Source organism: Cupressus sempervirens, chromosome 6 (genome assembly GCF_028749045.1).
Source record: "Cupressus sempervirens isolate cs-2001-9-10 chromosome 6, ASM2874904v1, whole genome shotgun sequence".
Taxonomy (NCBI): Eukaryota; Viridiplantae; Streptophyta; class Pinopsida; order Cupressales; family Cupressaceae; genus Cupressus; species Cupressus sempervirens.
In genome coordinates, this window is record NC_143123.1 from 485,265,753 (window position 1) to 485,337,841 (window position 72,089).

Here is a 72,089-nt window from a genome sequence, read left to right on the forward strand (position 1 = left end):
AGACAAGATTCTCAGTTTACCCAGTTCACGGGAAAGGGTCAAGCCCAATCAGAACCCCCTCAAGGGGGTAAGAAAGATCGATATCGACATAGGGCTAAAGGGGAGCAATATTCTGGCACCTCAGGGAAGAAAGGAGATAATAAGAACAAAGGACATAAATCTCACCAAGATCGTCCTCCTCAGTTCAGTCAGCAGACTTCCAGCAGAGGTAGTGCACCATATCCTAGTGCTACTCAGAGTGGTCGTAGGACAAGACCCAAATTTTCTGGGAATTGTTATTCTTGTGGCCAACTTGGCCATAAATCTTATGATTGTCCCATCAAACCATCTACAGGACCTGGTAAGGGCACAGCGAGATCTAAGCCTACTGTAGGAGATGTGGGTCAGAATCATAGAGTCTTTGTGCGCGGTTGACAACCGTCAAGCTGAGCATCAAGGTACGGTAGTCGAGGCTACAGGTATGTTGCATGGTATTTCAACTTCAATTTTGTTTGACTTTGGTGCCACTGATTCTTTCATTTCACCATCTCTTGTTCAGCGATGTGGGCTAGTGGCAATCCGTCAGGGTGATAGATGGTAGGTTGAGTTAGCCACAGGTTCTAAGGTGGCTATTGACTCGTTGGTTAGGAGTTGTTTGGATTTGGGAACCTTCACCACCACAGTGGATCTACGCATTCTACCGCTGGGATCGTATGACATTATGTTGGGCATGGATTGGTTAGCCACCCATCAGGCCAATATCGATTGCCATCGTAAGGTGGTACAATGTGTGGATGACACAGGTAGGCAGGTGGAACTTTTGGGAGTTCAGCGACCAGTCTCGCTTCGTATGATCTCAGCTAATCAGTTGAAGCAGAGTGTGCGAAAGGGTTGTCAGTTTTTTCTTGTATCTCTCAGTGATCTTGAGGAAACCGAGAGCCATATGGTAACACTCGATGAGCACCCACTCTTTCATGAGTATGCTGATGTGTTTCCTGATGAGATTCTAGGTATGCCACCGTAGCGTGACATTGACTTCTGGATCGATCTTGTACCAGGAGTAGAACCGATTTCACGAGCTCCTTATCGCATGACTACTCAGGAGTTGAGTGAGCTCAAATTGCAATTGGAGGAATTGTTGGCCAAAGGCCATATTCATCCTAGTGTATCCCCGTGGGGTGCACCGGTCATCTTCATGAAGAAGAAGGATGGTTCTTTGCGTTTGTGCATTGACTACCGGGAATTGAATAAGGTGACAGTGAAGAACCGTTATCCTTTACCAAGGATAGATGACTTGTTTGATCAGATGAAGGGAGCACGAGTGTTCTCAAAGATTGATTTGAAGTCGGGATACCATCAGCTTTGTATCCAAGAGGCTGATATTCATCGAACAACATTTTGTACACGATATGGGCATTATGAGTTCATAGTTGTACCTTTTGGGTTGACCAATGCACCATCAGTGTTCATGAGTTTGATGAATGGGGTATTTCACATGTACCTCGATCAGTGTGTCATTGTGTTTCTGGATGACATATTGATCTACTTGAAGATAGTGGAGGAGCACGAAGTCCATTTACGTCAGGTATTGCAGTGCTTGAGAGACCATTAGCTGTATGGCAACCTGAGTAAATGTGGGTTCTTCCAGTCAGAGGTGAAGTATTTGGGACATATCATCACTGGTGATGGAATTGCAGTGGATTCGGAGAAGATTCGTGCTATCATGGATTGGCCGGCACCCACTAATGTCTCTAAGGTTCGTAGTTTCATGGGATTAGAGGGTTACTACCGTCGCTTTGTGAAGGATTTTTCACGAGTAGCCCATCCCATCACTTCTCTTTAGAGGAAAGGGAAGAAGTTCATTTGGTTAGACCAGTGCGAGGCAGCTTTTGTTACTCTTAAGGAGTGTGTGACTAGTGCACCAATCCTTGCAGTGCCTAATCTTGTAGGTGATTTCATGGTTTGTACAGATGCTTCGTTGGAAGGTGTGGGTGCGGTGTTAATGTAGGATGGTCGAGTGATTGCTTTTGAGTCTAGAAAACTCAAGGACCATGAGCTAAACTACCCCACTCATGATTTGGAACTTGCGGTCGTAGTGCATGCCCTTGTCCGTTGGAGGCATTTTCTTTTGGGACACAGGTTTGAGTTGCATAGCGATCATAGGAGCTTGCAGTATATCTTTACTCAACCAAACTTGAATGCACGACAGCGTCATTGGATGGAGTTCTTATGCGAGTATGACTTTGATGTTCATTACATCAAAGGGAAGGAGAATGTTGTCGCAAATGCCTTGAGCAGGAGGCGACATGAGGTATCAGTGATGTCATTGGGAGTGGATTTGTGAAGCTGTATTTTGGAGGCTTTGCCTAGTGACTCTTGGTATCAGGAGGTGAGGGCGGAGATCGAGTCTAGACGTACCCTTGAGGGGAGATTTTTAGGTTATATGGTTGAGTCCGATGGACTATTGTGACACTCAGGGTATATTTATGTACCCTTGTCAGGTGATCTTCGTACCTTAGTTTTGTCAGAAGTGCATCGTACACCATATTCTGCACATCCTGGAGTCAAGAAGATGCAAGCTGATCTCAAACAGCTATACTTCTGGGCAGGGATGAGACGCGATGTTGCTGATTTTGTTGCTAGATGTCTTGAGTGCCAGAGAGTGAAGGCAGAGCATCAGCATCCGACGGGTCTTTTGCAGCCACATACCATTCCATAGTGGAAGTGGGATACGATATATATTGATTTTATCACAGGGTTGCCTATGTCATCGCAGAGACATGATTGTATCATGGTGACAGTGGACAAGTTGTCCAAGGTAGCACATTTTTCACCCATGAGAGCATCCTACACTGCTTCTTCCGTAGCACATGTTTTCATGGTGGATATTGTTCGTTTGCATGGGATCCCTCGTCGTATCATTTCAGATAGAGATCCAGTGTTTACTTCTGCACTATGGACGTCTCTACAGCATGCATTCGGTGCTCAGCTCAATTTTAGTTCAGCCTATCACCCAGAGACCGATGGTCAGACTGAGAGAGTAAATCAGGTTCTGGAGGATATGCTTCGCATGTATGTTATGGATAGGCAGGTGAAGTGGGAGGACTATTTATACCTTGTTGAGTTTGCATACAACAACGGTTATCATAGTTCTCTTGGCATGTCACCTTTTCAAGCCTTGTATGGTAGACCATATCGTACCCCTTTGAGTTGGGATCGTTTGGAGGACTGTGTTCTTTTGGGTCCAGAGATGCTTCAGGATATGGAGCAGTAGGTTGTTCGCATTAGGGAGCATTTGGTTACTGCTCAGGATAGGCATAAGAAGTATGCAGATGTCCATAGGTTGGATCGTCACTTTTCTGTTGGTGACAGGGTGTTTTTGAGAGTGCGGCCGAGGAAGAGCCCCATCCATTATGGGAAAGGCTCTAAGTTGGCACCACGTTTTTTCGGACCTTTTGAGATCCTCGAGAGGATTGGTCCTGTTGCTTATCATCTAGCGTTGCCACCTAGCCTTTTGCGCATCCATGATGTTTTTCATGTTTCTGTGTTGAGACAGTATATTCCAGATGTGACCCATGTGCTTGATTAGGATGCTTTGCAGGTAGTGGACGGGCAGCTTACTTTGGAGCCCATTCATATCCTACAGCACCAGAGGCTGACCTTGCGAGGTTGGGACATAGAGCAGGTAAGGGTCCAATGGGACCCGAGCAATGAAGCCTCTACGACTTGGGAAGATACTACACGACTGAGGGGATTGTACCCCTACCTTTTTGTTGGCTTCCAGGAGTAAGCCTATGCTAGTCGGGGAGGATGTAGTGCCTCTCGTGTTTGCAGTCTGTACCTTGTCTTTTTTTTTTTGATTCGAGAGATACTTGATACTCTTTTGATATTTGTACCTTGAGACGACCTTAGGGTCGAATGTTATATTTTGATTTCCGTACCATAGATGCTTTGTTGCTATACTGTTTAGTTTATCATATTTGCATGTTGATGTTATTTTGAGATGATAGTAGATCTATGATAACTGATTATCTGGTTATATGATGTATTGGACCTATTTGTTGACTATGTTATGAGATGGATTCTATACTATGGTTATTTACTTCATTCTCATTTTTATGATTAATGCGAACGTGAGTGGTGTAAATGGATTAATGAGTTATTTAATGCTTTAATTGCTTCGACTATTATATTATATGCAATTGCACTTGATCGTGTGTTCTAGTGTGCAGGAATTACATCCCTGGCAGTGGCATATGGAGTTAGTGATCCAGCTGTTCATATTTTGCCAATGTCGCTCCTATATGGTCGATGTATCCTTATTTAGTTATTTTATATTAAAACCTTTCGGTGATTAGCAAATCCGAACTCAGTTGCATTATGTGATTAGACCAGTGAACATGTCTGTGCATTTAGAAGTTCACATTCATCGCGAAAGTGTTAAGTGTTTTTCTGTAATTTTGGGTTTTCGGGTTTTTAATCTTTTGGATTTAATTTTTGGTAGCTTTGCCTTAGGTGAATTTCCATTATGGATAATAACCTATTTTCGTTTAGGTTGTTTTAGAGTTTAACTACTCCAGCTAGTTATTTTCCATTATCAGCTATTCACTCAAAATGAATAAATATTGGAAAAGTGAATTCATTATTCACTTCTCACATTTTGGAAAATTGAGTTTGGAGAGCAAATTTGGAAATTCTCTTCTGAAGGATTATTGTTTTGCTTGTTGCTGGAGCTGTGAGCGTGGGATCTTTGAGAGGTTGGTCTCGTTGGATTCGGCTCGAGGAGTTCTCGCTTTGCCGATAGTTTCAGCAGTTTCGGCGGAGTATTTATTTTATTCTACGGGTTTCAGTTTTGGCCCTTTTTTCTGTCAAGTAGGGCCTTCCCGTTTTAATGTTTTTTCTCTGTTTCTGCTTTCGTTTCTTGTAGCAATATGTTAGGAGGCTGTGAACTAGTGTTCCCCTCCATTTTTGTTTGCTAGTTCTGCCCGGTTGGTCGGGTATGAATGTTTTACCTGTTTTTGAAATGGGGGTTTGGGTTTTTGGGCCGTTATGCTGGCCGTTTTTGCATACGGTGTCCGTTTTCAATTATTTTTGGATTTTTGGGGTTTTTGAACCCAAAGGCTAAATGGGTTTTAATTTTTGAATTTTTCCAAAATTTGAGGTTTTTACCTCGTTTTGCATGTCGCCCTGTTTTCTCGAGTTTTCTTGGCACATTGTGGTTCGTGGACCTAGATGATCTATTTGGATACTAGTCAGAACACTTTTGCATCTTTTGTTGCATTGGAATGCGTGTAGCATCCGTCATCCCGATTATGTTTTCGGTCGATTGACTTTTGTTTGCATTCTCATCTTGTCCTTGTGTATGATCTCTGGGATGGTGGTGCGCCACACACATGTATATTGTCGGGTGACCTGCGGGGCTCGATCTTCCGTGGTACTTCTGGAAGTTGTGATCATTAGGGTTGGGTTGGGAATTTGCATGCCTTCGGGCACTCATCATTGGATGAGCATGGGTAGGGTAGGGTAGCATATGAGGGGGCTTCTATCCTGTAACCTGGTGACTACTTCCTGGTTGGAAGAGGAAGTTTTATATAAGTGATAATTAAATTAAAACTTTGGGTGGTAATAAATACAAGATAATTAAAATGTGTGGGTTGTGCGCCTTCTGTCGTGAAGAGTAGCTGCCCTAGGTTGTGCACCTTCTGTTGAGAAGAGTAGCTGCCTATACTAGCTTGGGCTTGTCGATGCCAAGCGACTCTCCATGATGTCCGTCCCTACGTAGTAGCCCATTGAGGTGTCTGACTAGGACCTGTAGTTTATGCATTGTCTATGTCTTGGATTTAGTCATCATACTGCTTGGCATTGTGTTAGCCATGGTTGTTGTTTTGTGTGTGTGTGGTTGGATCATTATCTCCATCAGCACGATGGGTGTGGACCTACGGGTGCCACGTGGTTGGGAGGCGTAGCTACCTTCACCATTGCTAGGGACCCGTGTACAGAGACGGTCTATTGTTCTAGCGTGATCGTTGTTGGATGTGTCACTTGGTACTTCGATTTGCGGAGTATGCTTTCTAGTGATTTATGCTTTCATTGGGATGTTGTGTTCCATGTTTACATGATGTTGGTTTTACGCATTCCATGTTATGATGTTTAGCATATAGTAGATGATGTTATTTGATTACAGGGTTATCTTATGTTACTACTAGCATGTTAGATTTCATTTACTTATATTGTAGCATGTTTAGTAGTGATGTCCCTATCACGACAGCACCGATGATCTAATCGGTGGCTTGGGATGTTATGCGTGGGGGATGGCTAGGGCCCACGATGGTCCTATGACGCCATTGACGGTTGGGAGGAACTGCGTACTTAGTTGGTTATTTTTCTCATTGCAATGTTATCTATGTTATTGCGATGTTATTTCAATTGTCGTGATGTTTCCTTTCTGTACTTTCCCTTCTTTGTTTGATAGATGGTTAGATTTCGTTCTTTGTATTTTTGTTACTCAATTTTGGTTCGAGTGTTTTGGCCTTGAAATGTGAATCCGGTACTCCCCGGTGTGGAGGTTCTTTTGTCGGTTTTTCCCCATTTTTGAGTTCTAGAAGCGTTTTTACTTTCTATGTGCGACATTTGTTCAGCATTGTGCGACACTGATAAAGTATCGCACGCCCATAGAAAGAATGTCGTACGATACTAGAAGAGTGTCGCACAACACTATAAGAGTGTCGCACAGCTTTATAAGAAATGTCGTGCGATACTTTTCCAGTATCGCACGCCTTCTTGAGAAGTGTCGCACGCAGTAAGGGAGAAGTGTTGCCCTCCCTTAGTGAAAAGTGTCGCACGCCTTTTGGTTAAAACCTGCGTGTGCCAACAACGGGCACTTTTTGTAGTGTTCTAATCTTTTTGAGAGTTGATCTGGATACCCTTTTGGGCATTCTTCAAGCCTATGTTGTTGCATTTTGAATTCAGGAGGTTTCTTTTTAAATTCAGTTTTTGGGTTTTTGTTGTAGTCCTTCGGGGTTTAAAATATATCGTTTAAGTATAAGTTAAGATATATTTTAATATATGCGACGATTCATTTGAGATGGGTTTCAGACCTCTACGAGCTAAGGTGTGGATTCTAGGAAAAATCAGGGCTTCAGAAATTCAGACTTAGCCAAATTTCAGGGCTTCAGGATTTCAGACTTAGCCAGTTTCCAAGAGTCAGCTTATGTCCTTCAACTTGGTAGGTCTTTGTGGTTTTCGTGGTTATGTTCTGGTTGGTAGTGGCGTTTGGAGATCCGTTGGTGCTTGGTTGTCTTTCTGTCTTCCATTGCGATCTTTTGGTTTGTGTAGGTTGTATAATGTGCACTTACACTTGTATAAAATTTTTTATTCTAGCTTGTTTCCAAGGATCTCCGGGCAGGGCATTACACCCTATTACAGGATTTAATCACCATGTTAGGAGTGGCCTTGTTAGAAGTATTTAGACAATTCAATCTAGTTAGAGGATTTACAAATAGTTGTTAAGCCAACTCGGTTAAGAGATTTAGATCACTACTACAGTGGTTCAAAAGTAACAATGAGATGACCTAATTTTTGATGCAACTAAATTGTTGACTACAGATCTCAATTCTAACTTGTATACTTGATCCTTCCTGATAGAATGTATCTTTGTAGCTCACCAAGGATATTTTGCTTATCCTTCCATTTCACTTCCTCTAAGCATTGTCAAATCTTCTATTATGTTCCACACATTCAATCCTCAATTTGACCTTATATTTATATCTTACACATTATCAAGTCAGCTTGAATACAACTTAGAATAATTAATATTCATCTCCTCAGTCAGGAAAAACCAACAAATAATTCAATTGAACTCAATATGTCAAAACAAAAAAATTCTTCGTTAGTCGACCCTACTCAGTAAACACTAACTCAGAAACAATTTTCCTGTGTTAACCAAGTGAACTTGGTTAACACTGCATAATCAAAAAGTTCCTTTGGTAACCAAGCGAGCTTAGTTAACACCGGTCCCATCAAACATTTCTTTCATTAATCGAGTGAGCTTGGTTAACACTCAACTTCTACAAACTTTCTTTTGACGATTGAGTGAACCCAGTAGACATTGTCTTCTGAACTAAGCAAACTCTAGAATGCTCGACAGACACAAGAAACTGTCTTCATTGCCTGAGTGAGCTCAACATACATTGACTGGCAATGATATGACATTTTGTGTAACATCAAAGACAATACACAATTAATCAATTATTTTCAACAATCTCCCTCTTTGGCATTGATGGCAACACAACATGTCATAATACAATGAAATTTTAGAGCAAGAATAAAGTAAGGAACATATCCTTAGTTTCATTTTGATTCTCATCCATGAGAACTCCCTCTATCAGTGTGAACTCCCTTTGCCTTCAGTTGCTCCCTCTGTCAGCAAAACTTTGCCTTCAACATCTTCTTCTGATAGCAAACTTTCCTTCTTTGATATTAGACCAAGTTCTCCTTCTTTGATATCTTCCTCTTTGTCATCTCTTGAAGTGATAAAAAATGTGTGAGATATGACAACAAACTTCTCCCTCTTTGACATCTCATGCCAAAGATAATGTTCAGTAAATATCAATGTACCTCATGTACTAATTCATTTGCAATGTGCCTTGACAATATTGTATCAACTGGTTGATCTTCAACATGCTCTGGTTGATGCATCACTAAACTGCATTTAGTGAGCTTCAAATAGGGGAATGACCCCTAACTTACCTCTTAGATACAAAAATGCATCCTTAGGTAATGGCTTAGTGAATATATTTGCAATTTGCTCTTTAGTATTCACATATTCCAATCTTACCTCTTTATCTTATACCAATTCTCTCAAAAAATGATATTTTATAGCAATGTGCTCGGTTTTGGTTTGCATCACAGGATTCTTTGATATATTCATTGCATTGGTGTTATCACAGAATATAACCACTAGATCCTTGATCTCTATCTTCATACCTACCAATAGTTGCTTGAACCAAATAATATTTGAACAATTAACTGTTGCTACCACATATTTCGCCTCTACTATGGACATAGAAATATAGTTATGCTTCTTGCTTGTCCAAGACACTAGTCTTTTACCAAGAAAGAATGCTCCACCACTTGTGCTCTTTCTGTCATCAATGCTTCCTACCCAATCAACATCTGTAAATGCTTTCAAATCCAAATTGCCTCCTTTTTTGTACCATAAACCATATTCTTTAGTACCTTTCAGATACCTCATGATTCTCTTGATTGCCATCATATGATTTTCATTGGGTTTTGTTAAGAATCTTTTCACCATACCAATTGCTAATGCAATATCAGGCCTTGTGTGCACTAAATATTGCAATTTTCCAATCATCGATATATATGTGGTTTGATCTACTTCTTTGGAATCATCATTTTTGGAAAGCTTATGTCCAGTAGACATAAGTGTTCCAATAGTTTTTGAATCTTCCATTCCAAACTTCTTTAGTATCTCCTTGATATTTTTGGATTGAGTCATGTAGATACCATCTTTCTTCAGTTAGATCTACAATCCAAAAAAGTATTTTATTTCTCCAAACATAGACATCTCAAATTATTTACTCATCTCTTTTGAAAATGCCTTACATAAGTCATCATTTCTTGTAAATAAAGTGCCATCTACAAATATTGATGCCAACACAATCTTCTTGTCTGGTCCTTCTTTGATATACAGATTGTTGTTATCATTTGTTCTTTGAAAACTAATCTTTATCAAGTAGTTATGAAGTCTTTCATACATAGCTCTGGGAGCTTGCTTGAGACCATGCAACGCTTTATGTAATTTGTAGACCATATCTCTTTTGCTAGGATCTACAAAACCTTCAGGTTGTTCAATGTAGACTTCCTCATCAAGAATTCTTATTAAAGTATTCCATTCAAGAATGCAAATTTTACATCCATTTGATATACTTCAAATCCTCTGTGTGCTGCATATGCTAATAAAGTTCTAACACTTTCTAATCTTGCAATAGGAGCAAAATTTTCACCATAATCAATACCTTCTTCTTGAGAATAACCTTTACATACTAACTTTGCTTTTTTTCTTGAGACTTGTCCATCTTCATTTAGCTTATTTATGAATACCCACTTTGTGCGAATTACATTTTTATCCTTGAGTCTTAGAACAAGAGTCCAAGTTTTATTCTTCTCTATTTGTTCTATTTCTCCATTCATAGCTTCAATCCAACTTTCATTATCCAAAGCATCTTTAACATTTCTAGGTTCAAATTTAGCAAACAAACATGTACCTTTCAATTTGTTTCTTGTCATTGTTCCATTTGACTTGTCTCTAGTGATCTGTCAGGTGCATGGTGCTTTCTAACATATCTTGCTAACACAGGTACTTTGGATTTAGAATTTGTTCCACTAACCTCTTCATGATCTTCTATATCAAGCTTGGGTCCCATTGTCTATGACTTGGGTCCATCAGACTCGGTTTGCTTTGGCACTAGCTCGATAGCTTCTTACTGTGACTCGGGTTGCACTAGTTGCAACTGGATAGCTTCTGGAGATTTTAAGGACTCAGGAGGTGAGGCCTCCTGACTTCCAAGTAGATTTGGCACTATATTAGGTTCATAGTAAACAAATCTTATGTAATCCTCAAGTTCTCTTCTTCTTTCTTCTTCACTCTTTTATGCAAATTCATCAATTCTCACATGTGTACTTTCTATGATCTTTTGAGTAGTTAGATTCAAACACTTGTATGCTTTACTTCTATAGGAGTATCCTAGGAATATGCCTTCATCACCTTTGACATCAAATTTACCTTTCCTAGATTCCTTCAAGATATAACATTTGCTACCAAATACTTTTAAGTAGCTTACATTGGGTTTGTAGCCATACCATATTTCATAAGGAGTTTGATTTGAGTCTTTTTTCAATTGTACTATGTTCAAGGTATGCACTACAATACTAATTTTTTCCTTCCAGTATTTGATTGCAACACTCTTTTCTTTCATTAAGGTTCTTGCACAATCTATGATGGATCTATTTCTTCTTTCAACTATACCATTTTGCGGAGGTGTACCAAGGGCTGATACTTCTCTCTTAATTCCTTTTTCAATGTAGAATTCATTGAACTCATTGGAAATGAATTCACCACCTGTTTGATCTCAAACATGTCAGTTTCTTTCTAGTTTCTTTCTCTACTCTTGCTAAATACTACTTAAACTTTTGAAAAGCTTCAGATTTTTCTTTTAGATACATTACAGTCATCATTCTAGAATAATCATCAACAAATAGAATAAAATACTTATCTCCACTATAACTTTCTATTCCAATAGGTCCACATAGGTCTGTATGAATCAATTCCAAGACTTCTTCAGAATGATAGTTCTTGCTTTTGAAACTAGTCTTTCCCATCTTTCCAATTTGACAATTTTTGCGTAGACCCATATTAGGTTTCCTTAGACTTGAAATACCTCTTACTCTCATATTTTTTCTTATCTTCACCAGATTATCAAAGTTTACATGACATAGTCTTTTATGCCATATTCGGCTTTCTTCTACTTGAGCAATAAAACATGAACTTTCATTGAGATCTAGGTAGAATATATTACATTTTATTTGTTTGCCAGACCCAATCATATTTCTTTTTCCATCCAATAGTTTGGCCTCCCTCTTCATGAATTCCACCTTGAATCCAATGTTATTCAACTATGCCACACTCAGTAGATTATGCTTTAGTCCTTCAACCCAATAAGCATTGTCACATCTAAGTTCATTGGTTAGTGAGATACAACCTTTTCCCTTTATGCAACAAGGTTCATTGTTTCCAAATCTCACACTACCACCATCATAATGTTCTATGTGTTCAAATTTTGATTTATCACCAATCATATGATGTGAGCAGCAACTATTAATAATCCATGTATATTTTTTGCTAACATGAGAGATAAGTGTCATTTTATCTCCTTCATCATCATATTTATCTTTTACAACAATATACACCATTTCATCATCTTCAATACTATCTAAATCTTTAGCTATGAAACAAGATTTCTTACCTTTGACCTTATAGTCTTTTTAGTTTTTGAAATCCTTCTTGCCTTTGAACTTGTTGTGTTTCTTTTCATCTTTGTCTTCTCTATTTGGGCACCTAGTAGCAATGTGTCCAACTTCTTCATAAGAGAAACAAATTAAAGGAATTTTACCTTTATACTTTCCTTTGCCTTTGGGATACCTTCTTGCAAGTAATGCTTCAATGGCTTCAAGATTATTGTCAGAATTGTCTTCCTCTTCACTTTCAAATTGTTTTCTTTTAGACTTTTTGGTTTTCTTCTTGAGTGATACCTTGGCTTCAAATGCAAACTCAGGATTGCTAGAACTAGGAGTATAATTATCATAGTTATCTAGTTCAAATGATGTCAACCTTCCAACTAGTGCATCCAAAGTTATCTTATTATTTGGATCACATCTCATTTCTTGAATAACAAACACTCTAATTGCATAGATAAGAAGAAGGGTTCTGACTACCTCGCTTACCACTATTACATCATCAATTATTCCTCCAGAGTTGATTCTATTAACATATTTTGCAATGTTTTCATCTTCTCTCATTTTCATCTGATCAAATTGGCCTCTCAAGCTTTCTACCTTGCTCTTTTTACATTATCATCACCTCCACAGATATCCTTTAGTTTGGTCCACATTTCATGAGTAGTAGCACATCCCTTGACTTCATCAAATTCAACATAGTTAAGAGTTGATGTTGTGTCAAACATCATGATATTATGATTTTTCTTTTCAACAATTTCTTCTATAAACTTTGTACCAATAGGCACTTTATAAGCAGTGTTTAAGTATTTCAAACTTGAATTATTGATGGTTGCCAAATGCAACTTCATAAGTTCCTGCTATGCTACAAAGTTGTCTCTATTCAACTTTGGGATCTCCCTTCTGTAAGACATCGTGATCTTTAGCTTACGTCCTTCAAACCTTTTCTGCAAGCACCAAGAAGCTTTGATACCAATTATCAAAAATATAAGAGGAGTAATTGAGAGGGGAGGGGTGAATCAGTTACCACTAAAATAAATCCCATATCCCTTAGATGTCAATACAAATCAAAACTTTGATTAAACTATGGTTTTTTGTAACTCAACAAACATACATGCACTCAGTTTACACTAGCAAATGTTGTAACTCGGTAAACACTGAAATAACTTGGTAACTGTTTAACATGAAAATCTTTAAGATATTATCTATGATTAACCTTACTTAACTTAGTTTCATACATGTAAATGAAATAACATGAACACAATTGACACCAAGATTTAACATGGAAACCCAATTTGAGAAAAACCACCAATTACAGCTAGTTACTAATTTTCACTCTTCTAAAGTGAGCCCTAATAGGAGCCAATCCTGTTAAAGGTTACAAAACACATTGTTAGGTGTGACCCTATTAGAGGATTTAATCACCCTGTTAGGAGTGGCCTTGTTGGAGGTCTTTAGACAATTCGATCTAGAAATGCCACCTTGTTAGAGGATTTATAAATAGTTGTTAAGCCAACTTGGTTAAGATATTTAGATCACTACTACAATGGTTAGAAAGTAATAATGAGATGACTTGATTTTTGATGCAATTAAATTGCTATTATTGATTTCAATTCTAACTTGTATACTTGATCCTTCCTAATCAAATGTATCTTTATAGCTCACTAAGGATATTCAACTTATCCTTCCAATTCACTTCCTCTAAGCGTCATCAAATCTTCTATTATATTCCACACATTCAATCCTCAACTTGACCTTATATGTATATCTTACGCATTGTCTAGTCAACTTGAATACAACTTAGAATAATTAATATTTATCTCCTTAGTCGGCTAGAACCAACAAATAATTCAATTGAACTCAATATGCCAAAACAAGAAAATCCTTCGTTAGCCGACCTTGCTCGATAGACAATAACTCAAAAATGATTTTCCTGTGTTAACCAAGTAAACTCAGTAAACACTACATAATCATAAAGTTCCTTTGGTAACCAAGTGAGCTTGGTTAATACTAGTTCCATCCAAAATTTCCTTTATTAACTGAGTGATCTTGATTAACATTCAACTTCTACAAACTTTCCTTTGACGATCGAGTGAACTCGATAGACACTGTGTTCTAAACTAGGTAGACTCTGGAATGCTTGATAGACACAATAAACTATCTTCATTGCCCGAGTGAGCTTGGCATACAGTGATTGGCAATGATATGACATTTTGTGTAACATCAAAGATAATACATAATTAATCGATTGTTTTCAACAACTTTAAAATGATTCAATTTTACTTATTTTATTCTACTATAAAATAATTTTCAATATGTCATTGATGGTTTCATTTTGTTGTTAAGTGATTATGTCTATGGCATTAAGGGTTACCTTAAAAAAATAGTTTTTTTACCTACTCATTTGATTGTGAAATAATTATGTGTATGTCATCGAGGGTTTCATTTTGTTGTTTGATGATTATCTTTGTAGCATTAACCATTGCATTAAAATGATTATATTTTTCTTATTTAATTTCACTGTAAACCAATCACATGTATGTTGTTAAGGATTTCATTGTGTTATAAAATGAGTATGTCTATTGCATTAAGGGTAACATAACAATGAGTATATTTTAATTATTTCATTTTATTTTAAAATAATTATCTCTCTAGCATTGAGGCTTGCATTTTTTGTTAAATGGTTATCTCTATAGCACTAAGGGTTACATTAAAAAAAAATTATATTTTATGTATTGCATTTCACAATAAAATAATTACTCGTATGTCATCGAGGGTTACATTAAATTATTTCTGTTTTACTTATTTCATTGTGTCGTGGAATTATAATATGTATAGTTTTAAGGGTTTTATTTTTCTATTAAATGATCATGGCATTAAGGGTTACATTAAAATGAATATATTTTATTTATTTCAGTTCATTGTGAAATAAGTATCACTCTAGCATCGAGGTCTTCATTTTTTTCATTAAATCATTATCTATATTCCATTGTGGGTTACATTTAAATGATTCTATTTTTCTTTTTTTTATGGGTGAACGGCCAAAGCCTGGATTAATTATTATTATTTGTTTGAATTAATTATTATTATATGTTAGGCGAGGGTAGATTCGAACCCAAGACCTCCCACATGATAGGCTCACAAGTTACCGTTGTGTTGTAGGCTTTTGCCTATGATTCTATTTTACTTGAAATAATTATTTGTATGGCATCAACTATTTCATTGTGCTATATAATAATTATATGTATAGAGTAGATGGATTCAATATATTGTTAAATCCTTCTACCATATGTATGCATTTATTTACTTATCTATACACATGTAAATATATATGTATATGTACATGTACATGTATGTAATGCCCCACCTAGAGATCATTGGAAAAAAGGATAAACATATACAAACATAACAAAATTTAAAAAAATTATAAGAATAACATGCATACAATCCAACAAGAGATCACTACGGAAGACAAAACACCAAACCACTAAAGATTCTTATGTGTCACTACTTACTAACATGTTCATTTCCATCTACATGAATTAATAATACAAGTTAATTCCCAACTAAAACATAAGAAACATGAGAAATGATAAAGAACATTTATGTGGGGATGTAGATATCCTATCTATTATGGATTTAGAAGGTGTACCACAAAAAAGGGTATCTAAAATACTATTTTTCACCTTCTAAAAGTGTGAAAAAATGCTCATTATTTCCCATACGATAAAATGCAATGTCAAGGTCTTGTATGAGGATTCTCACATAACTAGATGACAAAACACTAGTCCCATATGAAAAATGTAAAATAGGGTGTTTTGTCCTACAAGATTTTAGGAACCAAAAAATTTCCTTCATTCTAGAGGTCGTAACTTTTCCGTCTAGCCTTTGATTGACTCCATTTAAAATGCATCGAAAAGAACTCAACAAGCTCTATGAAATCGAGAAGATAAAAATACCCTAGGCTATATCCATTTTTGACACCCTACAAAGAAATTCAATATGGGCTATATAGGTGATCCTAGTTGCTAAAACGTGCAACAGGATGATGCCTTCAACAATAAATGAAAGAAGTATGTTGACACTAGTGTACGATATAAGATGAAAGCTACCTCCACACCAAGGAGTACCAGATCTACAAATATCAAAGCATCAATATGAAACACTAACTCTAACATTCTAAATCATGAAGTACATTGCTACCTTGAGCTATAATATACAACATCGTGATAAAGAAATTTGTAAATAAACATAAGATTGATAAAGAAATTTGTAAATAAACATAAGATACATCATCGCATAATCATGATACAAATGCACCAAAGGATAATACAAACCACAAGGAAACATACTCTAGATACACAAAGAATCCAAGTGAATCATCAAACTTTGACCATGAACTAGAAGAAAAATGTCTTTATACACGGTCCCCAATAGTGCTATAGGTATGACCCTAGGTAGGACAGGGAAATGAACCAAAGAACATTCACCAACCACCTTGCTAGAGTATACACACTAAAGCCAACACAAATATGGAAGAAAACACAAGATATGTATATTGATTTCAAATGCAGATATGATGAGACAATCTCCTTACAACGTGCCAAGCATGAGGCCTACTTGGTTGGAGTCATATACAACTAAAATGCAATCTATGAGCTTACAAGCTTGGGCTTATAGAGCCAAAATTATGTTGTCTTTCTTCTACTATCAAGATCACTACCTACTATGATCCTAAATCTCAAATATATATCCATCAAGATCACAAGTTGACTTGATAGGTGCATTTATTACAAAATATAGATCCTGCCCCAAAGGAGAAATCAGAAACCAAACAATTAAGCAAAATAACATATGCAGGGACATCAATAGGTCCACATGTGATCCAAGAAGAGATCCCCAAGGTCATGGAAAACCTTGAAATCAAAAAAATCTCACATAAGCAAATAACCACATGTTACTTGATATGCTAGGCAATGAAATCGCTCTAAGCAAAGAGAAGTATAACGTTTTAGTGAGATCAAATGAAGTTTTGTGAACATAGGAGAGTGATCCATGAAGGTCCTCACAAGGTAAACAACTGCACAGAAAGTTTCATTTTGTTATAAAATGAGTATGTCTATTGCATTAAGGGTAACATAAAAATAAGTATATTTTACTTATTTCATTTTATTTTAAAATAATTATCTCTCTTGCATCAAGACTTGAACTTTTTTCTAAATGATTATCTCTATAGCATTAAGGGTTACATTAAAATTATAATAATTTATGTATTACATTTCACTATGAAATAATTACTCGTATGTCATTGAGGGTTACATTAAATTGATTATGTTTTACCTATTTCATTGTGTTGTGGAATTATAATATGCACAGTGTTAAGGGTTTTAGTTTGCTATTAAATGATTATGGCATTAAGGGTTACATTAAAATGAATATATTTTATTTAGTTCAATTCATTGTGAAATAATTATCACTATGGCATCAAGTTTTTCATTTTTTGTTAAATGATTATCTATATACCATTATTGGTTATATTTAAATGCTTCTATTTTACTTATTTCATTTCTCTGTGAAATAATTTTTTGTATGGCATCGACTATTTCATTGTGCTATATAATAATTATATGTATGGAGTAGATGGTTTCAGTATATTGTTAAATACTTCTACCATATGTATACATATATTTACATATGTCTAGACATGTAAATGTAAATGTATGTGTATGTGTAAGTAATGCCCTGCCCAAAGATCCTTGGAAATAAGGATAAACATATACCATCATATTTTTTTTGTAACAATAATATGCATACAATCCAACAAGAGATCATAATGGAAGACAAAACACCAAACCATTGAAGATTCCTATGTGTCACTACTTATTAACGTGTTCATTTCCATCTACATGAATTAAGCATACAAGTTAATTCCAAACTAAAACATAAAAAACAAGATAAATGATAAAGAACATTTATGTGGGGGTGTAGATATCCTATTTGTCATGGATTCAGAAGGTGTAACACCAAAAAGGGTATTTAAAAGACTAATTTTCACCTTCTAAAAGTGAGAAAAAATGCTCATTGTTTCCCATACAAAAAAATACATTACCAAGGTCTTTTATGAGAATTCTCACATAACTAGATGACAAAACACTAGTCCCATACAACAAAATGAAAAACAAGGTGTTTTGTCATACAAGATTTCAAGAACAAAAAAATTGCCCTCATTCTAGAGGCCATAACTTTCCCGTTTAGGCTTTGATTGAATCCATTCAAAATGCATCAAAAATATCTCAATGAGCTCTATGAAATGGAGAAGATAAAACTACCCTTGGCCATATCCATTTTTATCACCATGCAAAGATATCCAACATAGGTTAAATAGGTGATCTTAGTTGCCAAGACATGTAATAGGATGATGCCCTAAACAATAAATGAAAGGAGTGTGTCTACACCAATGTACAACATAAAATGAAAGCTAACTACACACCAAGGAGTACCTAATCTACAAATATCAAAGCATCAATATGAAACATTAACTCTAACATACTAAATCATGAAGTACATTGCTACTCTAATCCATAATACACGACATCACGATAAAGGAATGTGTAAATACACATAAGATATATCATTGCGTAATCATGATAAACATGCACCAAAGAATAGTTTAAACCAAAGGGAAACATACTTCAGAGACCCAAAGAATCCAAGTGAATCATTAAGCTCTAACCTAGAACTAGAAGTAGACTATCTCTATACACAATCCCCAACAATGGTATAAGTATGTTGCTAGGTAGGATGGGGAAATGAACCAAAGAACATTCACCAACCACCCTATTAGTGTATACAGATGGAAGCCAACACAAAAATGAAAGAAAACACAAGATAAATATTGATTTCAAATGCACACATGATGAGACAATCTTCTTACAACATGCTAGGCATAAGGCCTGCCTGGTTGCAACCATATACAACTAAAATACAATCTGTGAGCTCAGAACCTCAAGCTTACAATTCCAAACTTATGTTTTCTTTGTTCTAGTATCGGGATCACTTCCTACTATAATCCTAAATCTCAAGTATATAGCCACCAAGATTGCAAGTTGTCTTGATAGGTGCATTTATTACACAATATAGATCTTGCCCTAAACAAGAAATCAGAGACCAAACAATTAAGAAAAATAACATTCGTGAGCACAAAGATGGGTCCACATGTGATCCAAGAAGAGATCCCCAAGGTCATGGAAAGCGTTGAAATTACAAAATCCTCAGAGAAGAAAATAACCACACGTTACTCAATATGCTAGGAAATGAACTCGCTCTGAGAAAAGAGAAGGATAACATTTTGGCAAGATCAAATGAAGTTTTGTGAACATAGGAGAGTGATCCACGAAGGTCCTCATTAGGTAAACAATGGTGCAAAAAGTTTCATTTTATTATAAAATGATAACGTCTATTGCGTTAAGGGTAACATAAAAATGAGTATATTTTACTTATTTCATTATATTTTAAAATAATTATCTCTCTAGCATTGATGATTGCATTTTTTGTTAAATGATTGCATCTAAAGCATTAAGGGCGACATTACAATTATATATTTTATGTATTCAATTTCACAATGAAATAATTACTTGTATGTTGTTGAGGATTACATTAAATTGATTCTATTTTACTTATTTCATTGTGTTGTGGAATTATAATATGTATTGTGTTAAGTATTGTATTTTGCTATTAAAAAATTATGGCATTAAGGGTTACATTAAAATGAATATATTTTATTTATTTCAGTTCATTGTGAAATAATTATTGCTTTGGCATCGAAGTTTTTATTTTTTTTATTAAATGATTATCTATGTGCCATTATGGGTTACATTTAAATGATTATATTTTACTTATTTCATTTCTCCATGAAATAATTATTTGCATGACATCGACTATTTCATTGTGCTATATAATAATTATATGTATGGAGTTGATGGTTTCAATATATTGTTAAATACTTCTACCATATGTATACATATATTTACATATGCATACACATCTAAATGTATATGTATGTAATACCCCGCTTGGAGATCCTTGGAAATAAGGATAAACATATACTAGCATAATTTGTTTTATAAGAATAACATACATTTAATCCAACAAGAGATCACAACAGAAGACAAGACACCAAACCATTGAAGATTCTTATGTGTCACTACTTACTAACGTGTTCATTTCTAGCTACATGAATTAAGCATACAAGTTAATTCAAAACTAAAACATAAAAAACAAGAGAAATAATAAAGAGCTTTTATGTGGGGGTATAGATGTCCGATATGTTATGGATTTAGAAGGTGTAACATCAAAAAGGGTATCTAAAACACTAATTTTCACCTTTTGAAAGTGTGAAAAAGGGCTTATTGTGTCCCATAAAAAAAATGCATTACCAAGGTCTTGTATGAGGATTCTCACCTAACTAGATGACAAAACTCTAGTCCCATATGTTAAAAATGCAAAATAAGGTGTTTTTTCATACAAGATTTCAGGAAGAAAAATTTGCCTTCATTTTGGAAGCCATAACTTTCCCATGTAGGCTTCGATCAACTCTATTCAAAATGCATCAAAAATATATCAAAAAGCTCTATGAAATGGATAAGATAAAACTATCCTACTCCATATCTGTTTTTGACAACATGCAAAGAAATCTAACATAGGCTAAACAAGTGATCTTAGTTGCTAAAACATGCAACAGGGTGATGCCCTAAACAATAATTGAAAGGAGTATGTCAACACCAACGTATGACATAAAATGAAAGCTAAATCCAAACCAGGGAGTACCAAATCTACAAATATAAAAGTGTCAATATGAAACACTAGTATACTAAATCATGAAGTACATTGCTACTCTAAGCCATAATATACAACATCATGATAAAGGAATGCGTAAATAAACATAATATACATCATCACATAATCATGATACAAACGCACCAAAGAATAATATAAACCACAAGGAAACATACTTTGGATACCCAAAGAATCCAAGTGAGTTATTAAGCTCCATCTTAGAATTGGAAGCAAATTGTCTCTTTACACGATTCCTGATAGTGGTATAGGTATGATGCTAGGTAGGCTGGGGAAATGAACCAAAGAATATTCACCAACAATCCTGCAAGAGTATACACATAGAAGCTAACACAAATATGGAATAAAATATAATATAATTATATGTATGGAGTAGATGGTTTCAATATATTGTTAAATACTTCTACCATATGTATACATATATTTACATTTGTATACACATGTAAATGTAAAATGTATGTGTATATGTATGTAATGCCCCACCTAGAGATCCTTGGAAATAAGGATAAACCTATACCAACACAATTTGTTTTATAAGAATAACATGCATTCAATCCAACAAGAGATTGCAACAAAAGACAAAACACCAAACCACTGAAGATTCTTATGTTTCACTACTTACTAACGTGTTCATTTCCATCTACATGAATTAAGCATACAAGTTAATTCCAAAGTAAAACATAAAAAAGAAGAGAAATGATAAAGAACATTTACATGGGGGTGTAGATATCCGATATGTTATGGGCTCAGAAGGTGTAACATCAAAAGGGGTATCTAAAACACTAATTTTCACCTTTTGAAAGTGTGAAGAAATGCTCATTGTTTCCCATACAAAAAAATAAATTACCAAAGTCTTGTATGAGGATTCTCACTTAACTAGATGACAAAGCTCTAGTCCCATACAAAAAAATGCAAGATAAGGTGTTTTTTCATACAAGATTTTAGGAACAAAAAATTTGCCTTCATTATGGAGGTCATAACTTTCCCATCTAGGCTTCGATCAACTCCATTCAAAATGCATAAAAAATATATCAACGAGCTCTATGAAATGGATAAGATAAAACTACCCTAGTCCATATCCATTTTTTACAACATGCAAATAAGTCTAACATAGGCTAAACAAGTGATCTCGATCTTACTTGCCAAAACATGCAACAGGATGATGCCCTAAACAATAAATGAAAGGAGTGTGTCAACACCAATGTAAAACATAAAATGAAAGCTAAATCCAAACCAGGGAGTACCAAATCTACAAATATAAAAGTATCAATATGAAACACTAACAGTAACATAATAAATCATGAAGTACATTGCTACTCTAAGCCATAATATACAACATCATGATAAAGGAATGTGTAAATAAATATAAGATACATCATCGCATAATCATGATACAAATGCACCAAAGAATAATATAATCCACAAGGAAACATACTTTGGATACCCAAAGAATCCAAGTGAGCTATTAAGCTCCATCCTAGAACTGGAAGTAAACTATCTCTTTACATGATCCCCAACAGTGGTATAAGTATGATGCTAGGTAGGCTGGGGAAATGAACCAAAGAAAATTCACCAACCATCTTGCTAGAGTATACAATATAATTATATGTATACACATCTAAATGTAAATGTATGTGTATATGTATGTAATGCCCCACCTAGAGATCCTTGGAAATAAGGATAAACATATACCAACACAATTTGTTTGATAAGAATAGAGATCGCAACAAAAGACAAAATACCAAACCACTGAAGATTCTTATGTGTCACTACTTACTAACATGTTCATTTCCATCTACATGAATTAAGCATACAAGTTAATTCCAAAATAAAACATAAAAAACAAGAGAAATGATAAAGAACATTTACGTGGGGGTGTAGATATCTGAAATGTTATGGATTAAGAAGGTGTCACATCGAAAAGTGTATCTAAAACATTAATTTTCACCTTTTGAAAGTGTGAAAAAATGCTCATTGTTTCCCATATAAAAAAATGCATTACCAACGTCTTCTATGAGGATACTCACTTAACTAGATGACAAAACTCTAGTCCTATACAAAAAAAATGCAAAATAAGGTGTTTTGTCATACAAGATTTCAGGAACAAAAAATTTACCTTCATTATGGAGGTCATAACTTTCCCTTCTAGGCTTTGATCAACTCCATTCAAAATGCATAAAAAATATATCCACAAGCTCTATGAAATGGATAAGATAAAACTACCCTAGTCCATATCCATTTTTGACACCATGCAAAGAAATCTAACATAGGCTAAACAAGTGATCTTGATCTTACTTGCCAAAACATGCAATATGATGATGCCCTAAACAATAAATGAAAGGAGTGTCAACACCAACGTACAACATAAAATGAAAGCTAAATCCAAACTAGGGAGTACCAAATCTACAAATATAAAAGTTATCAATATGAAACACTAACACTAACATATTAAATCATGAAGTGCATTGCTACTCTAAGCCATAATATACAAAATCATGATAAAGGAATGCGTAAATAAACATAAGATACATCATCACATAATCATGATACAAATGCACCAAATAATAATATAAACCATAAGGAAACATACTTTGGATACCCAAAGAATCCAAGTAAGTTATTAAACTCCATCCTGGAACTAGAAGCAAATTGTCTCTTTACACGATCCTCAATAGTGGTATAGGTATGATGCTAGGTAGGATGGGGAAATGAACCAAAGAACATTCACCAACATCTTGCTAGAGTATACACATAGAAGCTAACACAAATATAGAAGAAAATACTATATATTTATATATTGATTTCAAATGTAGACATGATGAGACACGGTTCTTACAAGATGCTAGACATAAGGCCTACCTGGTTGCAGCCATATACAACTGAAATACAATCAACAAGCTTAGAATCTTGAGCTTACATAACAAAACTTATGTTCTATTTCTTCTACTATCAATATTACTACCTATTGTAATCCTAAATATCAAATATATAGCCACCAAGATCACAAGCTGACTTGATAGGTGCATTTCTTACAAAAAATAGATCCTGTCCCAAATGAGAAATCAAAGACCAGACATTAAGAAAAATAGAATTCATGGGGAAAAATATAGGCCCACATGTGATCCAAAAAGATATCCCCAAGGTCGTGGAAAGCCTTGAAATCACAAAAACCTCGTAGAAGTAAATAACCACTTGTTACTTGATATGCCAAGAATGAACTCATTCCAAGCAAAGAGAAGGATAACATTTTGGCTAAATCAAATGTATTTTTGTGAACATAGGAGAGTGATCCACAAAAGTCCTCATTAGGTAAACAATTACACAAAAATAAATAACATAGGTCCATTCCACAAACAACAAACATGAACAAATAACATGAAATATTTTTGGTTTATGTGAGATTGCAAAGAACCCAAGATTCTCCTTCAATTAGACACTTGGGGTAAATAAGGAATGATGTGCACATTAGGAAGCCCTAATATTCTAAGAAGTATCATGAAGATCCAAATTATATTGAGAGATCCAAGAATTGTCTTCAACTAGTTTATGACATTGTATTGGATATTCTTTGTAATCATTTCCTCTATTGCTTTTACTGACTCTTGCATCCAAAATTATGTCTATTCTTACTATCTTCTTCTTAGGATAATCAGGATATCGGTTACCTATTCATTAGATTCAAAATACTCATAAATGTCTGAAATATTTAAAATAAGTTAAATTTCCATGTCTTCAGGTAATTCAACTTCAAAAATATTTCCACCGTCATGTTTCTTCAAGATCTTACAAGGCCCAAATTTTTTCTTCTTCATCTATGTATGTGTTGGAATTATTTTTTTATTTAATTTTTATGATGCAATGGAAGGTAGGAGAATCCCCAAAGGAGATGCCTTAACCCCTAGAAAATAACCACACTGTGGAATATAAACAATAACACAGAGATTTAGATCTAAAACAACACCAATTCTCATAATAGAATCATAAGATTTTTTATTCAGCATGCCTAGGTGTAAGGACTTCCAAGTTATGACCAAATACATAAGAAATTACAATAATAATTTTGCAAGACCTCGCAAGATCCAAAATCTAGCTATTCCAGATCCATAGTCTAGTAGAAAACTCCAAGAAGAATCTAAACTTGTACTTGCAAGCCACCAAGCTGCCTTTTTGTTTTCCCAAGCCCACACTTAGCTACTAGCTCTACTAAATTTCACTCCTCTCATATACTCCATCTTCTACATGTTGAATGGTTCCACTCATGTCTCAAGACAATACAAGACTCCCTAAAGATACTAAACCAAGCCATAGGTTGGCCTAGCAAGCTGCATTAAATAAACACTCATATATTAAATAAACCCTTAAGCTACAAGTCAGCTTGGCAAAAAACATTAAATACATGGATTAACTAAACATTTAGGACATGCCCCAAGTTTACTAAGCATAACTAACTCAAATGACAACATAAGAGTATGTACCCTTAGGCATAGTTCCATGTGCCATCCATCAATCCAAATCCAAGAGTGCACATGTGGTGCATGGAGGATAATGGACAGGTAGGGCCAAGGGTACACCTAACTATACAAACACCTTGGTGATAAACACAATGGAAGAAAACACATAGAGAACAACACCAAGAAGAGAGAGAACAAGAACTTTTATTGATTCCTAAAGTTTTCAGCATACATGCCCAGCTATAAAGCCCTCTGGGTTATGACCAGATACAAAAATACTGTTGGTCTCAGATTGGTTTTGATAATTGAGTGTCAACACACTTAACCAATTTTCATATAGAAGCTGAGTACACTATCTATGCTGAGCCACAGTATGTGCTGAGACAGAATTCCAATAGGTGCCCAGTGATCTTCAAGTACCAAGCAATCTTTAGGTGCCGAGTGAAGATCAAGTGCCGAGCATGATATAGGTGCCGAGTGACTTCAGGTGTCGAGTGAACCATATGAGCCAAGTGATCTATATGTGCCAAGTCACACTTGATGTCGAGCAAGCTAGAATGCTATAGGTGTCGAGAAAACCAGAATCATACACATGCCGAGCACCAATAATCCAATATGTGTCTGTAGACACCTAAAAATCCTTTAGAAAATAATATTTTTATTTTTTGAAAAAAAGTCCCCGATGACATCATCATTAATTAATTAATTAATTAATTTATTTTTATGCCATTAAATCCCTTTATCTTAATTAAAAATATTTAATTAAAGAATCCCTCCCAAAAATGTTTAAATCTTATTTAAACATTATTTCCTTATTTATTAATTATTTAATTAATAAATTGACCAAAAATCCCAAAATAAATAAAAAATTTATTTTTTGCCCAAAATTTGGCCAATTTCCTTAAGACCACTAACCTCTTCCAAAATCTTCTAATCCTTCTTTAATTTCGATTAAAGGCTAATCTCATCATTTTCTACCCTTAATCCCAACTCAAAATATTTAATTAAGATTAAATATTAACCCTCATATTTATTAATTATGTTTTAATAAATATCTCCTCAACCCAAACCCTTGAGATAAATAAACTTTATTTATCCTCAAAACCTTATGAAGTTCTAGACTCTTCTAGAAGGACTTTATCCTCTTCCTAAGCCTATCTCTAAACCCCCTTTTTAGCTTAATCCACCCCATCCACCCATACTAACCAAGCTTAGCTACTAACTCACCCACCCTCATTAAATGCCATCCACTTGCATATCTCTAACATCCCTAATCTAATCCTAAACCCAAGCCTAATCCCCCCCCTAACCTTGTCACATTCCCTAAGCAAGCTTAAGACTTTCCTAAACCAAGCAAAGTCAACAATCTCAACTCCCTCCAAAATATCCCAACCACCCAACCATGAATGCTCTTACAAGGCCATAAAGACTCTTACAAGTCCATTCATTGCTCTTACAAGCCATTTATGAAGGGTCTTTATGAAGATATTATCCCTTGAGCCTCCTTTGTTGACTCATCCTTGCCCTTCCTTCCATCCACTCACCTTGTGACATGTGTCACTCCCTGATTGGTGCTAAACAAGCACAATCCATGTGCTCCCTTTTGAGTGCATCCTAGCCCTCCTTAAGCTTTCATCTCTCCTTACATCCTATCCCTCCATCCCTCAAGCCTTTTTCCTATAAATTGAATCCCCTCCCAAGCCATTTCATCACAACTTTTAAGCCAAAGTTATAATGCTAGTTTGAGAAACAAAGCCTTTTACCATACCCTTATAATGCCAAATTGAGAGCTCACAAAGCTACCAATTTACCATTTTCCATCTCCATTGAAGCATAGTTTTGAGAAGCCTTGAGCATACATACCAATCATTTACATCGACTCATCTACCAAGCAAAGAGCTAATTCCTATTGGGAGAGTCCATTCATTTGGCTCACATTCCTAATTAGGAATTTATCTTTAGTCTCTCTTATATGTTATATTAGTTTTGTTAGTTAATGCTTTGTTCTCTTAATAGATTAGTATTTCTTGCTAACATATTAGTATATACAATGTCAAGTAACATAGAATCAACATACGAGTTTGCGCCTTCACAAATTCAGATGTAAATCATTTTTGGATGAATCGCGAAGGAATTAAAAGATAAGATTGAATATTTTCATTTAACTATGCAATCGACATGCAACCAATAAGAAAAATGGAGAAGGCATGAAACAAATAAGAAAAGTGAAAGGAATGACTGGGAATTAAAGATTTAATATGGATTGTAGATCCATACCTAACCCTAAGTCTTCAAAATATTTAAAAGGAGGACAAAACCCCATTGTATGAGTGCGTGAGAGAAGTGTAAGGGAAAACTATAGCAAAATTCAGAGGGAAGTGTGAAAAGACTTAGAGGAATAGAGCAACATTGCAGTATCTAGTTGATCAGAATAGAGCAAGGGTTATGAACAGATATTACATCTCAAAGGATCAAGATCAGAGAGAGCAGATCAAGTGTCTGAATTTAGCAATCAAGTATTGTAAGCTATTAGGTTTATTAGTCTAATACTCTCTAACAATTGTATTAGAAGGAAAATCCTATGTTGATAGGTTAGCTTAACAGCTAGGTTGTAGATCCTTTGAAAAGGTGATAAAATCCTTTAACAGGGTGACACTTCATGTAAAGTGTTTGTAAATCCTTTAGACAAGTCACTATTAATACAATGTAAAAGCCTTTAACAGGGAAAACCATTAGAAGTGGTCAAACATTATTGCTGTAGTGATTTTGTGGGTATCATCCCCACCCCAGTTTTACCTTCTCATTTTGGAGGGTTTTTGGGTTACCAAATTTGGTGTTATGTGTTGTGATGCATGTGTTTACTTTATGGTCGTGTGATATGTTTACATGCATGAAGTTTATTTTCAGTTAAAAGTTTTTAACATTAAATTGTGCTACTTCTGATTCACCCCCCCCTCTCAGAAGTATTCTTCCCATTTGATTATTTCAACAATTGGTATCAAAGCTCGGTTCTCACAAGGAGAAGCCTAACAACTTAGAGAAAAGATCTAAAGATGGAAGTCTTCAAACTTGGGAAGATTATAGAGAATCAGGTGATCAATGTGCACCTCGCTCTACACAACTTGGAGGAAGCCAGAGAAGAATTGAGAAAATCCTTGAAAAGAAGGAAGGATATAGCCATAGTTGAAAATGACACACACTACAAGGAGATTGATACCACAAAAGTGTTTGCCAATGGAGATTCCAAAGAGTTTGATATAGCAATAGTAGAATTGATGGAGAAGAACAAAGCTTAAGCAGAAGAAATCAGAATACTCAAGCTTGAACAAGAATCACAAGCCATGATGCTTTCTGAAGTAATTGAACAGAAGAAAAGAGCCATTGAAGACAAGGCGATGATAGAAGATGACAAGATAAATCTTACCAATAGACTAGAAGAAAAGACAATTGAGTTTGAAAGAATCTCAAACATGCAGCTAGACACCCTAAGCCAGATAATGAATGCACATCATGAGCTGAATATGAAAGACATTGAGATCTCTACACTAAAGATACATAATGAACAACTACAAAATGACTTGAAAAGAGAGAAGGAAGTTGCAACAAATTTCAACAAACTCAATGAGGCTATCAAGTACTTTGAGCAGCTATTGAAATCACCAAGGGCTAGCAATGATACTTTAGGACTTTGTTACACCAGCATTGAACATGGAGAGTCTTCCAAGACTATAGAAGAAAGGAGTAACAAAGGTAAGAACACTAAACCCACTTGTCATTTATGTGTTAAAAAGGTACATACTTCTAATATATGCAGGAGCAAGAATGCCCATCAACATGATAAGCCTAAGAATACAAGTTACTATCACAAGTGCAAAAAGCAAGGACATCAAGCACATGAATGCAGGACTAGGACTATTAGGACACCAAAATTTGAAGGTCATTGCTACAATTGCAAGAAGTATGGACATAGAGCTTTTGAGTGCAAATCAAAGCCTATGTGGACATCAAATCAAGCAACAAGAGAAGGTAGCCATGGTCATCACTACAATTGGGACTATAACACCAGGTATAGCTGTCACTACTATAAGGAATATGGACACATTCATGAAAATTGCATAAGGACACATTTTAGAGGGAACTACAATAGGTGGCTAAGTCAAACCACATGTTTCAGTTGTTTGAAGACTGGTCATATCAGCAGGAATTGCCCAACAAAGTCAAACGCACCCAAGTTAGAAGTCAACAAAGGAAAAGAGAAGGTAGATGTTGATCACATCAGAGGACAAATGAACAAGACTTGGAAGAAGAAAGATGAATGCACCTCATCAAATGAAGGGATCACTTCACCTAATAGGTCAAGTGGCCACACTTCATCTAATTAAGCATCGATAGGTGGATGAGACTGATATACAAAGCTACATCATACATCAGTCCCAAGACAAACAAGCACTCCAAAGAAGAAATCAGCATGATTAGAGGTGCAAAAGTTAAAATTCAAGGTTTTCACCAGTGTTGCCAAGTTGTCCTTAGATGTTGAGTAAATGTTAGTACATGTTGAGTAGTCAATTGTGACCGAGTTGATAGATGATGTCGAGTTGGAAAATTTCAATGGAAGCCAAGTGAAGAGTAAATCTAGTTCAAGTTGAGTAAAGGAAAACCAATGGAAGCCAAGTTATGTTGAAATCTTGAGGAGCTGAGTGTACAACTATATGCACTAAGCATTTAATGCTAGGTTTAGAAAGAGTATAAGGTCAAATTTTTGATCATTTCTCATCATTCTAAAGCAGAGCAGGAATGAGAAGAATGCAAAAGTGATTGATGAACAACATTGAAGCCTTTTGCATGGATTTCAACATAGATCAAGCACAGATTTCATCGATCTATGATATTCTTCAAGTGCCGAGTTGCACAGTTTTAAATTTTGAAACCTTTTGAAACCCTAGATTTACAAAATGGCTTCTAGTTCTAAAAACCCTAAGGAAAAGGAAGGTTTTGAGGTTCAATTAGTTAGCAATGAGGTCAAACAACTAGATTTTAGACCAATTCCAGAAGTTGCCTATAAAAATGACTTTGGCAGTACATTATCTATGATTTCGCCCAAAGTTGTGATGGTGCAGGATGTGAGGAAGTGTTACAATTGCAAGATAGGTGCAATAGGAGACTTGGAGATATTTCACACATGTGATAAACTGTGTGAAAATCGAGTGCTTAAGGAAGAATTCCAAATAGTTGAGAAGAAGGGTTTAACCAACACCCTAGTTTTTCCCACAATTTTCAAAATTGAGTGGATCAGAATTGTTCGTAGCAGAAAACATAATGGTTGTTTGTGGTTAGAAGGAGGACTAATGAAGATAATAAAGAGAATCGTGCATAGGGTTAGAGGTTTTCCAACCCTAGATCAACACAAGACCTTGCATAGTGATTCTAAGGAAGCCATTGAAAAGAACACCGGGGCTAAATGGAAAAAGAGGGGCATGACCATTGATACAATCACAGATCCCCTTCTGGACTTTGCTATAAGAATCATATCTCATAAGTTTTATCTAGTGTACCATGTATTGCTATGGATGTGGCTTATATACTTGTCAAGAAAGATCATACATATGATCTAGCAGAGTTGTTGTTACAACAAATCATGGAGAATTTGGGAGCAATAAAAAGATCTAAAGGTGCTCAATGTAAGTTTGGATCAGTTCTTGTTTGCATATTTTTCTATGTTTTGGAAGAATTTCCCTTAATTGGTAAAGTGAACGAGAACTCAAACAAGTCAGCCATTACACAAATTAATGAGTATATTGAGAAAATGGGTGACAACTTTGAAGCCCAAATGACAAGTTATTTTGAGGATTTCAAGAAATCCATGAACCAAAGACTGAGGATACCAGTTTCCTTAGTAGAATAGCACATCAATGATATTTGCTTCTTAGTTGATATTGATAATACTTATATCCAAGCAACAATTCCAAGAACTAGATGGCCCAAACCTCTAGGATATGAGCTAAACATTGATGAAGCGTCAGCAGCAATCACAACATTGCTTGCATAAGAGATTGATAAGGAGGCACCCCATTTTGGGACATATGATGTAGTATGATCCAAGGTTGATATGGAGCTCAAGATTACCTCCACCATAAAGAAGAAAGATAAACTAGTGAAGAAATTAAAGAATAAAATTGGAGAAGGAATTGAAGGGGCTACTGAAGAGGAGGAAGAAGAAGAAGATATGAGAGTAAAGAAGATGAACAGGGGCAAGGTCCATTGGAAATAACTCAAGGCTTAAGTGAGGATAAAGAAAATAAAGGTGTAGAGGAAGAAGAAGCTAAGGAAGCACCACCTCAAGCTGAGCTCAAGAAAAGAAAAGCCAAAACTCAGCCTACAACCCAACCCAAAGCCAAGAAGGCTACAAAGACAACTCAAGCAAAGCCAACTATACTAGTGACAAGAGCTACCACAAGGGGGTCAAATCAAAAGGCAAAGGAACAAGATAGAGAAAAGAAGAAAGCTATTGAGGAGACTGGTCCAATGCAAAAGAATCAAAGGAGGAAATATGTAGCACAACTAGAATCTGATGATGAAGAAAGGACAAAATCAGAAGACACCAGCCAATTCAGAGTGGTAAGCCATGCTCCTAAGTCTAACATTGATAAAATATGTGATAATGTTAGAAAGAATGTAGATTTTTCTAGTCTAAAAAATGTTGATTTTAAGAAATTAAGTAGAGACGATCAGAATAAAGTAGAGGAATCAGTATATGCCATGATGGTAGAATTCAAGAACACTCCTCTTGAATTGGATAATACAATGCCTAAAGACTTATATGAAATTGTTGAAAATAAGTGGCATTATTGTTTAAAGATGGAAAAGGAAATAAGAGAATCCACATTAGCACAAGTGATGCTAGAATTGAGCAAAGGCCAAATAACTAAGGCAAACAAGAAACATGGAAGCAAGTTTGCACCAAAGTATAGAGCCAATAACATCTTGCAGAATAAAGTAGAAGATGTTGTCCAGAAATCAATAAGAATGTGGAAATTGATATATGGCTTGACTACTATCAAGGATGGAGAAGAAGATCCCTTTGAGGGATAAAACATTGAAAAAGATGATAATGCAGAAGCAAATAAGGCTGAGGCCAGTGAGAAGGAGAAGGAAGAGAAACCAAAAGAAGAAAAAGGAGAAGAAGAGAAGCAAGAGGAAAAGGAGAAAGAAAAAGATGAAGAGGAGGAGACAGAGAAACAAGATGAAATGGCAACAACTGATGAGCAACAAGAAGAACAGGGTGTGGAAGACACACAATTGCCACCTCCTAGTACTCCACACATAGTACCTGCAATTATAGTTATTGTAAAGGATGTTCCTAACACTTCTACTCAAAACGTCAATCCTTTACCTGTAGAGGATCTCAAGAAGATCCTTCACCAATCAACACTACAACCACAACTATGCACAGATCCAGTATTGGTAAGTGTTGATGAGCTACAAAAAGCTATAGCAACAATAACAAGGGAGAAGAAAACTACTCAAGAACAATCAACACAACCTCCCACAAATCAACCTAAAGAGCAAGAGGTACTAGACAAAATTGCTAAGGTTGACTCTACAACAAGGATGACAACTATTGCCAAGGAGTCTACAAAAAAATCAACAAGACAAGATGTTCCTGCAGCACAGACTCTAGGTGCACCTCCTTAGATTGTCATAATTGACCAAGGTAGCAAAAAAGAGGAGAAAGAAGTAGAGAAAATCCCTAAGGAGCAAGAGGCAATACAAACATTGGTAAACTTGCCTACCTCAAGGACTCCTCAATAGAAGCCGAGCACTGATGCAATGCCATTGAAAATATTTGTACCAAGCTCGAGCTTGACAAAGGTGACAAGGGTACTTCACTATGGAGACCCTGAGTTAGATGAAGAGATAGTCATACCTAGTTATGACTCAAAAACAATAAACAATGAGCAAATTACTGAGATGCAGGAAGCCTTGAACAGGAGAAAGAGGCAAGAAATACTCAAGAAAGAGTATAAACAAAAGCAAGCATTACATGAGATCAAGGACATCTTTTTGGATGCCTTCAGCTTGTACTCACCTAGTGAGACCAAGCCAATAATGGAACAATTGTCAGAACTTGTAGAATAGGTGACCAATGAAGACCAAGAAACCAATGCAAAACTTATGGAATGGCCTAAGAAGAAATTCCAAGGAAAATTCAATGAGAAAATAGTCAGTGAAATAACACTATCCCATGTTGAATTGGCTAAAAAGATTGAAAAGGTAAAAACTATACTTGAGAATGTATTCTCATTGTACAAAAAGTTGTGTGATTTTTCCTATTTCACACAAGAGACAAGCCATAGAATACTGAGCTTGGAGCGAAATCTAAAGATTTCTAGCATGCAACTAACAAAAGATCCAGCTCAGAGTGAGAAGCATTTTGTCCAAACGCTTCAAATACAAAAAGAATTAGCTACACTAATAACTGAAGAGGCCAATATCAAGGCCAAACTAATGCAGATACAATCTTCCATTACCCCACATTTGGAAGTACTCCATAAAGAAAAAGCCTATGCAGAGACTATTTTAATGAAAGATCCTAATCTTTCTACTTCAAATGGACTTGTACATCTTGCTACAGAGACTTCCATCTAGCATAAATCATTGGACATTGCTTTGGAGAATTGGGATGTAGCTCTCAAGATGATTATGGAGGTAAACAATACATTTTTTGGTGAAATATGGTCTTAACCCTTAGCACCCTTTGGCATAAGTATAAAAAAGGGGGAGATATAATAAAGGGGGAGATATGAATACAAATTGAAATTAATAACTAAGGGGGAGAATACTAAGTAATTACATTCTTTCATTCTTTTGGAGAATAAAGGGGGAAATATTGTATATATCTTATGGTAGCAAAAAAGGGGGAGAGATATGAATAAAAATTTGCAAGTGCAGAACAAGTGAAACTAGAATAGACAGAATAGGTCAGCAAGCAGGCACAGGAAATAGAAATAGTAAAAAGGCAAAGAGTATTAGATACATCAGCATGAGACAAATTCAGCACAAGAATTTTGATTACAAGAATGGAAATGGCACATCAGCTCAGGGGGAGTTATAAGAATTTTGAGGTATATAGCTCTTTACAAAATTTTGAACAGGTTTTTTGAAATTTTGTATATATGCTGAAAAAATTGAATAATGTACTCATGAGATCAAGCATAATGCTTAGTTAAGTGTTTTTGACACTCATGTCAAAGGGGGAGATTGTTGGTCTCAGATTGGTTTTGACAATTGAGTTTCAGCACACTTAACCAATTTTCATATAGAAGCTGAGTACACTATATATGCCAAGCCATAGTCTGTGCCAAGTCAGAATTCCAACAGGTGCCAAGTGATCTTCAGGTGCTGAGCATGATACAAGTGCCGAGTGAAGATCAAGTGCCAAGCGTGATATAGGTGCCGAGTGACTTTAGGTGATGAGTGAACCATATGAGCCGAGTGATCTATATGTGCCGAGTCACACTTGATGCCGAGCAAGCTAGAATTCTATAGGTGCCAAGCAAACTAGAATCATACATGTGCTGAGCACCAGTAATCCATATGTGCCAAGTAACACAGAATCAACATATGAGTTTGTGCCTTCACAAACTCAGATGTAAACCATTTTTGGATGAATCATAAAGACATTAAAAGATAAGATCGAATCTTTTCATTTACCTATGCAATTAGCATGTAGACAATAAGAAAAATGGAGAAGGCATGCAACAAATAAGAAAAGTGCAAGGAATAAGCGAGAATTAAAGATTTAATATGGATTGTAGATCCATACCTAACCCTAAGTCTTCAAAATATTTAAAAGGAGGACAAAACCCCATTGTATGAGAGCAGTGTAAGGGAAAACTATAGCGAAATTCAGAGGGATGTGTGAAAAGACTTAGAGGAACAGAGAAACATTGCAATATCTAGTTGATCAGAATAGAGCAAGGGTTACGAATAGATATCAGATCTCAGAGGATCAAGATTAGAGAGAGCAGATCAAGTGCCTGAATTCAACAATCAAGGATTGTAAGCTATCAGGTTTATTAGTCTAATACTCTCTAGAAATTGTATTAGAAGGAAAATCTTATGTTGATAGGTTAGCTTAATAGCTAGGTTGTAGATCCTTTGAAAAGGGGATAAAATCATTTAATAGGGTGACACTTCATGTAAATTGTTTATAAATCCTTTAGATAGGTCACTATTGATATAGTGTAAAAGCCTTTAATAGGGTAGACCATCATAAGTGGTCAAACATTATTGTTGCAGTGATTTTGTGGGTATCATCCCCACCCCAGTTTTACCTTCTCATTTTGGAGGGTTTTTGGGTTACCAAATTTGGTGTTATGTGTTGTGATGCATGTGTTTACTTTATGGCTGTGTGATATGTTTACATGCATGAAGTTTATTTTTAGTTAAAATTTTTTAAGGTTAAATTGTGATACTTCTGATTCACCCCTCCCTCTCAGAAGTATTCTTCCCATTTGATTATTCCAACAAATTCAACTTCAAGATCTACAATAAATTTGTAAAATCTGCTCTAAACTCTCTAAATCCCTTTTCCTCCTAAGTTCTACCCCTAGACTAAACCAAATACCTCTACTTAGACTTGCCAAAATGACTTACAGAAGATTCTAGACCATTACAAAAAGAAAGGCCGACCTCAAAATGGTCAGCACTCATCCCTAAACAAGATTCTATCATTAAATTCATGATCCAAATTAAATACAAGATTTGACTCAAACGAAGAACCAAAACATAGACAACTCGATCAAAGAAGGACTTGAACATCAACAAACAACAGGTTCACTAATCAGAATCAAACTAGCATATTATTTTAATTAATTATGGTCTCTTATCAATTGTAATGACTTTTCAATTTTTATTTGTCCATTCAATTTCTAATGAGAATGGAGTGACCTTTAAACTTCCATGAAGATCTATAAAGAGGACCAAGTCGAATTCAACAAGGAGAATGATATGCAGAGACAACTCATTGGCTGAGATTGCCAACTTGTATTAGATGTTATATATGAAGTTCATGGGTAGACATCTCAACCACGAGATTGCTCAACTCCTATAAAGTTCATGGGCATACATCTCATTCATGGGATAACCCAATTTTTATGAGTTGGGACACATAACTTGTCCACGAGTTTGTCTAATTCTTCCTTTGGTATTGTCCTCTAAATTGTTAAAATAATTTAGATCAGTGGTATTAGAGCTAGGTTTAGGTTGCTCTTCTAGCTATAGTTTTCAAGTTTAGTCTCCTCCCCCAAGTCAATTTGTCTCATCTGAAGGCTATCTACCAAGAAAGCTTTATGACCTGGACCCCTCAATGTATGGAATGAAAAATCAGCTGAAGCAAGCAATACATGAGTTTCACAACCATAAAGTATGGTGTGTACGTGACATAGTAATGAACCACAAAGCAGGGTCAAAGCAGAACAAAAGTGGTACTAGTGTATTTTCAAGGGTGGTACAAAGGAAAGTGCCCTAGATTAAAATGGATGGGCCATTTCACCAAGATATCAACCTTACCCATGTAGAACTGGCAATTTAGACAAGGGAGAGGATTATATGCCAGCTCTAGATGTGGATCATGCAAACCCAAAAATTCATTCTGAGTTCTCTGACCGGAGAATTGGTTCAAATTCGATATCAACTTCAACGACTGGCAATTCGACTTCGTCAAAGGCTACACTGAAAATCTACTAGGCCTCTACATGAAAAACACTAACCCAACATTCACCATGGGAGAATTATGGGAGACACTTTATTTAGGGCAAGAGGATGCTCACCGATAGAGACTTGTTGATTGAGTACACTCCATAGGCGATGCTTCTTTCGCCTTTGATTTCACCACCAAGGGAATTCTTTAGCAAGCTATGTAGTATAACGAGCTTTGGAACATGAGAGACTCTAATGGAAAACCCTCTAGCTTGATTGACATTCTCTCGGAAAAGGCTATTACCTTCATTGATAACCGTGATACTAGATCTATGTAGCATTTGTGGCCCTTTCCTTTGATAAATTTTTGTAGGGATATGCTTACTTTCTCACTCATCCTGGAGTGCCCAACATATTGGGAGATGATGGGGCAATGGGGCCCATTGCCTCATAAGGAAGAAGGAATGATCATAATTAAATTGGCATATTATTTTAACTAGTTATGGTCTCTTATCAATTGTAATGACTTTTCAATTTTTATTTGTCCATTCAATTTCTAATGAGAATGGAGTGACCTTTAAACTTCCATGAAGATCTATAAAGAGGATGAAGTCGAATTCAATAAGGAGAATGATATGTAGAGAAACTTGTTTGCTAAGATTTCCAATTTGTATTAGATCTTATATACAGAGTTCATGGGCATACATCTCAACCACGGGATTTCCCAACTCCTATAAAGTTCATGGGCATACATCTCATTCACAAGATAGCCCAATTTTTATGAGTTGGGACACACAACTCCTCCACGAGTTTGTCCAAACTGGATTGATTTGTAGGTATACATCTCACTTACAAGATTGTCCATAATTGTATGAAATTTTATTTTATGAATAAATTGGTTTCTTGATATTGTTTATTATGTGTTTACAATACCATTATTTCTTCCTTTGGTATTGTCCTCTGAATTGTTAAAATAATTTAGATCATTCACTTAGCGCATGAAGGAACACTCAGTCAACTCTGAACAACCTAGTTAACCTTGAAGGAACTTGGTCAACACTTATCATCTTGCTAAAGACTACAACTCAACAAGCTCAGAAAGAACTCAATCAGGACTGCAACTTGGCACACACATATGAACTCGGTTAATACTAGAGAGCTTAGTCAACATAGCCGAAACTTGGTTAAAGTGCCAGAATGAAAAAAAGTGTAGGATTATAAGGCAACCCAGGATGCTCCTACACCAAACAGCCAAGGTTGAAAGAAATGATTCTCCTTAATCATGCAAGTATCACAACTTGAGTTGAATCCAACTCAAATTGAGAAATCCATGTAGTATCTTCAACTGGTCTATTCTACCACTTCATCAAATACTCATAGTAATATTTTTCTCTTGTGCTCTTACTAACTCTCTAATCCAATACATGTTCAACCTCTTCAATCTGCTTCTTAGGATAATCATCTGATACAACAATTTCATCATCTGACTCATGATATTATACAAATCAGCAATATTGAATATAGGAGATATATCCATATCATTAGGTAACTCAACTTCATAAGCATTTTCACTATCAAACTTCCTTAAGGTTTTACAATGTCCAAACTACTTCATCTTCAACTTATTGCATGTTCCAATAGGAAATCTACCTTTCTTCAAATGAACCATTACCTCATCACCAACTTCAAAAACATGATTTCTTCTAGACTTATCAACATTCTCCTTGTACTTCTGATTATTTTGTTCCAACTTCAACTTCACTTCCTCATGTAGAGACTTCATAAAACCAACAAATTCTTCTCCTTCAACACTTTTTTTCTCTTCACTAGCAACATCCCTCAAATCTAATATTCCTCTAGGCTACATTCCAGTAACAATCTCAAAAGGTGTTTTCCTTGTACTCCTATTCACAAAATTATTATATGCAAACTCAACTTGTGCCAATACCAACGCCCAATTACTTGGTTTGTCTCTAACTAAACCTCTCAGGAAATTACCCAAGCTTCTATTCACAACCTCTATTTGTCCATCTATTTGTGGATGGAATGTAGAACTAAATCTTAACTCAGTACCCATTTTCTTCCACAAAATCCTCCAAAAATAACCAACAAACTTTTTGTCTCTATAAAAAATAATACTTCTTGGTAATCCATGCAATCTAACAATCTCTTTGAAGAAAATCTTAGCAACATGCTCAACATCTAATGCCTTCTTACATGGTATGAAATGAGTTATCTTAGATAATCTATCTACAAAAATGAATATGGAATCATACCCTTTTTTTTGTCTTAGGTAATCCAAAAGCAAAATCCATACTGATGTCACTCCAAGGTTTCTCAAGACTAGAAGTAGGTGTATACAATCCAGTATTCTAACTTACTCCTTTTGCAACTTGACAAACTCCACAACTTCTTACAAACTTCTGAACATCCTTATACATTTGTGGCAAATAATACTTATCCTTCAATAAACTCAATGCCTTATCAATTCCAAAATGTCTAGCTAATCCACCACAATGTTTTTCCTTAATCAAATTAACTCACATAACACTTCTTGGTATACACAACTGAATTGCTTTGAATAACATACCTTCTTGATTGAAATACTCATCATACTTACTCATGTGATCTAATAGATTTGGTGCTCTGTACTCTCTCCACCTTAGAAAAATCAGGGTTAGTGTCATACAACTTTTTCATTTCATCAAAACCAAGAACTTCAACCTTCATCTCGGTCAACAAAGAACATCTTCTGATCAATGCATCAACAACTTAGTTAGTAACTCCACTTTTATGCTTGATTACAAATGTGAAACTCTACAAGTATTCAACCTACTTTATATGTCTATGATTCAAATTATGTTGACTTCCCAAGTATTGTAAAGCTTTATGATCAATATACAACACAAAATCTTTAAGAACCAAATAATGTCTCCACTTCTTCAAGGCTTGAACAATAGCATAAAATTCTTGATCATACAAATAATACTTCCTTTTAGCAACATTCAACTTCTCACTAAAGAAAGCAATAGGTTTATTTTCTTGACTCAACATAGCTCCTATTGCACTGCCACTTGCATCACATTCAGCTTGAAGTACCCTATTGAAATTAGGAAAAGCCAATACAAGTAACTCAAAAACCTTTTGTTTCAAAGTTTCAAAGTCTCAAAACTCTTATCAGCTCCACATGTCCACTTGAAATCATTTTCATCTCCTCTCATTGTCTCTGTCGTAGAATTACAAATAGAACTAAAATTCTTTATAAACTTTTCGTAGAAACTAGCCAAACTATTAAATGATCTTACCTCACCCACATTCTTAGGTGTGGACCATTCCAAAATTGCTTTAACCTTCTTAAGATCCATTCTCAAACCATCAACTAAAATCAAAAATCCCAAATACATAATCTCCTCTCGCATTAATAAGCACTTTTTCAAGTTAATCATCAACTTCTCCTCTTTCAATCTCTACAATACTTGTCTAACATGTTTAATATGTTCTTCCTTAGTCTTACTGAATATCATAATATCATCCAAGTAAACAATCACAAACTTACCCAAAAATCTCTTGAGAACTCCATTCATCAACCTTGTGAAAGTACCAAGTGCATTAGTCAAACCAAAAGACATTACCAACCATTCATACAAACCATCTTTTGTCTTGAAAGTAGTCTTCTATTCACCACCTTCTCTAATTTTGATCTGATGATAACCACTCTCCAAATCAATCTTGGTAAAATACTATGCTCCACTCAAATAATCCATTATGTCATCCATCCTTGGCATAGAAAATCTATATTTCATTATGATCTTGTTAATAGCTCTATAATCAATAAACATTCTCCATTCTCCATTCTTCTTAGGTGCTAATACAATAGGCACATCACATGGATTCAAACTTTCTCTGATTAAACCTTTCTGCAACAACTCATGCACTTGTTTATTAAGTTCTTCATTCTTTGTATGTGTCAATCTATATGGTGTTTTATTCGAAAAACTAGCTCCAAGAATAAGGTCCATACAATGACTTATACTTCTTATTGGTGGTAAACCATCATGTATATCCTTTACAAAAATATCTTTATACTCATTCCACAAACTTGCAATTTCTACTGGCACTTAGTTAATGCTACTAGCTTCTATTGTCACTCGGTTGCCACTATCTATCACTCAATTACCATTATTGCATGTCACTCAGTCAGCATTATTTTTTGTCACTCAGTTATGACTAGCATAACTCGGTCTCCTATGAATTATAAAAAAAAGGATTTGATTCTTCTTCATTTCCTTTTCAAATTTCTTTCCATTAACCATGCAAATTCTTATAGTAGTACAATTAACCTCATCTAGACTTTCAATTTGCTTTCTCCCATTCACCCAAAGAGTATATTGATTCAATCTTCCATCATGCACAACATATCTATCATGTTTCCAAGGTCTACCCAAAAAAAATGACAACAATCCATAGGCATAATATCACATAGAACTTCATCAAAATAATGTCCAATCTTGAACTTCACAATACATTGTTCACTTACCAATATCTTATGCTCATCCTTGATCCATGAAACATGATAGGGTTTAGGATGCTTCAACCTTTGCAACTGTAACTTTGTAACCAACTCCTTTGATGCCAAATTTTTTGAACTTCCACTATCAATGATCACCTTGTAGCATTTTCCAGCCATCTTACATCTACTCTTGAAAAGGCTTCTCCTTAGAATAGGTTCTTTATCAACTCCCTTATTACACAAAGTTCTTCTCACCATTAGATTTTCTCCAACCTTAGATCCACTTGGTGAACCCTCAATGTCTCCTTGAATTACAATATTTCTATTACCTTGTTCATTCTCAGAGGATCTACACTCAAAGGATCTATGCCATTCTTTGCCACATCTAAAACAATTACCACGACAACCACCTCTAGAATAAGAATTACCTATTCCTTGGTAAAAATTACCACTTTTCCATTTGGTCTTGCCTTTTTCATCACTTTTCCATTCACATTTTCCCTTATCTTGCACAAAATTGTCAAATCTACCACCTTCTCCATGAGATCTACCTCTGCCTCTCTGGAATCTACCACCTCTACCTCTTTGTCTTTGTTCATGCTTCTTTGTCAAGATCTCCTCATTTTTCAAGGCACATTGATATGCTTCTTCCACACTTTCCAAATTTATAAAACTTATTTCATCTTGAATTCTAGATCTCAATCCATTTAGATACCTTGCAACTTTCTCAACATCATCATCCACATGTCCAGATCTAATGTCCAATCTATAGAATTCCTCAGATTTTGCATTTTTCTCAATAAACTAACTTGGTAATCAGAAGGAAAGAACTTCTTCTTCACCTCGTTCACCATTTTCAGCCAAGTCATGATCTTCTCCTTTCCTCTCCTTTGTCTATCACTTTGCAAATGCTCCCACCACAGTGAGAAATGACCTTTCAAGCTAGTAATTGCAATTTTCACCTTCCTATTATTAGGAGTGTTCTCAAACTCAGAACTTCTCCATATCAAAGATCCAATCCAACACAAAATTGGTGTCCAATTTTCCATCATAAGGAACAACTTCTACAACAAGATTTGAATGTGTCCTAGTCTATACTCTCAACAATCTTTCCTCATCTTGATCTTCCTTAGGTCATGGATTAGGGTTTGGTGCTATTGCTTCATCATCACTCATATCATCAAGACATGCTCCTCTCCTTTAGGCTATTTCCACAACATCTAATATGGCTAAAATTTGTCTCAATGTATCTAATATGGCATTATCAACATTTCCTCTTCCTTGAACCATCTTTATAATCAAGTTCCTACAAGATCGCAACCCTCTACAATTTATAAGTCAAATCCTCAAATCTACCACTTAGGGTTCTACACGATCCAATCTCCACAAGGATGAACCTGAATCTTTGATACCACCTAACACATGGAGGATAATGAACAGGTAGGGCCTGTATATGAGCAATGTTAGTATGCTAATAGAAACCAAATTTAAATAAAGCTTCTACAAACTAAACAAAATTCATAAACTTCAAGATAGACTAAGATGAACTCTCAATTGAGAATATGAGCCATTAATGGACTCTCTCAATAAGAAGCTCTCTTGTTGAGTGGCTTTTTCTAAACAGATAGGATGTATGCTCAAGCCTATGCTTCAAAAAGGGCTTCAAATGGAGTTGGAATTTGGGTGTGAGTGTATGGTTTTGATGTAAAATGGCTTCTCAAAATGGCATTATGACTTTACTTCATGGATTGTGTTATTTTGCAAAGGGGAAGGATGCAATTTATAGGCAAGAGGCTTGAGGGATTGAGGGCTAAGATGCAAGGATGGGAAAAAGCTCATGGAGGGCTTAGATTGCATGAGAGGAGAGCACATGGATTGTGCTTCCTTACAACCAATCAAAGAGTGACACATGTCACATGGTGAGAGGATGGAGGAAAGGGGAAGGATGAGTCAACAAAGGAGGCTCAAGGGATAAAATCTTCATAAAGACCCTTCATAAGTGCTTTGTAAGAACATTTATGACTTTGTGGGCTTTATAAATTTTTGTGGTTGAAGATATTTGTGAGAGATACCATGAAATTCGAATTTGAGAGTTTAGGGAGGTTTTAAGCTTGCTTAGGGTTGTAAAAATGATTACAGGAAGGGTTAGAGATGGCTTAGGACTAGGCAAGTGGATGGCAAGTGGATTGCAATTAATGAGGGTGGGTGAAGGAGGAGATATTTGTTAACTTTTGGCTTGAGTTAGCAAGTCTTAACCCATGTTTAGGGAATGTGACAAGGTTAGGAGGGGATTAGGATTAGGGTTAAAGACATCTTCTAGAAGAGTCTAGGCTTTGGATGAGGATGAAGACTTTCTAGAAGAGTCTAGAACTTCCTAGGATAAGATTTTATGAAATAAATAAAGTTTTATTTATTTCAAGAGTTTGAGTTGAGGAGATATTTATTAAAATATTTTTAATAAACATGAGGATTAATATTTAATCTTGATTAAATATTTTGAGTTGGGATTAGGGGTAGGAAATGATGAGATTAGCCTTTAATCAAAATTAAAGAAGGATTAGAAGATTTTGGAAGAGGTTAGTGGTCTTAAGAAAATTGGCCAAGTTTTGGGCAAAATTTTATTTATTTATTTATTTTGGGTTTTTTGGTCAATTTATTAATTAAATAATTAATAAATAAGGAAATAATGTTTAAATAAGATTTAAACATTTTTGGGAGGGATTCCTTAATTAAATATTTTTAATTAAGATAAAGGGACTTAATGGCATAAAAATTAATTAATTAATTAAATAATTAATTAATTAATAAATGATGTTGTCATCAGGACTTTTTCAGAAAATAAAAATACTTTATTTTTTAAAGGTTTTTAGGTGTCTACATTTTGCCCCTCTTTGATGTGATGCCGCAAGTGGCATGGCATCAAAGATAAGAAAATAAGATGCCCAAGGCTAGAGCAGAAGAGGAGAGAATGGACTGTGAGATGCCCCCTCAAGAAGGTAGCAGGGAGAGAAAGCGAGGCTCAATGGCTTCTTGAAAAGGACAAGAATCTCGGATGAGCAAGGAAACTCAGATTGGCAAGGAGAAGGGGCTGAATTAGCTCAAACTCTCACTATGGGAGAATGATAAAGGAGAATCAAATGCAGAAGAGGAAGCAAGCTTAAGACTTTAGGGAAGGTGGAGGATGAAGGAGCAGAGCGCTATAAAAAGGAATCCAAGATAGGGAGATGGATGAGGGGATTATAAAGCTGATGCAATAGGATTTCAAAGAGTCAGATTGGTGGAAGATGGGTTTCGAAGATCCCTAGGACTAGGATTGTGGATCTCGAAAGATGAGGCTTGGTGGATTGATTTGGATTGGTGGATCCCTAAGACTAGGATTGTGGATCCCTAAAGCTAAGAGTGATGAGTGATTCAAAGAGATACTGATGCATAAGCTGGGGTAGGAGAGACGGATGCTGGATATGGATGGGGGATAATGGAGATGAAGGAAAACCATTGAAGCTTTTTGAGCAGGGGGATACTTCAAAGAGAAGTACCACCATGTAGTTGAGCACTAGATTTGCTATAAGACTATTGGTTAATTGCCAAGGTTACCAAGAACATCAAGGCCTTTCCACCAACCATCCAAAGGATTGACGAATTGACCCAAAAAAAACACGCAAGGATTTCCCCAGCATCACACATGAATCCTAGAGGAAGCAACGTAGAAACGACACTGGGTAACCCATAAGCAGAAAAGAAAAATAAACAAAAGACCTAATCAAGACCTTATGCCCAGATTGCCCATTCATAGTATACCATGATATGGAAGATCGTGGCAACGTTGAGGAGGGAACAAAAATATTTCTTGAAAAAGATACTTCAAGACCCAAAAGGGAAGATTCCAAATCAAAAGAAAGTGAAAATCCAAAAGAGAACTGTTTGCCAACAAGATGGGTAGGATGAGGTACTAACAGACCAAGATCAGACATGAGGAAAGCTATATCCTACAAGGATCTATCGGAGAGCACCTAAGCCGATGGATATTGGGTGAGTGATGCATCTGGCAAGCTGAACTAAGAAGGTAACACTTTGGTGATAGGAGATCTAGCTAAAGGATGCATTGGAATAGCTAACCAAGATGTGCAATGTGTGCAAGATGCTGATCAAGGAGGAACTGACACAAAAGCTGGATAGATACAATGGTACTAAGCTAAAGAGAATGTACAAGCTAACAGACCAAGATATTTACAAGCTGAAGCTGACCAAGATAGTTACAAGCAGGCAAAAGCTCAGGATGATAGGATAGCGGGATGGTTCGATGTTGTGCAAGATGCAAAAGCTAAGGGTGGGGTGATAGCGAAAGATATGGATTTGGTAGGATGCATCCAATGATGATGAGAGATTTTGTGACCAAGGATAGCTAGAGGAGTAGGATGAGATGGCTGGATAGGATGGTAGATAGCTAGGATTATGATGGATATAAAGAGATGACATTGGGTTTGCATGAGGATAGCCTAGAGCTAGATACCAATGACAAGGGAGGATGGACAAGACAAGATATCCAAGGAATATAGTGCCCCCAATCAGAAGATAACATGCAGAAGGAGGTCTTATGATGGATGTGATAGGATTGAAGCTAGGATGGAAAAAGCTGAAGGGGCTAGGGAGATGGATGATAGCTGGGATGGTTGGCTAAAGCTGCAAGAGATAAGTGGATGGTGTGAGATGGAAGATGGAGGGTGGAGGATAGGTGGATAGATTGGAAGATGGAGTTGGATGTCAAGAGATGACCAAAAGCATGAGGGTGATAGGCTAAGCTGGGGGTGGCAAGATTACACATGATGCTTGTTTGCCAAGTTTTAATCATGGTACTTGTCCAAGGCGCTTGAATTGCCAAGTTTTCACCAGTGGACGCTTTATTTTTCTTTATTATTATTATTATTTTTTTGACTTTTTGACTTTGGACTTAGCTGGAATGATTTTAGCTTTCTTCAGCTATTTTTGGCTCATAGATGTTGGTAGGATGGATGAAAAAGGATTGGATTGAACAAGTGGAATGGTGGGTGGGAGTTTGATAGATAATGGATGCAAAGACATAAGGCTTGTGGGTAAATGGATGAGGAAAATGGAAAGATCATCATTGGCACACACCTTGAGAGGTGATAAAGTAGTGGGAAAGATGGTTTTGAGCAAGGTTGAGGAGAAAATGGAGGAAGAGAAAGATAAGGACTAAAAGTAGAGTTGGAAGATGGAGGATGGGAAATTTAGGATAAGAAGCATAAGGACTAAAAGTGGATTGGGGGGATGAAGGATGCTTATATGGGGATTTGGATGAAGGATGGATGGATGAGGCTTTTTGAGTAGCATGAAAGGATGCCAATTGAGATTTTTCTTTGAGATGCATTTCTTTTATGAGCATCTTGGGTATCCACATGATTTTTGACTCTTTTAGCTTGGGATTTTGTGGCCTCTTGACTTTTTCTTTGATTGGGATTAAATGTTTCTTCTTTTGAACATGTATTTTAGAAGGGACATGTTGAGACTTGGATTTTTGGATTTATGCTTTTGTATTTTGGCATCCAATATGCTTCTATTAGCCATGGGATGGGAACAAGAGCATGGAGGAGATGGAGGGATAATTGATGGAGTGATAGGGTTTAAAGGTTGGAAGGGATTCAAGGGTGAGTGCCTTTGATGATCTAGCTGATGGATTTGAGGGGATGGAAGGATAGATTGGAACATAGGATATGGATGGATATAATTGCCCAAAATGGATGGAGGGAAGGAAGGATATGGGCCCAAAATAGATGGAAACGGGGAAGGTGGAGGTCCCAAAATAGATGGAGGGGATAAAGGATTCATATTAGGTATGTAAGGACCCAAAATGGATGGAAAGGGTGTGGGATTTAGATAAGGGATATATGGACCCAAAATGGAGGGTTGGAGATAAGGAGTAGGATGAGGGCCCAAAATAGATGCGGAATAAGATGGATGGGAACTTTGGGGTGGAGATGGAAGGACTTGGGACCATGCAGGAATAGCGGGGATACCAACATCTAGAAATACATTTTTATTTCTTTTTTCAATATGATGTTCATTATTTGGAACACAAGATGTGAGTCCATTACTAGCTGAAGGAGTTGGAGCTTCGGATATGATAATTAGTTCTTCTTCGATGGATCTATCATCATGGATTATGGGAGATGTATGATGATGAAGCAGAGGAGATGGGAGGATAGGATCTTGAGTTGGGTGGGCTGAGGGAAAGGGATCTTGAGATGGAGTAAGTAAGATGGTAGGATTTAGATATGGAGGGGATGGTAAAAGTGGATCATGTAGGGGAATAAGTGGGATGGCGGGATCTGCTGTTCTGTTAGAGGATATTTCAACATGCTTTTGGATAAGATCTTGACAGGAATAGATGGGAGTGGATGCATGAGGTTCATTATATGGGATTTGGATAATGCTTGGAGGAGGAGATGTGGATGGGATTTGGAGCGACTCGATGGGTGGTGGGATTTTGACACTTGTGGGAAGTGGAATGATTTTAAGCAATTTGATGGATGGTATGGGGATGGTAGCTATGGGAGATGGAGGTGATATTATAGATGGGGAAGCTTCATTACTGACTACTTCACATGGTTGGATTAGATGACATGGCTTATCAACTATTGGAGGTGACTTTTCTTGTATTTCCTCTAGGAGATTCCTTGGAGACTCATGTGTTGGAGGTGGAGGTGGTGGATTGATAGGAATAGCTGGCATGATGAGGGTGGAAGATTGGAAGCTTGGTTGATTGGGTGATGGAGGAGAAGCTGGGATATCAGATGGCATGACTAGATAGTTTGGAATAACTCTTGGATTTTGGGGGATGGTTGGTGGAAGGCCTCTAAGGCTTTCAATATACCCGTCATAGTCAACAAGATTTTCATCATCATTGGAATAGGAGGTGGCAGGAGCAAGGACAATACAACTGAACACATCATGATAGGTTTGGGATTTCATGTTTTGATGATGAGTCAGATGGGGATGGGGTCTTGCATATGGATGAACACGGAAGCTCATGGTTGGATTTGGATTAAGCTTAGATTTTGGATTGGCTCATGAAAGATTTCCTAGGGAGAGTCAAAGCTGTATGACAGACCTAAGGAGGATTGGCTAGAGATTTTTGGCTTTCCTGTGGATGGAAGACTTTCAAGGGTATGCTGTCAAAAAGTGAGAGTTTTGCTTTCCTATGTGCTAGATTTGGTGGTGGCTGTGTCAACTTGAGAATAGACTAATGATCCTATGGGCATGACACGAGATTGACCACTTGTTGATCCCAACCTTTAGCTCAAGGTGATGAGGGATAACAAGTGACAAAGCTAGATTACCCTAGACAAAGCTTTGTCAAAGGGATAACCTTGGTGAGGCTGGTGGATTGGTCAGATTGATTGGATAGAAAATTCTAGCAGAATGAAAACAACTCTCTAAAGGCTTGGGTGTGATTTTAGATTGGGTTGCTAGCTGGCTGGGGGGGATGATTTGGATGGACTTTGGATTTGGGATTGGTCTAAAGCAAGGAACTAGATAGATTCAGTTGCAGCGGGGGAGCTTGGATGATTTTTTGATGAGGCAGTGACTACGCTAAGTATGCCTTGAGCTGGGAGATTTCTGCTTTTCTGGGATTTTGACCAAAGTTGGCAAACATTCATTCAAAAGCTATGAACAAACAAGTAGACAAAATTTTAGAGCAAGCACATCAAACACACCAACATCCTAGGAAGCTTTCTACAAGGATGAAATTTGTTATAGCTAGGGAGTCCTCGATATATGCAAGGTACGTGAGGCCCAAATCCGTAGATGAAACCAAAAAGATGTCACACAGCCAAGAGGAGCGGTAACCCACTTCTCCTCTTTCACTTCTCAAGGGTATAAAGTTCCTTGAGGCTTAGCCTGAGTGACAAAATCTTGATTCCAAGAGAGGTGTCTTTCGATTCACCTCCCGATTCTTATACTCCGTCGAAACGCGAGAGTTGAGGTCATCCAAGGGGTGATGAAATCCCTAAGCAGGCCTCCTAAAAAGAAACAAGGTTTTGGATCCTAATCTTATGCACCCAAGATGGCCTCGAAAGACGACAAGGGGAGAGAAGACTTGGATGACCTTGGGCTAAAAAACACGCTTGTTCTTTTACCAACTGACTCTTATGTGTGCTAATCTAGACTTTGCAAGCACTCATGTTTAAGAGACAATGTTCAATTCCAACTTGAAGCGCCAACAAAAGTAAATCGATCGAAGAATGCAAACAAGAAGAAGAGTTAGGGTCAACAAAAGAAAACTCACGCGCTCGGAGGCCCTCCACGTCAAGTATCGATTAATTTCCTTTAAAGAATTCAAGAGTTGGTGTGATTTTTTTTTTTTAAGCCCAAAGCAAAGATGTGTGAGACTCAATTTGTCAAGCGCGCGCCCGAAGGCCCTCCACGTCAATAGTTGTTCAATTTTAGTGCCCAAACTTGAAGTGTGAGAGAGATTAATGCGCATTCAAGGAATTTTCTAACTTAGAAAAACCACTAAAGAACCAAGTGAGTGGAGTTTAATCTTTGTGGAGCACTTAACACCCTCTTAGGTAGACCCATCCCCATAGATGGCGCTGAGATTGCAACCAATGGTTAAATTGATGGGTGATTAAAGAGGGTGAGTCCAACTACAAACTTACTCAAAGCATCTTTATTAGTTTTTATAACTTAGAAGATTTCAAAAATGTGGATTCTTTTTATGCCCCAAAAGATGATTATTTGATCTATGGCATTCAAGATTGGATTTTTTGTTTTAATCATGCATTCATAAAAAAAACAAAACTTGATTTTAATCCATGGCACTCAAGAGTGATTTTGGCAACATGCATTCAAAGACAAGTGGTTAAACATTCAAGTTTTTTCCTTTGAGCATTCAAGATTGAGATTTTGTGTGTTGTTTTAAGAACTTTGAAGTGCTTTGTTTTAACCTTAGATCATTCAAGATTGTTTTTGGACTCAAAAGTGAAAATGACTCTTTGGACTTTGCTTTTCATTCAAGATTTTGTGTTCTAGTTTGCATGTTTTAAGCCCAAAAATGATATTCATAGATTGTTTTGATGCATGAAAAACCTAAGAAACATTCAAGATTTTGCAACAAGACATTTGTTTGGAACAAATAACAAAGCTTTTTAGGACAATTTTGGCAACCATTTAGGACTCTTAGTTTTCATGAGATTTTTAAAAGAACTTTAACATATTTGCAAATGAGGTTCATTTTATCCTTGATTGATGCTTTGAGTTTGATTTAGATTTTAGTGTGCACTTAGTGTTGATTTTGAACCTTTTGAAATGGAAACTTGAAGTTCTTTTTAAATTCCCAAAAATGAAGTGTTCCTAACTTTGCATGAATGCATCTAAAACCTTGATGTTGCAAGGATGCAAATGGTTGGATTGGTTTAGTTTCACTTGTTAAAAGATTTTTTTTTTTTTGCAAATTTTTAATTTTTTAATGGATTTAAGTATGATTTGGAGGTTCATTTTAAGCACTAAAAAGAAGTGTGTATGATTTTGCTTCCTTAAAAAAAAAATGGCCAAGATCTCCCACAAGAAGAAGAAGAAGAAGTAGATGGAATAAGAAGAATATAGACAAGAAGAGGAAGAAGAATTCCAAGTGCTTTGTCCACCTATAAGCTTGAAAAATATGCAAATACTATGAGATAGACTATGAGTTCCTTTGTCTTCTTCATGCTCATGTGGACCTACAAAACCAATTTATACAATCCTACCAATCACAAAAACAAGCAAAATTAGCCAAAATCAGCAAATGACATACAAAATTTGACTAAAAAAGCTAATGAAGATGACCCATGCGGGGTCCCACCGGGCGTGCCAAAATGTATATGAGCAATGTTAGTATGCTAATAGAAACCAAATTTAAATAAAGCTTATACAAATTAAACAAAATTCATAAACTTCAAGATAGACTAAGATGAACTCTCAATTGAGAATATGAGCCATTAATGGACTCTCTCAATAAGAAGCTCTCTTGTTGAGTGACTTTTTCTAAATAGATAGGATGTATGCTCAAGCCTATGATTCAAAAAGGGCTTCAAATGGAGTTGGAATTTGGGTGTGAGTGTATGGTTTTGATGTAAAATGGCTTCTCAAAATGGCATTATGACTTTACTTCATGGATTGTGTTATTTTGCAAAGGGGAAAGATGCAATTTATAGGCAAGAGGCTTGAGGGATTGAGGGCTAAGATGCAAGGATGGGAAAAAGCTCATGGAGGGCTTAGATTGCATGAGAGGAGAGCACATGGATTATGCTTCCTTACAACCAATCAAGGAGTGACACATGTCACATGGTGAGAGGATGGAGGAAAGGGGAAGGATGAGTCAACAAAGGAGGCTCAAGGGATAAAATCTTCATAAAGACCCTTCATAAGTGCTTTGTAAGAACATTTATGACTTTGTGGGCTTTATAAAGTTTTGTGGTTGAAGATATTTGTGAGAGATACCATGAAATTCGAATTTGAGGGTTTAGGGAGGTTTTAAGCTTGCTTAGGGTTGTAAAAATGATTAGAGGAAGGGTTAGAGATGGCTTAGGACTAGGCAAGTGGATGGCAAGTGGATTGCAATTAATGAGGGTGATTGAAGGAGGAGATATTTGTTAACTTTGGCTTGAGTTAGCAAGTCTTAACCCATGTTTAGGGAATGTGACAAGGTTAGGAGGGGATTAGGATTAGGGTTAAAGACATCTTCTAGAAGAGTCTAGGCTTTGGATGAGGATGAAGACTTTCTAGAAGAGTCTAGAACTTCCTAGGATAAGATTTTATGAAATAAATAAAGTTTTATTTATTTCAAGGGTTTGGGTTGAGGAGATATTTATTAAAATATTTTTAATAAACATGAGGATTAATATTTAATCTTGATTAAATATTTTGAGTTGGGATTAGGGGTAGGAAATGATGAGATTAGCCTTTAATCAAAATTAAAGAAGGATTAGAAGATTTTAGAAGAGGTTAGTGGTCTTAAGGAAATTGGCCAAGTTTTGGGCAAAATTTTTTTTTTAAATTTATTTTGGGTTTTTTGGTCAATTTATTAATTAAATAATTAATAAATAAGGAAATAATGTTTAAATAAGATTTAAACATTTTTGGGAGGGATTCCTTAATTAAATATTTTAAATTAAGATAAAGGGATTTAATGGCATAAAAATTAATTAATTAATTAAATAAATAATTAATTAATAAATGATGATGTCATCAGGACTTTTTCAGAAAATAAAAATACTTTATTTTCTAAAGGTTTTTAGGTGTCTACAGGGCCAAGGGCACACCTAACTGTCCAAACACCTTGTTGAGTAAACACAACAAAAGAAAACACATAGAGAATAATATTGAGGAGAGAGAAAGTAAGCACTTTTATTGATTCCTCAAGTTTTTAGTATACATGTGCAGCTGTAAGGCCTTCTGGGTTACGACCAGATACAAAAATATAACTTAAAGATCTAAAATGCAAATTAATTTGTAACATCTACTCTAAACTCTCTAAGTCCCTTTTCCTCCTAAGTTCTGCCCCTAGACTAAAGCAAAGACCTCTACTTGTACTTGCCAAAATGGATTATAGAAGATTCTACAACATTACAAAATGAAATGCTGACCTCAAAATGGTCAAGACTTATCCCTATACAAGATCCTATCCTTAAATTCATGATCCAAATTAAATACAAGAGTAAGTTCAAACTAGGAACCAAAATACACACAACTTAGTCAAAGAAGGACCCAAGCATCAACAAACAACAGGTTCACTCGGTGCATGAAAGAACACGCAGTCAGCTCTGAAAAACTTAGTTAGCCTTGAAGGAACTTAGTCAATACTGATTACCTCAACAAAGACTGCAACTTGGCAAGATCAGAAAGAACTCATTCATAACTGCAACTCAACACGCACATAGAAACTCAGTTAATATTGGAGAGCTCAGTCAACATAGTTGGAACTTAGTTAAATTGCTAGAATGAACCAAGGTGTAGGATTTTAAGGCAACTGAGGATGCTCCTGCATCAACATGCCAACTCCCTTGGATTGAAGCTCACAAATACAATCTCCAAAGTCTGTTAGTTAATCAGGAACACATGACTAGCAATCACCAAAATGACTCTAACTCCAGGATGATAACTCTAAATTATATGTGAACTTAGGACAAGGTTTCCCAATATGCTTCAAACACATCCCCAACTATACAAACCATAGGTTCACCAAATCCAAGCTTCATGCTCCTACATCAGACTCCCTAGTAGATAAAAAAGTATGTCCCATACTTTGATGCCAAATAATTTTTTGTAATCAACTTCATCTTCACCAAAGGCTTCCAATTCATTTTAGATAGAAGAACAAATATGCACATTGACCATCTTTTCTTCATCCACTCAAACATCATAATCAACTTGCTCACTCCTTGGAAGAAACTGAACATAAAGCTTCACCAACAACTTCTACAACTACTCACAACCAACAATAGTAACTCCAAAACTAAACTAGCAACATGTAAGCCCAAATTCATAATAAGAGGAATGTGTAAATCCTCAGCTATGTCCACCATAGGAAAGTTCACATCAGGAACATACAAATCCAAATTAGTAGTATCATGTAGATCCTCAACCACATCAGCAACAAGTGAATCCACACCCGTAACATCCAACTCCACATCACTAGCAACAATAGAGTCCTGAACCATATAAGCAAAAACATGTGAATCCAAAACCATATCTACATCATCAACAATATGGTAATCTAAATCAACCATATGAATAGTAATTGGTATATCCTCAATCATCTCATCAATAAAATATGAATTTAGATCCATATCAACAACCATATGCAAATCCTCATCCAGATGTAAATTCTCATAATCAACAATCTCATCATCCACAATGTGATTCTCTACAATTTTCACGTCAAACACAACCAACTAATCATGAAAGAAAATCTCCTTTCCAATCTTGACAAGGTTAGGAATCTCTTTGATAAGCTTAGGTATCTCAACAACGACCACAAGTTTCTCTACAAGTTTCATATCATATTCCATAAATTGATCAACAAAACCAACCACATACACCTCTTTTGCTTTAACAAAGTCATCCTTTACCTTTTCCTTAACATAAAAGTGTCTTGTTCTTTGAACAATCTTCTTAACCAACCACATAACTTTCTTTCTAATCAATAGACTCTAACTCTAGTAGCATAGAAATTTATTCTCCTTGTCTCAACTCATTTAGACAAAGCAACATCCACTTGAGAAAATGCCCCACTTATCTTTGTCTCCAACACATCACAGAGATCTGCAATCATCCTGGGGTCCATTCTTCTTAGAAGCATCTTCCAAGATCTTTGCAAACCCTCTGCAACAAATCTCCAACCAGATCCAACCTTTAGCCAACAAGATCAACCTATCATCTTTGCAACCATTGATCCATTTGTGATTCCTCTACAATTGTAAGTTAGAATCACTATCTGCCACCTCACAACCAAGATATCTATTACTTTAGAAAGAAAAATCCACCAAAAGATCAAACTCTGCTCCAACCTTCTCTCAACAACCAACTCTAATACCACTTGACACAATGTAAGGTAGGAGAATCCCTAAAGGAGATGTCCTATCCCCTGATAAATAAATACACAACAAAATATAAACAATAACATATAGATTAGATCCAAAATTAAACCAATTCTCATAATAGAATCATAATATTTGCATTCAAGATGCTTGACTATAAGGCTTTTTGAGTTTCAACCAAATACATAAGCAATTACAATAGTAATTATGCAAGACCTTGCAAGATCCAAACTCTAGCAAGCCCATAAGACCAACAATATGGTAGAAAACCCCAAGAAGAATCTAAACTTGTGCTTACAAGGCACCAAGCAACCTTCTTATTTTTCCAAGCCCACACTTAGCTACTAGCTCCAGTAAACTTTGCTCCTCTTAGCTACTTTATCTTCTACGTATTGAATGATTCCACTCGTATCGATACAAGACAAGACCCCCCCTACTTATACTAAACCAAGCCATAGGCTAGCTTAGCAAGCTACATTAAATAAATACTCACATATTAAATAAACCCTCAAGCCAAGAGTCATCTTGGAAAAAACATTAAATACATGAATTAACTAAACACTTAAGACAGGCTCCATGTTTACAAAGCATAACTAACTCAAATGACAACATAAGAGTATGTACCCTTAGGAGTGGTTCCACATGCCATCCATTGATCCAAATCCAAGAGCACACACATTAATTCCCTTGGATTGAAGCTCACAAATACAATCTCTAAAGTTGCCAATAAATCAAGAACACATGACCAATAGTCACCAAAATGGCTCTAACGGCAAGACAATAACTCCAAACTCTATGCACAATTAGGACAAGGTTGCCCAATATTCTTTGAACACATACCCAATTGTACAAACCATATATCCAAAAAATTTGAGCTTGACGCTTTTGCATCATTTTCTTCAAGCATACCATCACTTCATCTCTAACTTCAAAAGAATCACATCTTCTCTTCTTATTTTCTCTTTCCTTATATACTTGATTACTATCATTTATATTTCTCTTCACTTTCTCATGAAAATTCTACAAATTCTTTAGCTTCAACACTACTTATTTAAGTATCCAATTTCCTCAACTTTGTAGTTCCTTTAAGATTCATGTCATTCACTATCTCAAAAGGTGTCTTTTTAGTACTTCTTCTCATTGAATTGTTATACGAAAACTTTGCAAGTGCCAAAACCATGTCTCAAGTAGAAGGTCTATCTCTAATCAAGCATCTCAACAAGTTACCCAAACTTCTATTCACACTTCAATATGTCCATTTGTCTATGGATGACATGGAGAACTAAGCTTAAGCTTAGTATTCAACTTCTTCCAAAGTGTTCTCCAAAAATAACCAGTAAACTTAGTATGTATGTATGAAATAATAGTCTTTAGTAATCCATAAATTCTCACAATCTCTCTGAAAAATAGATCTACCATGTGTACTACATCTAATGTCTTCTTACAAGGTATGAAATGTGTCATCTTAGAAAATCTATCAACCGCTACAAAGATAGAATCATTACCTCTTTGAGTTCTAGGTAATCCAAGAACAAAGTCCAAATTGATATCTTCCTAAGGTTTACCTAGCACAGGTAAAGGTGTATATAAACTCACATTCTGACCATCCTTATAGAATTGTGCCAAAAGTATCTCTCAGAAATAACTTTACTGTCTTATCAATCCCAAAATATCTTGCAAGTCCACCACTATGTTTCTCCATAATAATGTTACCTCCTGTAGATCCTCTTGGTATATTTAATTGAATTCCCTTGAATAACATATCTTCTTGAATGAAATAATCTACCCACTTATCATGCTCATTAATTACGTGATTCTTACAATCCTTCCAAGTTTATGCAAAATCAAGACCATTTTCATACAAGTTATTCAAATCTTCAAACCAAAGCACTTCAACCCTCATCTCTACCAAAAAACTTCTTCTTCTACTTAATGCATATGCTACCTTGTTTGACTATCCAGTTCTATGCTTCAGTACAAAAGAAAAGTTGTGCATATACTCAACCCACTTCATATGTCTTTGATTCAACTTATTTTGATTTCTCAAGTATTGTAAATCCTTATGATAAGTGTACAATACAAACTCTCTAGGCATCAAGTAATGTCTCCATTGCTTAAAAGCTTAAATAATTACATAGAACTCTTGATCATAGACCAAATATTTCCCCTTAGGATCATTCAAAATTTTACTATAGAAAGCTATAGGCTTACTTTCTTGAATCAAAATAGCTCCATTTAAATTTGTGCTAGCATCACAATCAACTTGAAAAAACTTTAGTAAAAGTAGGTGAAGCAAGAACAACTAATTTTGCTAGCTTATGTTTCAATGTTTCAAAACTTTTGTTTTTTCCATTTGTCCATCTGAATTCATTTTTATCACCTCTCATTGTCTCTTTAAGAGCATTATTTACTAAATTGAATAAACTTCTTATAAAAACTTCCCAAGCCATGAAATGATCTAACTTCCCCAACATTCTCAGATGTAGGCTAATCAAGTATAGCTTTTATGTTTTTAGGATCTATCTTTAATCCATCAAAAAAATCACAAAACCAAGATGCACAATATCCTCTTTCATAAAAGAAAACTTCTTCAATTTTATCAATAAATTATCCTCTTTTAGCCTTTGCAACACTTGTCTAATATGCATAAGGTGTTCCTCTTTAGTATTACTATGAATTACTCTATCACCAAGGTATACAATCACAAATTTACTCAAGAATTTCTTCATTAACTCATGCATCAATCTCATAAAAGTAATAGGTCCATTAATTAAATCAAAAGGTGTAATCAACCACTCATAAAAACTTTCATTAGTCTTAAAAGAAGTCTTTTATTCATCCCTTTCTCTAATTCTAATATGATGATATGCACTTTTAAAATCAATTTTGGTAAGATACTTTTCTCCACTCAAATGTTCCATATCGTCATTTATCCTAGGCAAAGTTAACCTATATGTCATTATTATTCTTTACAGAGCTCTGGAATCAGTGCACATTCTCCATTCTATATTCTTTTTAGATGCCAATATAAAAGGTATTGCACAAGGACTCAAACTTTCTCTGATCAAAACTTTCTTATCTTTCATTAAGTTTGTTACCCAAGTATATATTTGGTTTTTACTTATTAGACCTCTTCACTTTACCTTTTCATCCATTTTCAAGCCGAGTTACATGAAAAAAGCCACTCCATTTATCTACCCTACACACCTATGTTCACCACATTAACATCACTCAAAATCAAAGTTACTAGAATTTAACGAAATCAAAAATCCACTTCCCAAATGGGATCAAACACCCAAATGTGAAATAAAATTTTAGCTACAAGCTCTTAGTAAAATTCTAGTAGTATAACAATAAGAAAACTTCCAAATTAAAACTTCCAAAGCCTATAAATGTTTGGCCCCATCCAACCGAGTCAAATTGAAGCATAAAAATGGAGAGAAGCACTAGTTCTCATCCTTCCAACATTTAGCAACAAGAAACAAGAGCTAAAATGGAGAAAAATATTAAAATGAGAAGACCCTACCTCACAACGAAAAGTGCTAAAATGGGAAATGCAACAACAAAATATAGAATTTGTCGAATGCAATGAAACACTAAAAAAAGCAAGAGTTCCTTGCTATGAATCCAATGATACCAACCTCACAACAATTCATCAAGCCAATCTCACTCAAAAAACAAATCAATAAAATGTCAAGAAGAGGGTTTGGCAATTTTCTCTCAAAAATATTGATGAGGCCCATTAAAGGCCTTTTTAGTTACTAGTCTATGATATTTTTGAGGTTTTTATGGTTATTTCCTAAAAAATACTTTATGAACAATCTGTTGTATAGATTGACATATGCCTATACCTATTTTTTTTTTTTTTTAAATGTTTCAAGACTATGGGATTATAATGCTCTAAAACAATGGATAAAACTCACAATCATAATATAAGTTAGTGATATATGTATAATTGAATTTGTTGTCTTTTGTCCTAAAATTTATTAGGTAGATTTCCTACATATGTGAGAATTAGTTAGTGCAATGAATTTATTTCTATGGATTAAATGATATGAATATATGTTTTTGACATTTGGCTTGAGCTACCAACCCTTTTGCAGGAATAAGTCAAATGGAGCAATGAAGCATTATCAAGCATGAAGTTGACATATTCAAATCATAACTACATGAAGGAGGTGGTAAAATGATGAACACCACCTACTAATCTAGTCAAAGTAGTAACTAACTCCCTATACATAAATCTAGTGTTACATGATGCATCGAGAATCTAAGGGTACCCCTATTGGAGGTAATCTAGATCCTTGCAAATAACCACACAACAATAATGCAAGATCTAATAGCAAATCACAATACTTTATTCACAAATATAACTATTTACATGCAATGTGCCATACTATAAGGCCTTCTAAGTTAGGGCCAAATACAACAAAAATTACAATAACAATTCTGCAAGAACCCTCAAGATCCAACTCACAATCCTAAATCCAGCTAGTCTAGATCCACACTTTGGTAGAAACCTCTGAGGAAATCTTAACTTGTACTCACAAGCCCACCAAACAATCTCCAACTTTTCAAGCTGCAGTTACTAGCTCTTCAAAGTTCTCATCCCCTTCTCCAAGATGGATCAATAATGCCTAAAGACTCCACAAGACCCCCCTATTTATACCCAACTAAGCCACAGGTCAACCTAGTTCATTACAAATTAAAATTTAAACCTTTAAATTGAATATATGTTGAGCCACAAGTCAACTACAACACAAATTAAATACCCAAAGTTAGCTACAATACAAATTAAATGCCAAAAGTTAGCTCATTGACAACTCGACATCTACAAGAACCAAGAGTAGGCTGAGTGACGGAGAAACCAAGCTGAGCATCAACCAAACCATAAGCATTTTCGAGCTCCTTGTGCATGTCAAGCAATGAACACATGTCAAACACTATAGTGAATACCGAGCAATATGTACCTACTAAGCTCCAATACATGTCGAACAACCAATACATATCGAGTACACAGAAGGTGTCTAGCCCCTTCAATGACCGAGCTCCTAGGCCACAACTACACCCATCAACAACTGAGCACCACTATTTGGTGACAAAGTCCATAAATCCTAGCCAAAATACCCCCAACATGTAGGATCACAAGTAAGCCTAAGATGCTCCTGTATCAGACACCCCAAGTTTGAAAATATGTTCTCAATAGCTAGAAGAACATCTTCTGGGATTCAACACATAAATCCCAAATTGGTTCTTCACATACATATTATCCAAGTCTTTAACTTGTACACTCTTTCCCTTTTTCCACTCTGCATATTCACATCCATCCTAGGTGTTCCACAGGTTTTCTTTCCACGTTGATCTCCAACCCTCTTAGTCCTTCACCTCAACTTGGCTGCCAATACTTAGGTTCCTCCTATTGAGCTCTTCATTTTGCAAAGGAATTAGGGAATGCTTCCTACCATCTTTCTCAATAGTAAACACATTCTTGATAGAATCATGCACAACCCTACAATCATATTGCCAAGGTCTACCAAGAAACACATGACAACTATTCATGTCCACAGTATCACACAACACTTGATCGTTATACTACCCAATCTGGAAATTGACAAAGCTTTGCTCCCTCACCTCCAAAGCATGCTCACCTTGCAACCAATCAATCCTTTAAGGATAAGGATGTCTCACTCTCCTCAAAACAAGTTTCTAAACCATCTCCTCAGCATCAAGGTTATCAGTACTCCCACCATCCACAATCACATTGTAGACTTTTCCACCAGACTTACAACAAGTCCTAAACAAACTAGTCCGCTGACAAGATTCTATTTTCCTTAGACCAATCAACACTTACTGAGCTAGTAAACTCTCTCCTTGCTCAAGTTGACTATCTTGGACTTCAACCTCATTCACAACAACTTTCCTACCATGAGGGAATTCAAATGATCTATGACCTTCTTTACTACATATGAAGAAATTACCTCTGAACTCACCTCCATCTATCCTCTTTTTCTGATCAATAGGTTTTGGTTCACCTTCTACACTCAATTTAGCTTTTTCTAAGTTATCTTGCTTCTCCTTCCTTCTAGCATTACCTTGACTTTTTCCTCTTCAATTTATCTTCTGCCTTAAGGGCATACTGACAAGCATCCTCAAATGAATCAATCTTCAACATGCCAATCTTATCTTAACTATTGAATATAAAACCATTAATGTACCAAGCTATCTTCTCCCTTGACAATTCTCTATGCTTAGACCAAATAGTCAACATGTAGAACTCCTTAGCATAATCTTTCACAGACATATCTTTCTATTTCAGATTATGCAATTGCCCAAACAATTCAAGTTCATAATCAACTTGAATGAACTTAGCCTTCAACTTAGTCACCATTAACCTCCATCTAGTGATCTTCATTTCACCTTCTTCTTCTTTGTCTCTTTGGAGTTCTTTCCACCAAAGAGTAGCATGTCCTTTCAACTTAGTTTGTTCCAAACTTACTCTAAGTGGATTTCCAATATCCTCTAGCTTAAAGTAGTCCTTCCAATTGACCAATCCAATCAATCAAGTCTTTAGGAGTCAAAATACCTGAGAAATTTGAAACCTCCATCTTATGCTTTAGCCTCAACTAGATCCAAGTCTAGCAAACTAACCAGCCCTAGTTCCAATAGGTCTCTCCACATGATCAATTCTATACTTACCATTGGATCCAACAATTCAAAGTCTTCAACAACTTTCTCATAACCATCTTTAGTACCTACATACTGAGGTACACCACCTAAAGCACTCACAATTTTAGCAATCATGTCACTCTTCATCAATTCCATCTTAGATCTAAAACTAGCTTTAACCTCCTCCATCTTAGATCTAAAGTTTTTTTTAACCTTCTCTGAGATCCTTTCTTCTACAACATCACTAAGATCATCAATCGCCCTAGGGTCCAATCTTCTTGGAGGCATCTTCCAAGATTTTTGCAAAACCCAAAGCAATAGATCCACAAATCTAGAAGATCAATTAACTCCACTAGATCAACCTTCTCTTCCATCCTTCACCCAAGTCTTGGTACAAACTGTCGTAGCTTCGGTGATTGTCTACACACTCAGGAAAACCTTTGCTCTAATACCACCTGATGTAGTGAGAATTTGAAGGTACCCTTATTTGAGGTAATTTGGATCCCTACAAATAACCACATAATAGAAACACAACAAAAATGCAAGATCTAATACCAAATGACGATACTTTATTCATAAATATAACTGTTTACATGCAATGTGCCCAACTGTAAGGCCTTCTGAGTTAGGGCCAAATACAACAATAATTACAATAATAGTTTTGCAAGATCATAATCCCATCTAGTCCAGATCCACACTTTGGTAGAGACCTCTAAGAAAATCTTAACTTGTGCTTGCAAGCCCACCAAGCAATCTCCAAGTTTTCAAGCCACAAGTACTAGCTCTTCAAAATCCACATCCTCTTCTCCAAGATGGATCAATAATGCCTGAAGACTCCACAAGACCCCCCTATTTATACCCAACTAAGACACAGGTCAGCCCAATTCATTACAAATTAAAATTAATCCCTTACATTAAATATATGTTGAGCCACAAGTTGGCTACAACACAAATTAAATACCCAAAGTTGGCTACAACATGAATTAAATGCCAAAAGTTGGCTCAATGACAACTCAACACCTATAGGAACCAAGACTAGATCGAGTGCCAGAGAAATCAAGCTGAGCATCAACCAAACCACAAGCATTATCGAGCTCCTAGTGCATGCTAAGTAACCAACACATATCAAGAGCTACAGTGAATACCAAGTAATCTGTATCTACCAAGCTCCAACACATGCCAAGAAACCAAGACATACTGAGCACATAGAAGGTGCCGAGTCCCTTCAATGACCAAGCTCCTCAGCCACAACTACACCCTTCAATGATTGAGCATCACTATTTGGTGACCAAGTCCACAACTCCTAGCCAAAATACCAAAATACCCCCAACATGCAGGATTGCAAGCAAGCCTAGGATGCTCTTGCATCATTACATTCTATTAAATTTCTGGGAGACTTATTCCATGGATAAGAAATATCTCATGTTGTTGTAATTCATTTAATAATATTAATAAATCCTTGTTGCTGAAGGGATCATGGATATACAAAGTTTTTTATGTTTTATTTGCTATAAATAAGTTGTTGCTTTGTGCTTCTTCTAGTTAGTCAAGAAGTGAATTTTAATTTGGAAAACATTAGTAGTAAAACCATTTATATTTTAGTTTGTAATCATGATGTTTCAAGAATAAATAAAATGAAAGTGTTGATCTCAATTCTCTTATCTCGAGTATTCTTTCATTCACTTATTCAAGGGGACCCACTTGGTGAGTGAATCCTATTAGTAGTGAATAGCCATAATTACTTTTTTACTTTCTTATAAGTAACTTAGTACTCTATTGTTCCCCCAACCATGTAGTAGCAGAATTGGTGGTTGTTCCTACAACATAGGTTGACATAGTAGACTTATGTTTGTAATTGAATTTCTTTCAGAAGAGTAACTTGTTTCCTTCTATAACTCAACATTTAAGTTATAAAGCATTTCATTTCCATAGCTTAGTGATGATAATTAAGTCAATTTAGAGAATATACTTTGGAGCCACTATTTCAAGTTAATGTCCCTGGTTGATACTACAAATGAGTCTAATAACTCATTTGTTTTTTTCTTTAGGATTTCCAATCCATAGTTCACGAGTAAAATACTCTACCTTCCAAGATGATTAATTGGCCAAGTATTTTTTTGGTTTGTTTGTTGGTGATGGTGTTAATCTAAACTATTCAAAGAGTCATTTTCTAGTTTTCATAAAATCAGAAAGTTTTGTTTTCATCCATTTTGCATGCATAGAAGAAGAGATTTCCTTGAGATAGAATAAATTATTTACCCCGAGCCATAAATTATTCAAGTAGAAGACCAAGACATGGATCCGTTAATCTCAGAATGGTTTTGACATTTGAGTGTCAATACACTTAACCAATTCTCAAGTCAATGCTGAGTATAATATAGATGCCGAGCTATAGTGTGTGCCGAGTCAGTGAATTCAATAGCTGCCAAGTGAACTTCAGGAGCTGAGCAATCTTCAAGTGTTGAGTGAAGTTCAAGTGTTGAGCTAGTAACACATGCCAAGTAAAAAGTTGATGCCGAGTAAGTTCAAGTGCCGAGCTAGACAAAACTACAAGTGCTGAGTAATAGAATTATCAATTGCCGAGCATCAAAGGTAACAAGTGTCGAGTAACACAAATTGGACATAGTTGTTTGTAATTGCACAAACACCTATGTAAACCATTTTTGAGATGAAATAGAAGAATTTTGAAGGATATTAAAGATAAGAACGAATCTTTTACATTACCTATGTAATCAGCATGCAACCAATAAGAAAAATGGAGAAGGCATACAACCAATAAGAAAAGTGCATGAGTTAAGCGATAAAATGAAGAATGAATATGGATCATAGATTCATACCCAACCCTAAGTCTTCAAAATCTTTAAAAGGAGGATGAAAATCCATTGTATGCGTGGATGAATGAAGTGTATGGGTGAACTATAGCGAAATTCAGAGCGAAGTGTGAAAAGACTTAGAAGAATAGAGTAGCATAGTAGAATCTAGTTATTGAAGAATAGAGTATCAGAATATCGCAGAGTGACACATCAAATCAAGCAAGGATCGAATCAACAAGAGCAAAAAAAGGATCTAGAATCAACAATTGAAGATTGTAAAGCTATTAGGTCAAAGACTTTCTAATACTTTCTAGCAATTGTATTAGATAATGGAAATCTTATGGACTTAGGTTGGCCTAGCAGCCATTTGTAAATCCTTTAATTGGGTGGCATTCCAAGTGAATGTACTAAATTCCTTTAACTAGGCATACTTTTAGCAGGGTAGTGAAATCCTTTAACTAGGTCACTTTTAATAGGGTGTAAAGTCTTTAACATGATAGGCCTTTTACAGGGTAGACCATTGGAGGTGGTCAAACATTGTAACCTTCAACAGTTACACATTGCTACAGTGATATTTTGTGGGTGTCATCCCCACCCTAGTTTTACCTTCTCATTTTTGGAGGATTTCTGGGTTACCAAATCTTGTGTTATCTATTTTCATGCATATCTTTACTTTCATGTTTATTAGATGGATTAGATGCATGTGAATGTTTTTAGTTAAAAAGGTTTTAGAGGTTAAGTTTAGATACTTCTGATTCTCCCCCCCTCTTAGAAGTGTATCTTCCCACTTCTAAATTCCAATAGGATCAACACTTTGAAGAAGACCAACCATTTGAAAATCCATTTGTTGATGCCTAACAAGAGTTGCCTTCACCTCCATCTTTTGAAGGATCATTACACTTGAACTACCTCTTTGTTGAACTGAAATACTAGGACAATCCTCTAGCCCTTGTCATCTATCAACTAGGACAACAAGGGGTACCACCACCACCACCAAGGATGGATCAACCTAATTTTCCCTTTCCTATTCTTGACCAACATGACAATAACAATTTGAAGAACATTCCTTCTTCCATGCTTCCAAAATTCTATAGCGTAATCACCAAAGATCTTGAAACCTTTCTTTTTGAGTTTGATATCCTCTATAGAAGTTATGATTATACAAATTATGCTCATAGATTGAAGGTTCTTCCATCCACTTTGAAAGAGGTAACTTAAGATGGTTAATGAGACTGGGTGCTAATATCATAGCTGATTGGGATGCAATGAAGAATTTTTTCCTTACCAAATATAAATAATATTTTAGGGGATATGATATGAAACGGTATGATATTTGTAAAATGTCACATAAGGACGAAAAGACCGTGGAGGGTTGTGTCTCAAGGTTCATGTTCATTTTGCAGAAGAATACTTAGCGTAAGTTGAATAAAGTATCTCAAAAGCATCTTTTCCTTAAAGGTGTCAATGAAACATGTATTGAAGTTCTAAAACTTATGAAAATAGATGATATTACCCAAAGAAACTAGGACTATATTAAGATAATTTTCCTTAATTACCCAAAGGAAACTATGAAGAATGGAAGAGGTATTCAAAAGGAAGAGGCATTCGATCCACACCTAGAAAATTCAATAGTTCTAGAGTATCTAAGATTGAGATTTCTAATATCATATCTAACTTCAAGAAGGACACAATGTTGCTACCCAACTAGATACCCTACAAGCTAAAAGGAAGCATGAGGAAGATGAAGCTATGTTGGTTGAATTTTGATCACATTGCAAAGAGAAGAAGAGGAATTATGAGTGTAAGATAGTTGCTAATCCACATACTTAGCCAATTCCTACTGAATTGAAAGCTATTGATGAGAACAGGGAAGTGCTCTATGTTGCTCAATGGAGGCCATGGGATCAAAGACAAGGTATGCCTAAAGACCCCTTACAAAATTTTGGTTACAATAATAGTAATCAGTGGAAAAATCAATATTCCTAGAATTTTGGCCCCCAAGGTTCCAATTGGAATAATAATTGGTCCAACCAATCTAATCCTCCATGGATAATGACATACACTTAAAGGTCAGTAACTACTCTTCTTGTACCTAAAGGACATGTCATTACTAAGGTAACTGTTGAGGATACACCTACTAAAAGAGAAGCTACATCTATTCTTCCATCTACTCATACACTCAAGACTACCATTTCCTTAAAGGCATTCTCAAACTACTACCCCAATTGAAAATACAACTACTATCAAATTATTGAACTAGTTAAAGAAAATGACTATTAAATACCATTGCTAAATGCTATCAAAGAAGTACCAGTCTATATAAAGGCCATTAAAGAAGCTTGTGTCAAAAATACTAGTAGGAAGGGAAAGGACCCCCAGACTATTCATGTCCTTGGTCAATTATCTGATTTGATATTAGATAAGCTAGTGGTGCCTAAGTAATCTAATCTTGGAAGTCATGTTGTTACAATCTACATTAATGGAATTCAAGTCCAGAAGGCCTGAGTTTATTTGGGAGTAGATATCAATGTCTTGACAAAATAAGTTTTGTTGTAACTAAATATAATTTTCGTAAGAGAAACACTTACCACCCTTAAACTTGTTGATAGCTCCATTGTTAAACCTGATGGCATGGTTGAGAGTGTGATCGTAGCATTAGATTCATAGGAATATCCAAAAAATTTGTCATTTTGTCTCCAAAATATACTTTAGAAGGGTATCCTATCATCATGGGTAGACCATAGTTAACTACAACAGATGCTTGTATAGCATGTCATTCTGGAAGGATGATGATATTTGATGGATTTCACACTAAAAAGCTAGCACTATACTCTCCTTCTAAACCTCAATTAGAACATGATCAAGCTTTATGGCTAGATCTAGGTGATAATGAAATTGAAGCTAAATCACTAAGCCAACTCATGGTGATTGACCATAACCCATTCATGGTTTCTTAGGAAGATAATGATATTCTCACAATTATCCTTTCTAATGAATATGGTGCTAATTATTCAATATGCAATGATAGTAATTATTCTCTTCAAAAAATACTTCCTCCTAAGAGTACACCCTACTTTTATGTAGCATCTGACTACCTTCACACCTTATCACTCCATGAATTACAATCATCTACTTTTTTAGAAGCAATAATGTTAGATAAGGTGTCAAAGATGGAAGTTTGTCTGGGTAAGGAGTTGAATTTCAATAAAAATATTTCTCTAACCCACCTAACCAACATACTCAACTTATTGCAAGAAAACCAACAATCTTTTGCATGGGACTATACAAATATGAAGTGATTGGGTCCTATGCCCTATACTCACAGAATCTATATAAGCCTAGAATGTAAATCTGTAGGCAACCACAAAGAAGGATTAATCTAGTTCTAAGAGAAATAGTGCAAACTAAGTTGCAAAAGTTACTTAATTGTGGGTTCATCTATCCCATATCTAATATTCAATGGGTCTCACCTTTGGTCATAGTACCTAAGAAAGGGGGAAAATGGAGGGTATGTGTGGACTATAGAGAACTCAATACAACCACTAAGAAGGATCACTTTCATTTTCCTATTATAGATCAAGTGCTTGATAATTTAGCTGGTAAAACTTTATGTGATATTGCTATTAGGATTTAACTTGAGAATAAATGGAACACTTGGCACTCATTGGATCTAGGTGATGCTCACAAAGGTGAAGCACCGAGACTTCCTGGGAGGTCACCCATCCCAGGTGTTGGGTGATGCGACGCGCTCCCCTGCCCACAGGTGGTTAATTATGTGGTGTTCCATGTTCACTAACAGTCATGGATTTTGCTGCAACAACAAATGGGCCCTATAATTGGTATCAGAGCCTGGTTTTGGCCTGGTCATGGGTTCAAATCTCCCCGGTGCCTTCCTGACCCGCGTAAGCACCTGGTATGCGTGTCAAGGGGGATATTGTTGGGTGATGCAATGCGCTCCCCTACCCATAGGTGGTTAATTATGTGGTGTTCCATGTTCACTAACAATCATGGCTTTTGGTGCAACGGTAAATGGGCCCTACACCAGGGTTACTCCATCTTGAGCATGCTTAACTACAAAGTTTCCTCCATGGTTAAACACACTCTTCTTGCAACCCCATTTGCAAAACCTTCACCATGTGTTGTGCCTTATGAATTATTCATTAGAAAGCCCCTTAAGCTCATCAACCAAATGGTAGAAACTTATTTCTCCTTTTTGGATGGATTTAGTGGGTACAACCAAATTAAGAGAACACCCAAAGATCAAGATAAAATCACTTTTACCTATCCTTGGGGTACATTTTCACATTTTGTCCTACCATTTGGTTTTTGCAAAGCACCTTCCAAAGATCTCTTACTAATACATGTCAGATAATTGAGAGTGGTGGTGGGGGGGGGGGGGGGGGGGGGGGGTGGTGAATCAATTATGTCTTGTTATCATACATTTCCTTTAAATATTTTAATACCAATAAAACATCATAAACTTGATCATAAATCACTTGGTGTAAACATTAATCAACTCTTTCAATTACTTTCATTCAAATTATTAACTTAATGCTCCTTGCATTATTGAGTATCATTAAACTTACTTAGTTATTACCAATCTTATACTTAGTTATTACCAAGTTGCAGTAGATTGTAAAAGCATATAAAACAACTTGCAACATAAATAACATTCACATAATTGACACCATGATTTTTATGTGGAAACCATGTGAAGGGAAAAACCACCTAGGATCGACAACCCAATATTTTCACTCTTCTAAAGTGAGATTTGCTAGGTGCAAACCTTGTTAAAGGTTACATATGCATTGTTAATGTAACCTCGTTAGAGGATTTCACCAAAAGATCATCTAGACCCTATCACTCTATATGCATGACTAAAAGAGTGGCCTGATTTAAAGGACTTACAAACACCACCAATCGATGTTACCATATAAGATTTCACTTGTTAGGTCTACTCGATACTTCCAAGATTTTCTGCTATAATGGTTAAATAGTAACATTAAAAATGATCTGTTAAGAATAACAACTACATTTGCTTCTTCAAATCTCTACTCTTGCTCTTTCTCTGGCTGACCTCTCTCTTGGATCTCCTTTCAATCCATACTTTGACTTGTTTTATTGACACCTTCTCTTTCTCCTTTTGTTACTTGGTTCACTTGGCTCAATTCTTTACTCCTTTTTCTTCAACTTCGCACTCACAACAACTTTTTTAACAATAAGATCAACTTCTAAATCAACAACCACCAACATTAGCTAATAACTTAAAACTATCTTGTTCTCCTCAAATAGTTTTCTTAAAGCTTCCATATCATTCCATATTTTTTTTCTTAATCACCATTGTTGATCTTAGATTCATGTGAAATTTCTTGATTCAAAAACTTCATACGATGAATCTGGACACTCTGGAAATATAACATGTATAGGACTTTGTGACAAACTTGATCTTGATTTTTCTCAATCATTGATCTTGTAAAAAACTTTGACTCGTGTCTTGGACCATCTCAAACTTTCCAAATTTCCATCATGAGTTGACTTCAGTTTCCAATTTTCTAAACTTGTTCATCCAACAATCACTCTAAACATAACATTTACTCAGGTAACATAACACTTAATTAATGCTAAATCACTTGGGAAACATTGTGTTTCTCTTTTTCTTTGCCAATCACGCGGGCAATACTCATTAGAAATAGAAATTACTGGGGGGGGGTGAATCAATAATCTACAAACTTTAGTCACCAACTGGATATTATTTATTACTTTGAACTATACATAAGAAAGTAAACAAGCAATGCTAAACAGTAACAATAACCATGCACAAAGATAACTCATAACACCATATTTTCTTAACTAGGAAAACCCTAGTTAAGGGAAAACCCTAGTGGGGATGATACCCACTAGATAGTATACTGATATATATGTTCCTTGTTAGAGGATAGACCCTGTCAGGAGTCAATGAGAAAACTCAGTATAGAGAGTCCTAGTTAGGAGACTTTGAATCCCTGTTAGGAGTTCTAGTATAATAGATGCAAAAAGAGCTCACTACCCAAACATGTGCTTCCAATTACAAGAAGAGTTCACTACCCAAACAAGTAATTAGTCTTAAGGTATATAGGTTTTGTAACTTCTTTCTTGACTAATCTCTTACCTTAGCTCAATCTTGGATCACAAAATTAGGTTCTCAAAAACTTCACATATATCGCTTCACAAGAAGTTCACATATCATTGATCATAATACAATTGCACACTACTACACACATGAATTTGCAAGATGTCCTTTGCATAAGTAACATGCCTTTTCACAAATTTCTGATAGGTTGGTTAAGACCATAATATAATTTTCCAACTTAGAGTAAACATCTAGGATGTTAGCCCTAATTGGTCAAGTAATTATCTTGTAAATGAAATAATTCCTTTACCTTTAATTCTATTATTCTATTTCATTGGTAAAACATAAATATCTCTTTTTCATACTGTCCATATTGATGTTCAAGGTTATACACATCATAATCAACCTGTATACTATCTCCATCTAACTTTGCTAATCACAATATGACATCATAAACATTTTACATATAAAACAATACACTACTATAAACCAATTTCATACTTAGACAATTTTCTAGGTACCAAAAGCTAAGTATCTTATTTACAAGGTTTTCTAGAAGCAATACATTATGTGTTGCCATAAATGACAAAAATTACATAATATCTTCATTAGCTAATTGTCAATAATCTCCCCCTTTGGCATTGATGGCAAAAAAAGAGGGAAAATTGGCTAAGTATCAAAAACTTGTCCAAAATATTATAGTAACAATACATTAATAAACTTTTACAATTGATCCATCTTACACATGCTCCCCCTCTTGATATGATTTCATACCTTACCTTACTTACAATTTTCTTATGCATCTTCTCGCCCTTTGACATGAATGACAAAGACCAGAATGTCAAAAACTGTCAAAATTGTTCATCTGCTGTCAAAAACTCTATTCATCTACCTTAAGTTGATAACATCTTCATGCAATTGTTAAAAATTTCCTTGAGACCATTCAAACCTTTTACCCATGTGTCCTTGGCTATTTCAATAGAAATGAGAATCACACATAGGGCATATGATGCAATCTCAACTACATTAAGATCAGAGTATCAAAAATTTGAATAGGTGTCCTTGGATTTGACACATTCCTCCAACTGTCTCTCAATAGTTGATATCTTCAGAGAAATGGACTCTCTTAATTCTGATAATCTGTTCAAAATATGTTCTTTCTCAAGTTCCAGTTTCTTGATATCACTATGAACACTAACCACTTGTCCTTCAAAGTCATCAACTTTGTTGGAAGGTTGCTAAATCTGTCTTTAGAGCTTTTGGCTCAATCGACTTTCCTTCAATCTTGCTGTCAAAATCCTTGGTCAACTTATGAGATAATGCACACTTAATGTACAATACCTTTCCATCTTGTTGACATCTCCAAAGTTCCTTGATACA

The 72,089-nt window shown here is 35.8% G+C and overlaps 1 pseudogene; it reads left to right on the plus strand.

Moving 5' to 3' along the window:
• Positions 1-709: 709 nt before the first annotated feature.
• Positions 710-37,470, plus strand: LOC149553149 (alpha-amylase-like; annotated as a pseudogene).
• The last annotated feature ends 34,619 nt before the right edge of the window (positions 37,471-72,089 follow it).